Here is a 72,089-nt window from a genome sequence, read left to right on the forward strand (position 1 = left end):
CCTTGCTGAATTTGTTAATTTTTGTGATTACTTTTGACTCTATAGTGTTCTCTAAGTAGATCATATTACCTACCAAAAGTGATAGTTTTATTTTTTCTTTGTTTATGCTTATTTCTTTACATCCTTTTCTTATTGCTATAGCATTTGTAATATAATATTGATTAGTAATGGTGATGATAGCTCTGATTTACCCTGTTTCTGGAGGGAAGGTTTCTAGCATATCCCTATTACAGATACTCCAGGCTCTTTTGGTTTTAGATAGGCATCTGGTTTTACATACGTATTACATATCATTTAAGGAAATCTCCATTTATTCCTATGCTTTGTAGTATTTGTAACAAGAATGAGTGTTGCACTTTTATGAAAAGCTTTTTCTGCAGTTGCCTGGAATTGTGACCAATAGGAGTCAAAATGTGCTTTTGCTTCCTTCTGCTACTTCTCCTATAAAACAAAAGTACAAAAGCAGTGTGAAGGATTGACTCCAAGAAAGAAAAATGTTTACCTTGCTGGAGGAATGGAAGAGGTGAAGAAAAGTGCTTTTAACTAGTGAGTGTTCCTTCCCAAACTTACAGATTGCTGGTCACCATTTCACCCCATTCGCCTTGTAATTTCATCCACTTTGAGCTTTTCAGCATTCTATTCTCTTCCACTATATCTCAGTTCTCTATTTATGTAGTCCCAGATACTTGGATTCCCTCCAGCATAGGGAACCCTATTTATTTATTTCTTGACTGTCTTCTTGGAAATTCACTTACTATCAAGAGTGGAACTAGCGGACACTGAAGGCTGTGTGCTTGTCCCAAAGGGAGATATCTTGATCCAGCAAGATTCTATGCTGACAGCTCTAGAAGGAGTTGCTAGCCCACTTTTGAGGCAAGGTTAAGTTAATTTTCTACCGAATTGATCCTTCTGTTTATAGATACGAATAAATTCTCATGGATTTTTTAATCTCTTCACTCCTCACCATAAATTCATTTCAGTTTTAACTCAAGAAGCAGTTATTTATCATCTACCATGTACAATGAAAATCATTGTGAGGAATAATAACATGAAAGCATGATCTCTCTCACTTCAAGGAGTTGATCAGTTTGGGAGATGGGAATGAAACAATTTCCAGTTAGTTCAATCCTTGGTAGAAAAATGACGGTACAAAACGCCATGAGAATTTCATTATTTGGAACCATCAATCATAGGAGATGGGGGGCACTGCAGTTTTCGATATATAAGCTCTTTTTCTAAGATTTTACAAGGAACTTTTGATTAAAAAAAGATTATAAACTGACTTGTTGAAACTTTATAAATTTGAGATGGAAAGGTCTAATACTTGTCTGTGCCTTTCATTAAGATGTTTTAAAGAAATAGAAGACATTGAGAAATTATTCCAAGGCATAGAGTATTTTGGAAAAATATGAGTAGTCCCAATAGTGTTCTAGGATGCCATGCAGAATTTTCTATTTTTAAAATGTGCTCTTATTTCTCTGTGAAGGAGAAGTCAGGATTGAAGGTTTCTATGTAAATAATTTTAAAAGGTATGATTTTTCACTTCCATCACCTGTCATGTTGCTTCACTTTCTCCTCTTTCCCCTCACTTCTACCCTCTTCTTCTGATGTATTCCTCCATGTAGCTTCTTATACCTGCGCTTTGCCTTTATCACTGGTTTTCATGTTGCTACAGCACGAATCACTTCCCAAAGCACACATCAAGTCCTTCCTGACCCTAAGTTGCACCTTCTTCTCTTTCTCCTTGAATAAAGAGGTTGGCACTTGCATTATAAAGGTAATTAACATAAAGACAATTGTCAAAGGCTCCTCATCTGTAAAATGAACTGGAGAAGGAAATGGCAAATCACTCCAGTATCTTTGCCAAGAAAACTCCAAATGGGGTCACGAAGAGTTGGACATGACTGAAACAATTCAACCACAACAACAAAATCAATTACTAAAGACATTTCAACGATGCCTATCTCCCAGTGTTGCCCAGTGATTCATGCCAAGTGGACAGTATGTGATCTCCTATGACATCTGGAGAAGTTCCTAGCATACTGTTGCTATCTTGTCTATGTGAAATCAGTGGAAGGAGTTATATGGGCAACTAGGTGGTGCAGTGGATATAGCACAGGCCTGGAGTCAGGAAGACTCATCTTCCTGAGTTCAAATCTTGCCTCAGACACTTACTGTGACCCTGGGGAAGTCACTTAACCCTGTTTACCTCAGTTTCCTGATTTGTAAAATGAGTTGGGGAAGGAAATGGCAAATCACTCCAGTATTTCTGCTGAGAAAATTCCAAACAGGGTCACAGAGTCGGACACTATAATTAACAACCATATGAGTACCACTATTTCATATTCATTCTCATGTTGCTAACCAAACAAGGATGGGGTGCTGTAAAAAAAAATAGGCCTTTGTTTTTTGTTTCTGATTTAGGGAGGTGCGTGGTGGGGTGGGGGGTTGTGTGCATGTGCATGTGCACATTTGCTTTGAAAGACATTTTAGTTCTTAATCCTGAATTAATGATTACTGTCATTTAGTTTGTTATTTTTAATTTATTTAGAATTGTTGTTAATTCATAACATTGTTAGTGGATTATTTAGTTCATTCATGTTAAATTTTGCCCAGATAACCTAGAGTTTATTAAAGGGGTACTAATAGATATAGTTTATACATGTTTGATGCAATAAAAAAATTTCTAGATACAATATTATTTAATCATAGAACTCTTAATTCTTCAGAGGCAACTGAGTCCATCACGCAGTTCATAGGCGATGCAGCCTGTGACTATTTGAAGACAGATTTCATACCAACAAGTGTTGTCTGAATGTTTGGCCCACTTTACAACTGGACTGGCTCCCTAGTGTAATTAACCTGCCTGATTGTATAAGTCAGTCATAGCTATAGTGGGAGGGAAGGGAGGAAAGAATTTTTTTAAAAAAAGGAGTTAAATCAGCTATAGTATATGCTAGCCTCAATGAGTGGCTATCTATCCTTATTTAAAAATACTTTGAGAATTTCCACAGTCTTATTAACCATGACCATCTGAAAGTTTTTCTTATATCTTTTCCTCAATTTTAAATGATTTTCTCTAGTTCTGTCTTGAATTCCTGCAGAGAATAGCTAACCAACTTTGTGCAGGAAAAAAAAAAACAGTGTTTTACAGGAGAAAGAGTGGAGTCAGAGGACATGTATTGAAATCCTGCCTCTGCCATGACCTGTGTGACTTTGAGCAAATCACTTTAATGTCTTCGGGACTCAGTTTCCACATCTGTGAAATGAGTTGGGTGAAACTATATGGAATTTTTGGCGCCTTTCAGCTCTGGATTTACGGTCCTATGAGTACTTCATATTTGAAGGCAAGCATTTGGATGGAAATAGTATAGATGTATGTAGGGTATAGTCATGACCACATGGAATCAACCATTTACCATATTCCCCCCATCTTGTTCCAGTTGACCACTACAAACAAGCACATATTCTTGTTCTCATATATCTAGCTATGCTATGGCTTATGCTAATTTTCTTTCATCGAGATGTCTTTCTCTTTTTCTTACTTCTTTGAGCTTTGATATTAGACTTAAGTGTACTCCCCTGGAAATGCTTGGTTTTGGTACTTGAGTTTAAGATCCTACAACACAAAAGATCCAAGAGAGTAACATAAGCTTAGATTTGTAACCTAAAATTTAACATGGTCATTGCTCAAAGGGATAGCATGTATCAATAATAACATATTTAAATAATTTTATGGTTATAATGTTTCCACTTTCCTAATTTATATGATCCTTCTCTTTTCTCTTTTTTTAAATTGCTTAATGTTTAGTTTTCAACATTCACTTCTATAAGATTTTGAGTTCTAAATTTTCTCCCTCTCCCTCCCCTCCCCTCTTCCCAAGACAGCATGTAGTCTGATATAGGCTCTACATGTACAGCCATATTAAGCATATTTTCACATTAAGTCATGTTGTAAAGAAGAATTAGAACTAATGGGAGGAACCATGGGAAAGAAGAAACAAAAAACAAGAGTGAGAGCAAATAGTCTGCTTCAATCTGCATTCAGACTCCATAGTTCTTTTTCTGGATGTGCATGGAATTTTCCGTCATAAGTCTTTTGGAATTGTCTTAGATCATTGCATTGCTGAGAAGAGCTAAGTCTATCGAAGTTAGTCATCGAACAGTGTTGCTGTTATTATGTACAATCTTCTCCTGGTTCTGCTCACTTCATTCAGCATCAGTTCATGCAAGTCTTCCCAGGTTTTTCTGAAGTCTGCCTGCTCATCATTTCTTATGAAACAATAGTATTCCATCACAGTCATATACCACAACTTGTTCAGCCATTTGCCAATTGATGAACGTCCCCTCAATTTCCAATTCTTGGCCACCACAAAAAGAGCTGCTATAAATATTTTTATATACGTGGATCCTTCTAGTAACCTCTTATGTAGGCAATACACATATTCCATTTTACATAAGAACAAGCTCAAAAAGGAAGTGAGTTTTGTTCCAGAACCCACAACTATTAATTCATGGGGCTACAACTCAAAACTCTGTGTGTATGTGTGTGTGTGTGTATTTCATTCTAAATCCTGTCTTCTTTCTACTTTATCATATAAGAGAGAGATTTAAATGCCTTCAGGTTTCTGAGACTTCACTGCAATGAGCCCTACCTCCACTGATTCAAGTCTCAAACTTTCCTTGATTTGGTATGTTGTCCTAAAAAATTGCTGGGGCCCCTGGAATTGTTTATCCTATAGCCAACCTAATAAATTTCTCTGATTCCTTCTCATTTGATGGTAATTTCCCCTGGAGCTGGACCTTAAAGCTTTCTAAGCCTCCTCCCACACATTCACATTTCACTGGCCTCAGTCGTTGCCCCAACTGAGTTCTGGGGGAGGGGGACAAAAGTTACCTCAGCTAGATGCCAGTCCCTTCCCTTTCAGGTTTGGTGCAGATCCACAGTCTTGCTGGCTAAGTTCCCTCTATTCCTCAGTTCTCTTGCTAAGTACTATTGCACCACATTGTGCTGCCAGGTTGCTGTCCTAGTCAGAGCAAGCTGCTTCCTGGAACATCTTTAGGCTTTCCATGGGACATGGAGAATCAGGTAAGAGTGTTTGAAGAATTGAATTCGGGATTCACTTGTGTAGCTCTGCCACAGTATGATATGCTTTGAGGGAAGGGGTGTTCAGTGAATATGTTGGGATTTAGGGATTAGCCTTCTCTCTTATTAGTTCATTTTGACATCACCAAGTTAGGGTTCCTAATGTCTTAGACCATGGAAATAGCTGAAAGTGCTCTATTTCTTGGTCACGTTTCCTATTTTGAGGGGATCGAGAGGTGGTATAGATTGGAGAAAATGTCTAGTTCTCCATTTTGTTCATCATGTGATATAAAACTCCTGTTATAATTCTTCAAATTTAGTTGTGTTCTCAGGCAACAAGCAGCTCAATAGGACTTATTTGATCTCATAATCCAGTGGTATGATCACATCATGATGATGCACCAGAAGAGCACTTTAAGAACGGACTCTGCTATGCCCATCACAAAGGGAAAAGACCATATGAAGATATCTCTGCCATATGAAGATTGGCTGAAGCAGCCAAGCTGTTTAGCTTGGAAAAGAGAAGGATGTTTGGTATGGGGGGAAAGAAATGAGAGCTTTCTTCAAGCATTTGAAGGGTTGTCATGTTAGAGAGGGATTAATCTTTTCTGTTGGAGATCGGAGAGCTGAACTATGAGCAATAGGAGACAAATTTTGGCTTGATGTCAGGAAACATTCTTAATAATGAATTGTCCCAAAGTGAAAAGGCCTAGGGCAAGAAGTAGCAAGTGGGCTTCCATGAAGCACTTGGTAGATGTCCATTCATTGAGAATGCCTTCTTGTAGAGAGAGTTTTTTCTTTTTTTGTTACATATTGGAGTAGGTAGTTGCTGAGGTCCCTTCCAATTTTTAAAACTGTGACTCAATGCTCACCTTGAGCAAGTCCACTGAAAACTCCTACAGTGAATTTGTAACTTATTTCATACTTGGAAGAATTCTGTTACGCTTGGTCATTCCTCATCTTGTGCCTATCATTGATAAGTGAGGCAGCCATCTGGCCACTGTAATACTGATATCCAGGGTCAGATGGGAAATTGTTGGTAAAGTCCCTCTGTTGCCATGTACACACTTATCTTCAAGGAATTGCTAGGAATATGAAGCAGAACCCAATGATTTAAGGCAAAAGGGAATTGAGACAAGTCCCAACATACTTACATAAGTTGGAGAATACAACTTCAAGGCTTTTTAGGCTTTCAAGGCACTCTGTAACATTACCATGAGCTACACACCTATATCAAGGGAAATATAGAGCCCTTAACTGATGCTGCACTTTTCTAAATGTAATATATGTGAATATAATGAATCTAAGCCTTTGTAGGACTAAAGAGAAAAAAGATTTTCCTAAGTTGCATTATCCAAAATATAACTTTAAGCAAACACAGATTTGATTCTTGAGATATTGTTAAAATGCAACTAACCTTTTAACTTCAGCTTAACCAACTCTCCTTAAGTCATTTTTTTTACATTTTCTAAAAGTCTTCTGATTAATTTAGAAATTTTAGACTTCATTTGCAAAGCCAGTATTGAGCTTTATTTATTGCATGCAGTACCAGTTGGAAATGTTCCCTCATGGGCTCATTAAATTCATCTGCAAATGCTCTCAGAATCTTTTTGTTGAAATATGTACAACATTTCAAAGGCAATCTTAGGGAAATAGTAAAATTGTATAGCAGTGCTGAAGTCCAGTTTTTATTTAATTCACTGAAGGTCAAGAATGCTTAATTTGACTTTCTAAATGTAACAGGCTAGTGCAAGCCAGCTTGATCATTACTGAATAATGGCCTACGATAGGATTTGGTTTGTCCTTACTGGAAATATTCCTCAGAAGACATTCCTAACAGGGGAAGAAGATGAGAAAGAGATTCGGCTAGCCTGTAATGCTGTGTGATCTTGGACAGTGATTTCATGAAAAAGTAGTGTTGCCTAACAAATAGCAGGAGAGTAGGGAGGCAGTGCTTTCCATTTCTTCAAGTTCTCAGGAAAATAGCATGCTGATATGATACTGGAGAACAGGATTAGAATCAAGTGGACCTTGCACCATGAGAAGTGGAAGGAAAGTAACCAAGAGTAACTAGAATAGGAAGAAGGAAAATTGCAATAAAGAATAAAAGAAGGAAACAAGAATTTATTAAGCACCTGTTATGTGCTAGGCATTGTAGTAATAACTTTACAAATATTATTTTATTTGATCCTCCCAACAACCTTGAGAGGTAGGTCCTATTATGATACCTGTTTCACAATTGAGGAACCTGAGGCAGACAGGTTAAGTGACTTGCCCAGGGTCATATAGCTAGTAAATGGCTAAGGCTGGATTTGAACTTGAGTCCTCCTGACTTCACAAAGAAGCAGCTTCTAATAACATATAACAATATAGATAATAACTATATATGGATTTAATACTGTATATAATAACATGTGAAATATATGTATATATGTATATATGAGAGAATATACATAGAATAAAAATATAGATGGTTAGAATCTTGACAATTGGTATCAGATATTATGATTGGATAAAGGTATTTGTAAACATAAAATCCTGTTTTTTCAAGAAGAATATTAAATAGCCAAGCTACTACAGGGATTTAAAATTTACAGTATTCAGGCTGCATGGGGAAAAAAAGGTGTTCTAATATCTTGGGTCAAAGCTTGGCAGTTATGTGACTATGTGGTGCCTGTTACTAAGTGTTCGTAATAAAAAACTACAAAGAGTGAAAGGCCACCAGTCAAAACAAAGGACAGAAATGAGCTGGGAGCTAATTAAATTGCAGAGAAAAATGAAAATTATTCATGGTAAATACATGCCACAAAAATATACAATTAAAAAATGTGGTTCCAGCACATCATTGTCTCATATTTAGTAAAAGGAACCATTTATTTACTGAGGTAAAGTCAGATTCATTCTTTCCCTTCCCCTCCCCCTCCCCCCCATTTGTAATGGAATGAAATATCAAAGCAGCCACATGGTATAAACCACAAGGAATCAATTGTCCTTCCTTCAGTCCATTCCTAGTCAGGATTATCTTTGGGACATCTTTGAAAATCTCTGCTCACTCTTTTTTTCTGTAGGCTTTTCAAGAATGCTACAAGTTCCTTTGGTCACCATGTAGCCCCTTGTCTCATGTTTGAATAAAGAAATGTATTCATTCAAAAGTCATCCATTGAATATCTAGATCTACCTTGGTTGCATGACTTCTGTAGGTGGTACTGGAGAGGCAAGGAAGAGTGAGAATCTAGAAACTGAGTATCTGTGACACCTAGAAACCCTGGTTTGGGGCATGCCTCTTTTTTGACAATATACTCAGTTGAAAACAATTACAAGATAGTATTAGCATTTATTAAGTGATCTGTTCCAAACATTAAGAAATAGGAATACAGTTATAAAAGTAAGGTAGCCTGTGCTTTCTGATTGGAGGAGACAATATGTTTGGGAGAGTTGAGCTGCAAAGCTGAGTGGAAAAACCTGGTCAGCATTAGGGTTTTTGCAGGACAATTGCAGGACCAATGACCAGGCCCAGGAGTCCTGCACAGTTGGGCAGTTGGTGTTGTAATTGGCAACATGGTGTAGTGGTAAGAACACTGAATCTGGAGTGGAATTACCTGGGGTTGAATCTTACCTTGTGTGACCATAGCCAAGTTCTTTTCCCACTCCAGGTCTCAATATTATTATATATGGAATGAGAAGCTTGGACTACATGATCACTAAGGTCCCCTGTCAGCTTGAAATAGTCTTATCTCCAGTTTTTAAAGGGCCGACATTCAGAAGCTTGTCAATCTAGATGGTCCAGAAAGTTGTCTTCTTTGGCTTGGAACAGGGCTTCATGATGTCCCATGGAACAATATTCATCCTACTGACTTGATCCTTTGGCCTCCTCTGTCTAGCAAAAAGGCAGTCCTATGGTAGTGAACTCCAACCTTGATAGAATACACAAGCAGTTCCCTGCTTTCAGTGAGTTCACACAGTCTAATGATTCTGGTGGAAAAGGTTAGAACAATATGACAAACAGTTCATTTTCATATGTCAGTCTACCAATAGTGCCCTAGATTTCACAATAATTCCTGTAAAATAAAGCATTTATGTGGAGGACATCAAACATCAGAGTCATGAAATAAGTTCAAAATATTAACAAATTGAGCTAACTCATATATGCTTTCTTAAAGTCCCAGAGACGTTTTCCTCTTGTTTCTTGTGGCTGCCAGGATTGGATGGGGAAAATTGCTTGGGAAACATTCTGTTTTAAGGGCTTTTAAGTTCTTTTAGCATAGTTGCTATTCTGGAGGTGGAGAGGAGAGAGGAGGTTCAGGGCAGGATAATCTATGCTTCCCTCTTGTTCCAATAAATGCTACCCATCAGCTCTTAGGGCAAGGTTGTTAGGTTGGCTAGTTATAACTCTCTGAGCTAAGGTACATCACTTCTATTAACAGGTGTCTAATTACAATCTTCTTCCAGTCATCTTCTAATGCACTTAAAACAGTATGGAGATAATTGTGGATTTTAGAAAATGATGCCAACACAGCACAGTCTTTGGCAGGAGACCAGGCTGGAAAGGTTTAGAGTATGATGCAGTCACAAGCTCTGCATCTGTTGCCAAAGGACTGTTCTAACTTGAGAGCCGTTTTTGAGCAGGTTGGCCACTGGTTGACTATCTTTTTGGCCAACTCTCCAAAGCATCTACTAAATTGTAATACGTATCAGTAGAGGGAGGAGTGACGTTAACAGCAACACATGTCCTTGAAGTTCAATTCCTATCTCTGATGCTCACTTGCCCGTGTGACCCTGCACAAGCAACAACATCCCTGGGCCTTAGTTTTCTCCTCTGAAAATGGGGGTCAAACTAGACTTCCAAGGTCCCTTCCTTCTCTAAATCTAGGATACTATGATGTCCTTTTTATTTCCCAAGTGTGGAAGAAGTGGTCTTTAGAGATCATGCTGCTTTCATCATCTTTCCTAATAGTAGATGGTTACCTGCCTTGCTACATGGCCTATGAAGGTGACTCCTGGCATGGGTCCAGGTTGTGCTGTTCTGTTTCTCTGTAAGCAGGAGTCTCCTACCACAGGGACCTTTGTGAGTTCTTTCTCCTTAGGTTTACAAAAACTGTTTTACCTTCAAGTCGTTTAGGAAGCAGTCTCATTGGTCCATCTTAAAACAGAATCAATTTCATGTTAGAAAAGTCCTTAGGGGGGCGGAGCCAAGATGGCGGCTGGTAAGCACGGACTAGAGTGAGCTCCCTACCCGAGTCCCTCCAAAAACCTGTAAAAATGGCTCTGAACCAATTCTAGAACGGCAGAACCCACAGAACAGCAGAGGGAGGCAGGGCTCCAGCCCAGGACAGCCTGGATGGTCTCTGGGTGAGGTCTATTCCACACGGAGCTGGGAGCTGGGAGCTGGGAACGGAGTGGAGCAGAGCCCAGCCTGAGCGGCGTGGACGATCCAGACCAGAAGCCGGGCGGAGGGGGCCCTAGCGCCCTGAATATGTGAGCTGCGGCAGTTACCAGACCCCTCGACCCACAAACACCAAAGACTGCGGAGAAGGTTAGTGGGAAAAGCTGCAGGAGTGGAAGGAGTTCGAGGTTCGGCTTCCAGCCCCGGGGGCAGCGGAGGTGGGGCAGCTACAGCTGTTGTTACTTCCGGCTCCAGGCCCACCTGGTGGGAGGAATTAAGTGGCGGATCAGAGCAGGAGTGCAACAGCCTGCTGAAGATCTAAGCCCAGTCTGGACTGGGGGTCCTTGGGGAAGGAGGAGTGCGGCTCTGACAGAGCTGGCACCTCCCCCCCAAACGTAGAACATAGAACTCGTTATTCTACAAGCAGTCATACCCCACTGAAAAACTCAAGGGTCAAGTTAGTTGGTTGGGAATATGGCCAGGCAGCGAAAACGCGCCCAGATTCAGTCTCAGACTTTGGATTCTTTCTTTGGTGACAAAGAAGACCAAAACATACAGCCTAAAGAAGACAACAAAGTCATAGAGCCTACAACCAAAGCCTCCAAGAAAAACATGAACTGGCCCCAGGCCATAGAAGAACTCAAAAAGGATTTGGAAAAGCAAGTTAGAGAAGTAGAGGAAAAATTGGGAAGAGAAATGAGAAGGATGCGAGAAAACCATGAAAAACAAGTCAATGACTTGCTAAAGGAGACCCAAAAAAATACTGAAAAATACACTGAAGAAAACAACACCTTAAAAAGCAGACTAACTCAAATGGCAAAAGAGCTCCAAAAAGCCAATGAAGAGAAGAATGCCTTGAAAGGCAGAATTAGCCAAATGGAAAAGGAGGTCCAAAAGACCACTGAAGAAAATACTACCTTAAAAATTAGATTGGAGCAAGTGGAAGCTAGTGACTTTATGAGAAATCAGGATATTATAAAACAGAACCAGAGGAATGAAAAAATGGAAGACAATGTGAAATATCTCCTTGGAAAAACCACTGACCTGGAAAATAGATCCAGGAGAGAGAATTTAAAAATTATTGGACTACCTGAAAGCCATGATCAAAAAAGAGCCTAGATACCATCTTTCAGGAAATTATCAAGGAGAACTGCCCTGATATTCTAGAGCCACAGGGCAAAATAGAAATTGAAAGAATCCATCGATCGCCTCCTCAAATAGATCCCAAAAAGAAATCTCCTAGGAATATTGTTGCCAAATTCCAGAGCTCCCAGATCAAGGAGAAAATACTGCAAGCAGCCAGAAAGAAACAATTTGAGTATTGTGGAAACCCAATCAGAATAATCCAAGATCTGGCAGCTTCTACATTAAGAGATCGAAGGGCTTGGAATGCGATATTCCGGAGGTCAATGGAGCTAGGATTAAAACCTAGAATCACCTACCCAGCAAAACTGAGTATCATGTTCCAAGGCAAAATATGGAGTTTCAATAAAATAGAGGACTTTCAAGCTTTCTCAGTGAAAAGACCAGAACTGAATAGAAAATTTGACTTTCAAACACAAGAATCAAGAGAAGCATGAAAAGGTAATCAAGAAACGGAAATTGCAAGGGACTTACTAAAGTTGAACTGTTTTGTTTACATTCCTACATGGAAAGATGATGAGTATGATTCATGAGACCTCAGTATTAGGGTATTTGAAGGGAATATGCATATATATGTATATATGTATGTATATATATATATATATGTTTATGTATATATATAAGTGAATGTGTATGTAGGTATATATCTATGTGTATGTGTATGTATGTGTATATATATGTGTGTTTATATATATATATATATAATGTGTTTATATATATATATAATGTGTTTGTATATATATATATATATATATATATATATATATGTAAAAGAGAGAGAGCAGACACAGGGTGAGTTGAAGATGAAGGGAAGATATCTAAAAGAAATAAAAAGAAATTAAGGGATGAGAGAGTAACATACTGAGAGAGGGAGATAGGGAGAGATAGAATGGGGTGGATTATCTCGCATAAAGGTGGCAAGAGGAAGCAGTTCTATGGGAGGAGGGGAGAGGGCAGGTGAGGGGGGAATGAGTGAACCTTGCTCTCATCAGATTTGGCCTGAGGGGGAATACCATACGTACTCAGTTGGGTATCTTACCCCACAGGAAAGAAGAGGGAGGAAGATAAAAAAAAAATAAAAGGTGGGGGGATGATGGAGGGGAGGGCAGATGGGGGTGGAGGTAATCAAAACAAACACTTTGGAAAGGGGACAGGGTCAAGGGAGAAAATTCAATAAAGCGGGATGGGTTGGGAAGGAGCAAAATGTAGTTAGCCTTTCACAACATGAGTATTGTGGAAGGGTTATACATAATAATACATGTGTGGCCTAGGTTGAATTGCTCAACTTCTTAGGGAGGGTGGGTGGGAAGGGAAGAGGGAAGAGAATTTGGAACTCAAAGTTTTAAAATCAGATGTTCAAAAACAAAAAAAGTTTTTGTATGCAACTAAAAAATAAGATACACAGGCAATGGGGCGTAGAAATTTATCTTGCCCTACATGAAAGGAAGGGAAAAGGGGATGAGAGGGGAGGGGGGTGATAGAGGGGAGGGCTGACTGGGGAACAGGGCAACCAGAATATAAGCCATCTTGGAGTGGGGGGGAGGGTAGAAATGGGGAGAAAATTTGTAATTCAAAATGTTGTGATAATCAATGCTGAAAACCAAATATGTTAAATAAATAAATTGCATTTAAAAAAAAATTAAAAAAAAAATAAAATAAAAAAAAAACAAGAAAAGTCCTTAGGCTATTGAAGACTCTCCTCCAAGAAGCATTCTTTGATGGTAGCCACACTGGTATTTGTTTTACTTTCTCTTGCCTTATCACATATGCATATATATTATATATAGTAATCATTCATTTGCTTTTTAAAAATTACATTTTTATAGAAAGATTTTGTTTTCTTACATCATCAAAATTTCTCTCAATATCCTTCCCCCTCCCCTCTCACAGAGAGCCATCCTATATAACAAATAATATATTTTTAAGACTAGACAAAACAACAGCAGCAAAACAGATCAATACATTGAAACAGTCTGAAAATCCATGCAATTTACCATACCTATGGAACTCCTACCCTGGCAAAGAAGTGGGGTATGGGCCGTAGTGTGTGCTAGTAAATATTTAATGACTGGCTCTCCAGGAAAAAGTATGTATAAATGTTTATTATAAATTATACTTATATAAAGGATAAATGATAGAATATCTAATAACACTCTTAATTATAAATTCCATATACACAATTGATCCTCACAGAATACTTTTGTTGATTTTTGCTGAACTCCTTTATCTATAGCTAACCTATGGTTGCAGTTTGACCTTGATTTGACAAATGGAGTTACATCCTAATCCAATAACTCCTCTCCCAATAAATTTATTGTTATTAAATCTGGTATGTTATCTACTATTAAATTGTCATATGAATTCTGTTCATTAAACTGAAACCTCTTTCAGCATTAGCACTGCTGGTTGTAGTAGTACTCACTATCTCTTTAGCTATTTGCATATTTGCAGGGATTGGAACATTGATTATCTAGAAAATATCAAAAATTGTTCTAATCAATTTCATGTTTTAAAATTTCACCTACCTAATAAAAGGTTTTTTTCACCAGCTATCCATGGTGAAGTTAGTTCCTCAAAAGGCCAACTAGATAGTTCTAATAAATCAAAATAATTAAAAAAATGTTTTCATAATTTTCTGTCCAATAAAAGATAAAATTCATGTATAAAATTATATTTTCTTATAACATATTCCTAAGAAGAACATTAAATTTGATATTTCTATTAAATGGAATGTCTTTAAGCTTATCTGACAATCAACTTTTCAACTTGAGATTTGCACTTTCTAGTACCAATCTTTAAATTTCTCTTGCTTTTATGGTATATTTGATTAAATTTTCTGCTTTCTAAATGTTAGTTGATCTTGATTACAACACAGTTGATAATAATAAAAATTCTTCCAGAATGTCAATTATTAAAGCAAGATCTTTCAAAAAATTAATGTTAGGTATTCTCTTTGCCAAACCAGAATAGGAAGGACAAGAAAAATGCGTATATACTGCAGAATAGGTATGTCATATATACCAGTAGCAGATGGTAAACTAAATGCTGCCAGTGTCAGTCTCAGTACTTGACCAATTTTAATAATTTCAGCTGCAAGTTATTTAGCTACAGTTTCTAGCTCAGTATGATTTTTATTAGATTAGATTTTTATCTAGAAATATTTTAAAATTATTTAAATTTTGAAATAAATTATTTCACATATTTGCAATTGATGATTTAAATAGTGCTGAATGGTGATTTTAGGAAAATTTCCTCACCAATTTATAGCTCCTCCAGACTTTCTTACAGAATTTTATTCACACCATCAGAAAAAAATGCAATTAAATTTGCTATCGAATATTCATTATTAAAGCCAAAATCATTTAAAGTAGACAATAATATATTGAAAATTCTGTATACTATGGCTGATACAAATTCTTTTAAAGCAACAAATAACATTATTACTGGTTCAAGAGCTGGTTGAATAGTGTGAAAATTTAATAATAGGCTTTCACAAGCTGGTATAAGCTGGCTCCTACACACCACTGGATGGCGGTGTCTTCTCTGAAACCATGCTTGGCCTTTGTAATTTTGTATCATTTAACTTTTGATTGTGGTTGTCCTTGATATTTACATTGTTGCATTAATTCTGCATATTGTTTTCTTCTTTCTGGATCAGATTAAGTACATCTTTCCAGGCTTTTCCATATTAATAATATATGTTTTGTCTTATAGCACAGTAATGGAAAGAAAACAAGCATTTGTTAAGTGTTTGCTATATTCCAGGTATTGTGCTAAGCCTTTTAGATGCCAATAAAACAAAACAATAGTTCTTGGCCTCACGGATCATACTTTTTTTTTTTACTGTGTGTTTTTGGTTCATTACTTTTTTTAAAAAAAATAGTGACTTTATTGATATTTTCTCTTTGGTTATCCCAAGAGCCTCTCCCTCTCCTCCTCCCTGTGCATCACTCCAATGATAAATAGTATTTTAAGAGGAATAAAAGTCAGCACAACTGATTGATGCATTGAAAAAATCCAACAACATGTGCAACATTGTTAACATGTGCGGACCTCCCACCTCTAATTAAGGGGTATCTTGAATGTGTTTTCTCATATCTTTAAATGTGTTTTCTTCTATCTCTTCTTTCAGATTCTGCTTAATATTGATAATTTTGCTATATTTACTTTTGATATTTTAGTGTATAGTTCTCTCAGTTTTCATTGTTGTTAATACACACACGCACACACATATATATTTACTTCTGCTTACTTCACTCTACATCCATTCATATATCTTTCCATACTTCTCATTTACATCATTGCTTATAGCACAGTAATATTACATTACATTAATGTTCCAGTCCCCAATTGATGGGCATCTACTTTGTTTCCAATTCTTAGCTATCAGTAAAAATATTGCTAGAAATATTTTGGAGTACATGGGAACTTTATTCTTATCAATGACTTCCTTGGGGTATAAGCTTAGTAGTAGAGTCTCTGGTTCAATGGGTATAGATATTTTAGTCATTTTGTCTGTATGATTCCAATTTTTTTAAGGAGTTGTACCATTTCACAGCACCAACAATAATGTATTAATGTGCTTCTCCTTCCACAACCCCTCTGACATTGACTATTGTCATTTTTTGTCATTTTTCCCAATTTACTGATTGTGAAGTGAAAACTCAGGGAGGTTTGATTTACATTTGCATTTCTCTTATTAATGATTTGGAGCATTTTTTCATGTGGTTGTGAACACTTTGCAGTATTTATAAGAACCGTTCATATATTTTGATCATTCATCTTTTGGGTAATGGCTATTAGTCTTATGTGCATGGTGTGGCATGTATATAGTTTATATATCTTCTATACCAAACCCTTATCTGAGGAATTAGACAGAAAGATTTTTTTCCCCATTTGATCACTTCCATTATCCTTTGTGCAATAATTTTGGCTGGCTGTGCATATGCTTTGCAGTTTTATGTGATCAAAGTTATCTATTTTATCTATGAAATTTCCTCCATCTCCTGTTTGGTTAAAAGCACATCTCCTTTCCATAGCTTTTAGAGGTATATGATCTGTTTCTCTTCTAATTTTTTAATATGATTTTAATATTAAAGTTGTATATCCATTTAAAGTGTTTGTGGAATATGGTGTAAGGTGTTTGTCTAAGCCTAATTTCTGGTCTCTTGCTTTTCAGTTTTCCTAGCCATCTTTATCGAATGAATAGGTAGTTTTTCCAAGGGTATTTATGTTTTCCACTTTATCAAATACTGGGTTATTAAGTTCTATTAAGAGTTTTTTTTCCCTCTTGTGTGGTTTATTCCATTGATGTATCTTTCTATTTTTCAAACAATACTAGATGGTTTTGATGACTCCTGCTTTATAATGTTGTTTGAGGTCTAGACATGCTGTTCTCCCTTCATCTGTTATTCAGTCACTTTTAGTCATGCATGACTCTCTGTGACCCCATTTTGGGATTTTTCTTGGCAAAGATACTGGAGTGGTTTGCCATTTCCTTTTCCACTTTACAGATGAGGAACTGAGGCAAACAGGGTTAAGTGACTTGCCTAGGGTCACAGAGCTAGTAAGTATCTGAGGCCAGATTTGAATACATGAAGATGAGTCTTCTTGATTCCAAGCCCAGTGCTCTATCTACTGTGCTACTACCCAGCTGCCCCATTCCCCCTTAATGCTACTTCTTTTCATCATTTCCTAGATCTTTTGTTTTTCTGTATGAATTATGTCATTATTGTATCAAATTCTATAAATTATTCCCTTGGTTATTTGATTGGTAGGTATAGCATGAAAAGTGTAAATTTGACTTGGGTAATAGTCATTTTTTATTATTTTGGCACATCCTAGCCATGACAATTGAATATTCTTGCAGTTATTTGATTTCTTTTTTTGGAGCACTTTGTAGTTGAATTTATACAATTGTTTTATGTGCTTTGGTTGGTTTATTTTATGCATTTTATAGTTATTTGGAATGATATTTCCCATTCTATTATTGTTCCTCAGGTTTTGTTATTTTTTATAGAAATGCTATTGATTTTTGAAGATTCATTTGTAACCTCCAAATTTGCTAAAGCTCTTAATTGTCTCAATTCGTATATTTGCTGATTTCCTGGGATTTCCAAAGCAAACCATCATATCATCAGCAAATAGGGATAGTCTTACAGCCTTTTTACCTGTCTTTCTGCATTCAGTTTCTTTCTTTTGCCTTATTGCTGTTGCTAGCATTTCCAGAATTATAGCCAATAATAGTGAAGAGAGTGGGCATCCTTATTCCATACTTCCATTTCTTGGGAAAGGTTTGTCCCTGTGTTTAGTATGTCCCAACATAATACTTTAATTTGATTTTAGATAGATTTTTATGATATAAAAATGATATATGTTGTAATGATTTTCGCATAAACAATTATCATATTTTGTCAGAGGCTTTTCTGCATCTATTGAGATAATCATGTGGTTTTAGATGTTTTGGTTTTTAACATTAATTCTGTTGATTGTTTTCCTAGGACCATCCTTACATCCTTGGTATAAATACTGCTTGGTAATAATGATTTCTTGGATAAACCACTGTAGTTTGACAGGATTTTATTTAAAATTTCTTAATTGACATCAATGATATTGATCTCTAGTTCATTTTTTGTGTGTTCTATCCTTCTCTGGTTCAGGTGTTAGGGCTATAATTTTTCTCCTAAAAGGTGGTAATTATTCTTTAAAAGATTTATTGAATTCTCCTGTGATTCCATCAGGATTAGAAATCCACCTACCCTCTCACCACCCCTTCACCCCCCCCAACCCCTCCACCTCCCCCCCCTCCCCCCAGTCTTTCAAAGTCAATTCTATTTCCTTTTCTGAGATTAGATTATTTAAGATCTCTACTTGGTCTTCTGTCCATTTGGGCATTCGATATTTTCCAAGATATTGCTACATGTCTTTTGTATGTTCTCTTTTGTTGGCATATAACTATGTATAATAAGTGTTGATTATTATTTTTGTTTCTTTTCCTTTTGTTGTCATTGGGGTTTTGTTGATTTAGTTCCCTGCCCTCCTTTTAAAAATCATATTGTGTAAAGGTTTATTAATTTTATTAGTCTTTTCAGAGGACTGAATTTGAACTTTATCATTTTTATAGGTTTTTTGTTTCCCTTCCGATTCTTAGTATCTTCCCTTTTGTGCTTATTTTTGCTTTATTTGTTGGTTTTCTAATTTTTAAATGCATATTCAGTTCATTAATCTTGTCTTTTACTACTTTGTTAATGGATGTTTGTAGAGATTTTATTTTTTCTTAGAAGAATGTTTTAGCTGCATCCCAGATATTTTGGGATTGCTGTATCACTATCATTTTCTCTCAGATAATTATTAATTTTTAAAATAAGTGTTTTTTTGACCCACTCATTATGTAGGGTTTTATTGTTGATTCTCCATTTGGATTTGAACCAATGACTATTTTTATCGTGTTATGGTCTATAAAGGATATATTAATTATTTTCACCTTTTTATATTTGTTTGCCATATCTCTCTGCCCTATGGTATGGTCATTTTTTTTTTTTTTGTATAAAAGTTCTGTGTGGTGGAAGGAAATCAGTTTATTCTTTCCCAGTCCTACATATTAGATGTCATAAGTCTTAACTCTCGTTTCTCTAGAAAATTGTTCAATTCTATATTTTCCCTTTTCTTTGTCTTTCTATTAGATTTAAGCCAAACTGAGAGGGATATTGAAGTCTCCTGTCACTGTTTTGATACTGTCTATGTCTTCTTGTACCTCAGTTGATCTTTTCATTATGTTTCATTGTGTTTGGAACATACACATTTATTATTGATATTGATTTGTTGTCTATGGTTCCTTTCAGCATGATATAGTTTCCTTGTTGATCTCTTTCTATTTTCTGAGTATTTGGTTTGTGATATATCTAATAGCATGATTGAAACTCCTACTTTTTAAAATTCATTTAATGAATACCAAATTTTTTTTTCCAACTCCTCTGTTTTAGTTTTGTTTGTCTATTTTTATTGTTTCTTATAAGCAATAGATTGTAGGATTTTGTTTTCTTCATTTATCACTTTTTCATTTTATTAGAATATTTAATCCACTCACATTTGAAATTGTTAGGGTTAGGTTTCTATTTTTTTTCCATTTTTCTCTGATACTGAATTTTTTTTTCAAGACTTTTTTTGCCTCTTCTGCAATAAACACAGTCTTCCATTACTTTAGCAAGGTGGCCCCTCACCTTAATTGCCTCTCTCATTTTTTATCCTTTCCATTTGTGTTTTTGATTATTCTTTTTTCTTTCCTACTTTTAACTGGTTATATGATTCTTCCCCCTCTTTTCCCTCTCAGTCAAGTAGATTTTTCTGTTCTCATCCTTTTAAACTATTCTTGCTGATCAGTTTTTAAAATTTCATTTTTTGCACCCTTTCTCAGAGACTTCTCTTATTCTCTTCACTATCCATCCTCTCTTCTGTCTACTGTAGTCCCTCATTTTCTTGTTCATGTCCACTCTAATTATCTAGTCTTTTAATATTTTCTGTATTCCTCATGCAATCAAAACTTTCAAGGTATCCATTGTGGGGTCTCCTCTTTATATGGTTGTTGCAACAATTCAGCTAGCAGCTGTGGTGGGGGTGAAAGACCAACACAAGCCCAACAACAAGAGCTGCCAGCACAGGTTCTTTTGATCTGCTTTATTAAGGAGAGTAATGTTAAGGGGTTAACAATCTTACTTTAATCCAACATACAAATATCATTCACTTAGTTCAGGAGGAAAAGCCAGCAACCTGAACTTCAGAGCAAATACAAACAAATTACAAACATACACAATATAAACAGACCAGATCACAATTCATAGTTACCAAGAAACCATCAACATCTGGGTTCACAAGCTGGAGGGCTCCTAACTACAGCTGCCCAGAGTCTCCACATTAACACTTCTCCAAGAGTGAGAGCCCCAAGCAAACAACTTTGTTGTCTCTTTTTATATACTCTTTAGATGTCATCAAACATCATCTGAGGGACCAGAACTTAAGCACCCATTTTTGGCTCTGGTCTTAGCAACTCCCTTAGAGCCCTGGGGGCTTCCCTCCTCTCTCAAACTAGGGAATAGTTTGCTAACCAGCCTGGGGCTTTGCACCTAGTAGGACTCAATCAAAGATACTTAATTAATTTAGCATTCTAAAACAGTAAAAAAAAAATCCCACCTTAATTACCAATACAATGGTTTCTGCTGCTGTTTTGTAGAGCTCACTCCATGTGGATCCTCTCTTCCCACATGCCTCACTGCCAGAAAAATGCCAATTCTGGTAGGACCTCAACACTACCACTACCTCATTCTTCCACCTTATTTCCTGATTTTGAAATTTTTGTTAGGGTCATATTCTGCAATTCTGAGGCATTATCGATCAATGGTTCGATCGATCAATAAATAATTAAGTGCCTACTATGTGCCAGGCACTGTGCTAAGCACTGGGGATACAAAAGACAGTGTTTGCCCTAAAGGAACTCACAATCTAATTTCAAGACTGAACATTTCTCCTCTGTGAGAACTTTCCTCCTCTCTTTCTGCTACTTTCTTTGAGTATTAAATGTTGCATTATCCTCAGATTTCTAAGATAGCTCAGGCTGGAGACCCACAAGCTCTCAGTGCTCCCAAAGTTGAGTGATCTGGACCAAAGTCTGATCACTGCCCTCTTTTTCTTTCACTGCCCTAAATAAAATGGAAGCTTTTGTACGGATGGCTGCCCGAAGAAGAATGTGGTTTTGATTGCAGTCTTCAATCTGTAAGGCTAAAAAACTGCATTTCTATCACCATAACACTTCTCTTCCTTGTAGTTCTTTGCAAACCGCAGAGAGCTGTTTTAACTTTTCCTTTTTCTTGTCTTTGCCAGTGTTTTATATATGCCATGCTGTAGATTCAGGCAATCTACCGTCCAGTCACCTCCCAGTCCCGCCAAATGTTATACAAATGCCACAATAACCACAAAAATCATTTTGTATGAAGTTTTTACAGGTTATTGCCTACTTAGTACTTAGAGGGACCAATCCTAATGCACACGAACTGCAAAAGAACAAAAATTGTCATTGGTATTAAATAAATAGCATCGGTAGGAAAAAAGAAAGGAAAAATAAGCTTCCCCTCTCCGAGGGGAACTCTAGTCCCCAGTGAACTCCCACAGCATACAGAACATTCGCAAGAGGAATTGAGGACTTGAAGTTGTTTGAAAGTCAACTTTTTATCTGAAAAATAAGAGGCTTGGTCTAGATTGCCTGTCAGGTCCCTTTCAGCTCTAGATCTGTCATCCTACACCTAGAGGTAGCTAGGTGGGGGAATACCCAGAGGGGCCTGGAGTCAGGAAAAGATAAGAGCTCAAGTAGCCACAGGCATTTACTAGCTGTGTGACCCTGGGCAATCCCTAAGTCTCTGTTTACCTTAGTTTCCTCAACTGTAATATGAGGATAGTAATTATACCTAGCTCTCAGGGTTATTATAAGGAGTGGGAGGGCAATCAACATTTCTATAGAGACTACTGTGTGCCAGGCACTGTGCTGATTGCTTTACAAATACTATCTTGTATGAGCTTCACAACACCCCTGAGAGGTACATGCTGTTAGGATGCCCATTGTAGAGGTGAGGGAACTGAGACAGATAACCTTGCTCAGTGTCACACAACTAGTAAGTGCCTGAAGTGGGATTGGAGCTCAGGTTGTCCTGACTCCAGGCCTGGAACTCTGTCGACTGTGCCACCTAGCCACTTCCAAATGAGACAATCAAATGAGATAATGTTTATAAAGAGCTTAGCATAGTAGCTAGAGCATTAGGTACTTAACAATGCTGATTTTCTTCCTTCTCTCATCTCCAAGTGAAAAAACAAACTGTCCTGCAGGAAAATTACTTCGAGAATTCCTTCAGCATTGAGGGCATCCCATCCATTTTCTCAGTGGATCCCCTGCTGATTCCTAGGCATAACAGATAATGTCCACACAAAACTGGGAGTTCCTCCCACATATAAGGCACCTTTCTCTAGTGGATCATAGGGCAAGTAGAGGTCTTATCTTAGTGAATCAGTAGCCAAAGAAAACAAACCCACCAGGTGGGGCCTCAAAGGGGAATTTGCATCCTGATCCTTTGAGATCTCAGATGAGATCTTCAGTTATATGCAGCTAGTATCACTTTTGAGCTAGGCAGGCTGAGCTGCCACCTACGGAGCCAGCAGAGTCATTGCAGGTGCTTGTAAATCTTGCTCCCCTTCTCTTCTTTGGAAGGAGGGGAGCTTGACTATTAACTGCCATATAGTTTGCCTTTCAAAACCCAGCGTACCAAGAATTCAGCTGGCACTTTAAAAGTGAAAGTAAGCTTACACCTTGTCTGCTTGCTGTTTGGAGCAATGTATTGACTCAGGAGGAATCTGGCCCCAAGTAGTATTCTTTCTTTTTCCCTCCTCAATGTATTGAATTCTTAATTAAATATGTGGCTTGAGTCTCCAGCCACTTTATATAAACAAATCCAGAATAGTTTGTAAAAACTTCAGTATTTTAAATGTTTTATTCTCTCTTCATTCCAAGTCTTGCTTATAGCATTGAAGTAAGGAGAGTGGTCATCCAGATTTTAATTCATTGTTTCCCGTATACTGACAAATGCTAATAAGTACACAACAACACTATAGAAGCACTAGAAGTAATTGCTGAAACAGAAGTAGTAGTTTTGACAGCAGCTACTGTATGCCACCAAAAGATGGGGAAAGAGAGGCTAGCTTCCTTCCCCTGCATCTGCTTTCCATTAGTGTAATGGTAAAGCAAACAGGGTAGGAAAAAGGAAAGTAGATCTCAGCCTTCTAAGAAAATCCAAGGTGGAGGGAGTCTCTGAGGTAGTCTCACCAACAGCTTTGTTCCTACATCTCAGATGATCACTGATCAGCTCTGGTATTCTCTTCCTAGTTCTCGTGGTCTTACTCCTGCCTCTGGGAAGTGCTAATGCCCCAAAGTGATCAGCTCCAGCCTCCACCATTCTCCAGTGTCAGAGATCAAGGGCTCCCATCCACTCTGCATCTCTTATTTTTCCACTCCTTTTACACCTTACTCCCCAAAACATAGTCTTTGATCCAGTGACGCTGGTCCATGACGAGACACTTTATCTCTTGGCTCTGAGTATTTTATCTTGTTGTCCCCTACACCTAATATGCTCTCCTTCCTCCACTATACTACTGACCTTCCTGGCTTCCTTTGAGTTCCAACTAAAAATCCCACTTTCTCAACCACTCCTAATTTTAGTGCCTTCTCTCTGTTAATTATTTCTTATTTATGCTTTGCATGGCTTACTTTGGACATATTCATTTGTATGTTGTCTCCCTCACTAGATCATAAGTGCCTTGAGGTCAAGGCCTGTTTTTTGCCTCCTTTTGTATCCCCGGTACTTAGCTCAGTGCTTGGCATATAATAGGTGCTCAGTACATGTTTATTGATCAATTGATTGCTTATTTTGACTTCCACTTCACCTACCCATAAGCATAGGCCCCTTTCCAAGGTTGGGGTCAAAGGCACTCTGAATAGTTTGACTTCAAACTATAGTCTGGAGTCCCCTAAGAGCTTAGAGAGTTTTGGGGAAAGGAGACTGAGTGCCACAAACAGTCCAAACTCCACCTTACTTTCCTTCAAGCTAAAGTTTCTTCCTATCTAGGAATTCTTAGAACTTTATTGCTGTCTGCAGCAAATGCTGCCTTTATTGTCTTTATTTTTAGGTCTTGTGGAGAGCTTTAGGGTTTGGTTAGTCTATGGGAGACTGGGCTAAGGCACAGTCTCTTCACCCAAGCCCTTTAGGAACAAAATCTCTTCTCAGGTCTTTTACTTTAGGCCAATGATCTCTCAGGAGCTTTCCAGAAATGATTTCCCTGGGGTGTGTTGCCTCTCCCTTGAGAGTCCCTCCACAAAGAGGGGAGCTCTGACCTGCTGGAATTTGAACCTTCCAAATTATTTCTGTGTGGGGTGAGACCACCTGCCAGCAATTAATTAAAAGTCAGAGGTCTCTCGAAGTAAAGTAGAAACAGAAAACTTCTTTATTACAATCTCCTGAGAAAGGGCTGTATCTGAAGCGATAGATAATTGGTAGGGAGAGGAGCATTATCAGAAGTGAAGCGTGATTATATACCTTAGTGAGTTCCATCCTCCTCCCACCACTGACCTTCACCCTCATTGGTGGAGTTCAGGCTCACAGTCTCAGGAGAAATCTAACCCAGGAACAAGGAAGTGCTAGTTTAGCCAATGCAAGCTCATAGAAACATCTTTATCCTTATTTTTGCGAAACTCTTGCTGAGGTGGTAGTGGGGAGGAAGTGGGTCCGGCTTCTCTAAGTTCCAGATTCCTATAAGTCAGGTGATTTAGGTTTCAGGAAATGAGAACTCAGGCCTAGGGTCTGATCTAATTTAGTAGGGTGTCTAATTGGAGAAGCCTTCGTATCACTCAATTTACAGAAAAGCTGAAGCTCATATTTTATGAGAGGTCTTCACTTATTCCACTCATCTCCTATTAGCCTCAAGACAAATGTGTTTTTCACACCTGCCAAAGGTATCATTCTAATCTAACTCCTCCCCACCCCTTACATATTTGAAGCCCTTTTAAATCAAGTCATTGTACTTTAGATCTATTAGCTAGCTCTTTGGGGAACTGTCAGACAACTCATTCAATGCTGCAGCTGTCTAGTTTCAGGAATGCTTTGTCCAGTGATTTATATTCCTTTCCCACCCCATCCCCCCACCCCCATTCAGAGTCTATACAAGTGTCTGATAGAGTTCTTAAATTAACCCCAGCTGAATCTTATGTGACAAGGATACATACCTTCCCTAAGAAAAGTAAAAATCCAACCATTAACAGAACCAAAAAATAAAAGGGATAAAATCCCCAAACCAGAAAGCACATGGGCTTAGGAGAAAATTAAGTTGTCTTCTCAGTGATAAGGATCGTGGACTTATCTACAGAAAAATTAATTGAGGTTTGTGGTGCTCTAGGGCACTACCAACTCAGAACTGCCTGCCCTTCCTGAGCTCCTCATGTCCACTGGCTGCTAAAAGGTCCTACTTAAGACGTATTACTGTGGCCACATACCTCCAGTGCTCTCTGGTAATGTAGGACTGCTTCCTTGTGCACAGTGCTGGATCCTTGCTCTTTTGGAGGTTGTTTTGGTTGCTCAGGTGATTTCTAATCTGCTCTTTGCTGCCCTAGCCTTTTGAATACCAGTCACCGTTCACTGCATCACTATGTGCTGGAGCATTGTTACTAGAAAACGTCTTTGACGATAAGCACTACAGATTCTATATTGCACTGCTGAGAGGTATATGCTGCTCACTCAGCTAGGCAAATGATCCAGGCTAAGATTCTTTGCACTGGCAGAAGAGGATTTGGGGGAGAACACAACTGACTCCATTTTGTGCTCTATTTATCATAATTTTTTTCTTTTTCTGTGTGGCATTGAAAGTACTGAATGTTTCCTTCAGTATTTCCCTTCCCCCAATCACTTTACAGTTACAAAAGAAAACTTAGAGGACTTTGAATAGGAGCTCACTCCAGGAACTCACCCATTTCACTATATTTAATCTAGTAAGGCACCTAGTACAAGTTTGAAAGATGTTAATTAACTGACTGATGGAAAAGATACTGTTTCTTTGGTCAGGTGTAAATGGGTTTGCTAAAGGATTTTGTGACAGTTTAAGCCACCTTTTGCTTAAAAAAATTAGACCTTTTCCTACACACACACACACACACACACACACACACCACCACCACCACCACCACCATCATCATCTGAGGAATTGTGAGACACGTATGTTTGTCACCTACAGATAGCATGTGTCACAGTCTTGATTGAATGAACTACACTGTACCTACCTGTTTGTAAGCTGTGCTGGCTTATTCATGCAGTGGCTAGCAACACCCTGAATATTCTTGTAATAACACTTTAATTGCCTTTATCTGGTGATCATTTTAAGTGTGTTGCCCTAGACAAGTGAGATAGGGTTAGAAAATTCCTTATAACTGTGGTTAGCTCCATAATGGTAAGCCTATATCACCAAAACCTATTTTGAATACTTTGCTCAAAAAATCCTCACTTGAGATATGTGAAGGCTGATGTGATCACTAATCTGGAGCTGTTCTTTAGAACACTCTACATTCTTCTTCACCTTTCTTATGTAATGAGTTGCTAATTCTTGGTAATTCTTCTTCCCTAGTATCTTTCATATCTATCTCTTATTCTCCATCCAAATGATAGCTAGCTTGGTTCTAGTGCTCAACACTTGCTGCCTGCTCTGTTACAATAGCCTTTTGGTTGGTTATCCTGCTTACACTCTCTTATTCTTTCTAATATGTCCACCATCAACCTAGTAAATTGATATTCCTAAAGCACAGATTTGACCATGTCACTCCTCTGATTAAGATTCAATACCTCTCTCTTTTCTGTAGAATAAAATGTAAACACCTCTGGGACTTTTAAAAATTAAAAACAATTAATATATTTTTAATATTCTTTTTTATGAATTCCAAATTCTCTCTATTCCTCCCTACCCTCCCTAAACCATTGAGAAGGCAAGCGATATGATCTCAATTATACATGTGAAATCGTATAAGATAACTCCATATTAACCATGTTATAAAAAAACACAACGAAAAGCAAGAAAGATAAAGAAAGTGAAAAAAAGTATGTTTTAATCTGGACTCAGAGTTCATCAGTTCTCTCTCTGGAGATGAATAGCATTTTTCATCATGAGTTTTCTGGAATTATCTTCGGTCATTGTAAATAGCCAAGTCTTTCACAGTTGATCATCCTTACAATATTGCTGTTACTGTGAACAATGGTTTCCTGGTTCTGCTCACTTCACTTTCCATCAGTGCATATAAGTCTTCCCAGACTTTTTTCAGAAACCACCCCCCTTGTCATTTCTTTTGTTTAAATAATTTAACTTTATTACTGTTGCACCATTTATACAATTACAGATAATTTCAATGCATCTATTGTACATTTTGGTTTTTTTTCTCATTTTTTTTGCATTTTTTTGCATTTTCCAATAAGTGGTGTGTTGGTGTCTATGACACAGAATGGAAGAGAAACTGGAACTGCAATGAATGCAGATTTTTTTTTTCATTTTCACTGACCAATATACAAAACTCCAGGTGCACCCAATCATGAAGATGCATTATCTTGAGAGATCTAGGTAGACTGAGTAGAATGAGAACATTTGTTACTCCCAAAAATATCTGGAGAGGAAGAATGGAGGATTGGCATTGAGAGACAATGAGGACAGCTAAGTGGGTACTGTCTGAAAGTTGGCATTCATCCACGGCATTAAAAAATAGCAAAATAAGAAAGGCTGTAAATTAAAAAACACACAGAAAATACTGCTTTCATAAAGATCTGATTGCCTTGGCACAAGCCCTGTGGGCAGAATCAAAGGCATCACTCCCAACCCCTATTACAGAAGAAAAGAGATTTTGATATATCGGTAGAGTGCATCAGGTACAAAAGATGTATTGTACTTTCAGACACCCATCTTTAAAATCCAGGACTTATTTGTAAAGTTGACTGAAGGTATATTAGATATTTCCCACAAAAATACTATTTGAATTCTCTCCCCCCTCTCCCTCCCTTGATGGGATATCCTTTTTGGGGGGCAATATGTACTTTTATTTCAGATTTGAAACAAGTTAGTATAGCTGGGGCAGGGGGGAAGAGAGAGAGATACACACAGGTTGTTTTATTATCATTATCATCATTTTTTTTCAATAGGCTGTCCATGTTAATCTTTCACTGCTATGGTTTGATCCAAATTCGAGGTTAGAGCCTCAGAAAGTTTATCCTCTTCTTCTGGGCTGCAGGTTCCTGGGACTTAGGTGTAATGCTAGGGACTTCCACTGCTGCTGGGGTCTCCTTGGAAGAAGACACAGCTTTGCTGCTGCTAGGTTTTGAGTCTGAAGCTGGAGCCACTTCACTTTTAGTTTCTTGGGTGACTGGAGCCTCAGTCTTTTTGGCTTCCCCTTCCTCCTTGCTTTTGTCATGTACTTTACTAGTTGCTGTGGCTTCTGAAGACTGGGAGAACTTTGCCTCAGTGCTAGGCACCAAAGTCTTACAAGCATCTCTACTGGCAGCTGGGGCAGAGGCAGGAGCCTGCTCCAGCTCATTATCCTTCTGTGGCTCCACCTTTCCATCAGAGACAGCCTCTGGTTTCTCAGGTTCTGATTCCGGACCCTCTTCTTTGCCATCCTTCCTTATCTTCAGTCTTGTTAGCAGTGACCTGGGAATCTTTATAGGTCTTTTCCTCTTTGTTCTTCTTCCTGTCTGTGGTTTCTGCCACTGTCTTGGTCTTATCATTCTCCTTGGGAGTATTTTCTTCTGCACCAGCTCTTTCAGCCTTCTTGTCTTTATCCTTGGCTTTCTCATCGTTTACATTGTACTCCTTCTACTTGCTGAGCTTGCCTCCCCTCTTTGGAGTTCTGGATTTGTTCTCTTTTCTGCTCCCTCCGTGTATGTGTGGTGCACCCTGGTGCCACCAAGAGAGCCTCAGGGAGCCTAGGGTCCACGTGGCAGGATTTCTCTCTTGGGCTCAAGAGCGGAGAGAGTGGAGTGAGGGGAGCCTATTGGAGCAATGCTGCCACTGCTACCTCTGCATTTCTCCCCCTTGTCATTTCTTATAGTACAATAGTATTCCATCACAATAATATACCAAACTTATTCAGCTATTCCCCAGTTGATGGGCAGTCTTTCAATTTCTAATTCTTTTCCATCACAAAAAGAGCTGCTATGAATATTTCTGTACATATATATCCTTTTCTCTTTGGTATCTTCAGAGTGTTTCTAGATCAAAAGAAATATATAGTTTTGTTATAGTTCCAAATTGTTCTCCAGAATGATCGGACCAGTTCAAAACTCCACCAACAATGTATTAGTGTACCTAATTTTCCTTTTCTTTCATGTTAGCCAGTCTTATAGGTTTGACGTAGTACCTCAGGGTAATTTTAATTTGCATTTCTCTAATCAATAGTGATTTAGAACATTTTCTTTCTTGTCAGTTTTGATGGCTTTGATTTCTTTTTCTGTAAACTGCCTGTCCATATCCTTTGACCATTTATTAATTGGAGAATGTCCCTTGTTCTTCTAAATGTATTTCAATTCCTTATACATTTGAGAAATGAGGCTTTTATCAGAGAAACTTACTGTAAAAATTCTTTCCCAGTTTCCTGCTCTCCTTCCTTCTATCTTTGGCTACATTGTTTTTTTGTACAAAACCTTTTTAGTTTCATGTAAGCAGAATTATGTGTTTTACTTCCTATCATCCTCTTTATGACCTGTTTGGTCATAAACTCTTCCCTTATCTATAGATCCAACCAATTTTCCCTTGCTCCCCTAATTTATTTATCATCTTTTATGTTGAAATCATTTATCCATTTTGACCTTATTTTGGTATACAGTGTTGATGTTGGTCTATGCCTAGTTTCTGCCAAAGTGCTTTCTCAGTTTACGCAGCAACTTTTGTGAAATAGCAAGTTCTTGCCCCCCAAAGCTTGGATCTTTGGGTTTATCAAACAATAGATTACTATGGTCATTTACTACTGTGTATTGTGTACTGATCCCATCACTCTATTTCTTAGCTAGTACCAGATTGTTTTCATGTTTACTTCTTTGTAATACAGGCATATCTCATTTTATTGCACTTTGCTTTATTGTGCTTTGTAGATAACAACATTTAAAAAAAAACAAATTGAAGCTTTGTGACAACTGTGCATTGAGCAAGTCTGTTGGTGCCATTTTTCCAACATCATATGCTCACATCAGGTCTCTGTGTCACATTTTGGTAATTCTTACAGTATTTCAAATTTTTCATTATTATTATATCTGTTATGGTGATCTGTGATCAGTGACATCTGATGCTACAATTGTAATTGTTTTGGGGCACCATGAACCATGCCCTTGTAAGATAGCAAACTTAATTGATAAATGGTGTGTGTGTGTGTTCTGACTGCACCACTGACTGGCTATTCCCCCATCTTTCTCCCTTTCCTAGCACCTCCCTATACCCTGAGACATAACAGTGTTAAAGAATATGGCATAAACTTAGTTAATAAGGTGGTGGCAGCGTTTGATAGGATTGACTCCAATCTTGAAAGAAATTCTACTGTGGGTAAAATATTATCAAATAGCATTGTATGCTACAGAGAAATCTTTTAATGAAAGGAAGAGTCAACCTATGCGGCAAACTGCATTGTTGTCTTATTTTAAGAAATTGTCACAGCTACGCCAACCATCACTCCAATCAGTCAGCATCCATCAACATCAAAGCAAGACCCTCCACCAGCCAAAATATTATGACTTGCTGAACACGATGGTTGGCTTGCTCAGATGATGGTTAGCATATTTTAGCAATAAAGCATTTTTTAAAATTAAGGTACGTACATTGTTTTTTATACACATAAAATTGTTGCACACCCAATAGAGCACAGTATAGTATAAATACAACTTTCATATGTTCCTGGATACCAAAAAATTCATGCAGTTTGCTTTATTGCATTGATCTGGAACTAAACCCACAATATCTCTGAGGTGTGCCTGTATAGTTTGAAATCTGGTCCTGCAAGATTGCCTTCCTTCACATTTTTTGAATTGATTCCCTTGATATTTTCAAACTTTTGTTCTTCCAGATAAATTTTGTTATGTTTTCTAGCTGTATAAAATAATTCATTGGTAATATAATTGATATGGCACTGAATAGATGAATTAACTTAGACAGAATTGTCATTTTTATTATATTGGCTCAGCCTATGATGAACAATTAATATTTCTCCAGTTGTTCAGACCTGTCTTTGTTTGTGTGAGAGGTTTTTTGTAGTTGTGTTTGTACAGTTCCTGTGTGTGTCTTGACAAGTAGACTTCCATGTATTTTATACTATCAAAAGTAATTTTAAATGGAATTTCTCTGTTGAGTTTCATTGATTTATATGTGTATATATGTACATACATATATATACACATACATATATAAAATATGTTTATGTATATATATACATACATACATATACATAACATGCATGTATATGTGTGTATAGATATAGATATATAGATTAATTATATGGGTTTATTTTATATACTGCAATTTCCTAGAGTTGTTCATTGTTTTGACTAGTTTTTTAGTTGATTCTCTGGGATTCGCTTAAGTATACCATCATATTGTCTGCAAAGAGGGATAGATTTGTTTCTTCATTGCCTATTTTAATTTCCTTCAAATTATTTTTCTTGTCTTATTGTTATAGCTAGCATTTGTAGTACAATATTGAATAATAGTGGAGATGATGGTCATCCATGCTTCACACCTTATTGGGAATGCTTTTAGCTTACTCTCATGACAGATAATTCTTGATTTTGATTTTAGATTGATACTAATTAACATTTTAAGAAAGGCTCCATTTATTCTTATGCTTGCTAATGTTCTTAATCGGAAAGGGTGTTATATTTTGTCAAAAGGTTTTTCTGCATTTATTGAGATAATAATATGATTTTTTGGTTGTTTTTGTTATTAATATGGCCACTCATGCTTATACTTTTCCTAATATTGGACCAGTCCAGATTTCCTGGTATAAATCCCATGTGGTCATAGTGTATGATCTTTGCGATAGATTGCTATAAATCACCTTCATGCATTTTATTTAAAATTTCTGCATCAATATTCATTAAGGAAATTATTCTATAGTTTTCTTTCTTTTTGCTCTCCCTGGTTTAGGTATAAAAACCATATTTGTGTCATAAAAGGAGCTCATTGGTGGCTTTTTAAATTTCTTTTTATAAGATAGTATTGTTTATTCCACTTTCTCTTCTGTTAATCTGAGTAATTTAATTTTTTTGTAAATAATTTCATTTCACTTAGATTTTCAGTTTTACTGAGATATTATTGGACAAAGTACTTCCAAATAATTGCTTTATTTTCATTTTCATTTTCATTTTCATTGGTGGTATAGTCACTTTTTTCATTTTTGATACTGGTAATTTGATTTTCTTTTTTTAAAATCAAATTAACCAAGGATTAATCTATTTTTTCCATAAATCTAGGTCCTAGTTTTATCTATTAGTTCCATGATTTTCTTACTATCAATTTTATTAATCTTTCCTTTCATTTTCAGGGTTAACAATTTGTTTAATTTGGGATTTTTAATTTGTTCTTTTTCTAATTTTTTTCATTGCATGCCCAATTCATTGATTTGCTCTTTCTATCTTTCATTGATGTATGCATTTAGAGATATAAATTTTCCCCTGCTTTGGCTGCATCTCACAATTTTGTTATATTGTCTCATTGCTGTCATTCTCTTTAATGAAATTATTTATTGTTTCTATGATTTGTTCTTGGACCTACTTTTTTCTTTAGGATTAGATTAGGTTCCAGTTAATTGTAATTGATGCTTCCTTGGCCCTTTATGGAATGTAATTTTTATTGTATTATTGTCTGGAAAAGTGCCTTTAATGTTTGTGATTTTCTGAATTTGTCCACGAGGTTTCGATAACTTAAGTATGGTCAATTATTGTGAAGGTTCTATATATAACTGAGGAAAAGGCATACCTATTTTTATTCCCATATAATTTTTTCCCACAGGTCTCTCAAATTGAACCTTTCTAAAATTCTATTCATCTCCTTAACTTCTTTCTTATTAATATTATAGTGAGATTGATTTAGTTCTGAGATTAGTAAGTTGAGGTCCCCCATTAGTACAGTTTTACTATTTCCTTGTGTAACTAATTTAACTATTCCTTTAAAAATTTGGATGCAATAACATTTGGTGCTTGTATTTTTAGTATTGATGTTACTTCATTGCCTATGGTGCCTTTTTAGCAAGATGTAGTTTCCTTGATTACCCCTTTTAATTAGGTTTATTTTTGCTTTTACTTTGTCTGAGATCATGATTGCTACTCCTGCCTTTTTTACTTCAACTGAAGCATAATAAATTCTATTCCATTCCCTTATTTCAGTTCTGTCTATGTCTCTCTGTTTTAGGTGTGTTTTTGTCAAAAAACATTGTTGGATTCTGGTTTCTAATCCATTCTGCTATTCACTTTCATTTTTTGGGTGACTTCCTCCCATTCACAGTTATGATTACTAATTGTATATGTTCCTCCATCCTATCTTCTGTTTATCCTTCTCTCTCTTTTTCCCTGTGTCTCATCTAATTCTGACTACTGCCTCCCTTGAGCTGCCTTCAGTTGTATCACCTCCCCTCCTTTTTCTTATCCTCTTCTACTACTTTGTAAGACAAATTTCTATGCATAGTTGACTGTGTGCGTGTGCGCATGTGCATGTGCGTGTGCGTGTGTGTATGTGTGTGTATTCTTCCCTCTTTGAACCAATTCTCATGAGAGTGAGGTTCAAGTGTGGCCCCCCACCACCATTTTCCCCTTTGTTCCAAAAGCTCTTCCTTGTGCACCTCTTTTATGTGAAAATTTCCCCCATTATTCCTCTCCCTTCCCCCTTCTCCCAGCACATCTCTCTTTCTTTCATATCCATTTTTTGAGATCACCCCAACATAATCAACTCACACTCATGCCCTCTGTCTATGTAGAATCTTTGCCATTGCCCTAATTATAAAGTTATTAGAAGTTACATGTATCATCTTCCCATATGGAAAGGTAAACAGTTTAACCTTATTGAATCCTTTCGATTTCTCTTTCATGTTTACCTTTTTATGCTTCTCTTGAATCTTGTATTTGAAATTCAGATTTTCTGTTCAGCTCTGGTATTTTCATTTGGAATACTGGAACATATTTTCATTAAATTTCCCTTTTTTTGCTTGAAGGCTTATACTCAGTTTTGCTGGGTAGATTATTCTTGGTTGTCATTCTAACTCCTTTGCCTTCTGGAATATATTCTACATCCTGCATTTCTTTCATGTGATAGCTGCTAAATCCTATGTGATCTTGACTCTGTCTCAATGATATTTGAATGGTTTCTGGAGGCTTTCAGTATTTTCTCTTTGACATGGAAGCTCTGGAATTTGGTATATTTCCTGGGAGTTTTCATTTTGGGATCTCTTTCAAGAGGTAATCAGTGTATCATTTTAATTTCTATTTTACTCTCTGGATCTAAGATATTGGAGTGATTTTACTTGATAATTCCTCAAAATATGATGTGTAAGCTTTTTCTTTTATCAGTGCTTTCAAGTAGTGAAATAATCTTTAAATTATCTCTACTTGATCTATTTTCCAGGTCAGTCGTTTTTCCAGTGAAATATTTCTATTTGTCTCCCTATTTTTTCATTCTTTTGATTTTGTTTTATTGTTTCTTGATGTCTCATGGTGTTGGGCTCTTTTCCTGGGTGACTGGATGCTTGGGTGGGGCTTTTTCAGAACTAATTCTGTGTGTTTGAATGTTTTTGGTGTTTCTAAGATGATATGATCCAGGGAGAGGTGTGGTCACTGCTCTCCAGGTCTGTACTCTGGTCCTTACCTGGGAAGGGCCTATGATCCCTTGCAGCCACAAATGACATTGCTCCTCAGGATCCCTCTTCTCTTTGGGATCAAAAGCAATACTGTTCCTTAGGGCTCTCCTGCTCCCTTGGGATAGCAAGCAATTGTATTCTTCAGGGCTTCTGTTCCCTGTGACCAAAAGTGATCTTCTCCACTCTGGAACTGTGACCTGGAAGTGAGTATAGGCAATGTGGTTGCCAAATAGCAGCCTGTCTTGCACCCAGTGCTAGCACATGGGTCTCTTGTAATTTCTTTATGACCAATTGTCATGTCCCCTTAGTCTCTGGCATTAGAGCTACCAAAGCTGTTTCTGTTGATACTGCTTTCTCCAATGCCCACAGCTGATGTTGCTGCCTTACGAGCTCCCCACCCCAATGTCACAGACTTTTCCATCTGACCTCCTAAGTTTGCTTGGGCTGGAATGTCTCGCCCCAACCTTTTGTTGACTCTGCTTTTCCAGAATTTGATTTGAGGCGTTATTTTTAAAGTGTTTGAAGGGGAATGTTGGGAGAGTTTAGCTGTTTCCTCTTCTCTGCCATCTTGGCTCTGCCTCCTATAGTATTTTTAAACCTTTCATAATATGCAAGTTTTTTTTTATCCCGATTACTTTTCCCCCACCCCCACACACATACTTGAGTCCAACTGGCCTACTTGCTGTCCTTGGTTTGTTCAACATTTGATCTCTTACAGTGGTGTGAGCTGGTAAATATTTAATAATCAAATCTTGGAAAAAATAATATACACTTGACACACTTCTAAAGTCTAAATTATTAACATTTTCTCCATCACTTTTTAGAGTCTAGACAATCAGTAAAATAAAAAAATCAGACTTTGATTTGAAGCATTCATCAGTTTTACACTGAAAATTTAACAATCTTGAGCCTAAAAGAACTGACTCCAGCACACCCTTGTCTCTAACTTCCCTGCTTTGGACTCAAGGTTCTCTCTGCTTGGAATACTCTCCTTTCTTACCTCTGCCATATCTCAGGTATTAGGTCTTTTACCAGCCCCTTCTTTGTCCCATCCCCATCCCCAAAAGTTTGCCAATGGTCACTTTGATTTACTTACCTATGCACGTCCTTTGTCTCATTTCCAACCTCCATCCCCCTTCCATTAGTAGGATGTAAAATCCTTGAAGACTGGGATTGGTTGCTTTTATCTTTGTCTCTTGGCACCTAACACAGTCACTTATCAAGTACTTGATAAATGCTTATTGTGTTAATAAATGAATGAATCAATAATGTAGTTTAAAAAAAAAACCTAGTAATCACCTTGGGCTGTTGAAAGCCATAGCTTCTAGAAAAAAGAACATAATGATGCTGTTGTGCTCTTCCTGGATCAGAATACATTTGGAATCTTTTACTTAGCTCTGTATATGCCATCTTAGCTGTTGGGTCCAGTAGGACTGGGCCAGTCTTTCTTTCCTTTTTCACTAAGTGGCCTTCTCTGCTCTGGTCCCAGGTATGTGTATCTTTAATTCTTAGGGGATCTCAGCTTCTTTTTTCTCATTTTTATTTTTTTATTTTTTAGATTTTTTATCTTTAGTTTACAACACTCGATTCTACATAATTTAGAGTTCCAGATTTTCTTCTCCCCCATTCCCAACCCACCCCAAGATGGCATGGAATCTGATATATCTTCTACATATAACTTCGCATTGAACTTATTTACCCAATAGTCAAGTTGTAAAGAAGAGTTATGACCAATGGAATGAATCATGAGAAAGAAGAAACAGAACAAAAAAAAACCCCAAAACAAAACCAAAACCAAAAGAGAAAAAAAAAAACAAAGGGAAAAAAGGTGAGCATAAAGCATGCCTCAGTCTGTATTCAGACTCCATAGCTCTTTCTCTGGATATAGACAGCATTCTCCATCATGGGTCCTTTGGAGTTGTCTTTGCACCTTTATTGCTCAGAAGAGCAAAGTCTATCAGGGTTGTCATCACAGAATCCATATATCTGTGGTGTATAATGTTCTCCTGGTTCTGCTCCGCTCGCTCAGCATTATATCACGTAGGTTTTTCCAGGTTATTAGGAAGTCAGTATCTTCCCCATTTCTTATAGCACAATAGTACTCCATTACCTTCACATACCACAACTTGTTCCGCCATTCCCCAATTGATGGGCATCTGCTTGATTTGCAATTCTTTGCTACTACAAAAAGAGCCGCTATAAATATTTTTGTACATATGGGTCCTTTTCCCACTTGTGTGATCTCTTTGGGACACAACCCTGGAAGTGGTATTGCTGGGTCAAAGGGTATGAACATTTTTATAGCCCTTTGGGCATAACTCCATATTGCTCTGCAGAATGGCTGGTTCAGTTTACAACTCCACCAGCATTGTAACAATGTTCCAATTTTCCCACATCTTCTCCAGCATTTATTATTTACCTGTTTGGTCATTTTAGCCAATCTGACAGGAGAGATGTGGTACCTAAGAGTTGTTTTGATTAGCATTTCTCTAATCAGTAGTCATCTCAAGCATTTTTTCATATACCTATAGTTATCTTTATAATTTCCTCCTCTGAAAACTGCATGTTCATATCCTTTGACCATTTCTCAATTGGGGAATGACTTGTATTCATATAAATTTGGCTCAGTTCCCTGTATATTTTAGAAATAAGGCCTTTATCAGAGACACTGGTTATAAAGATTTTCTCCCAATTTTATGCTTCCCTCCTAATCTTTGTTGCATTGGCTTTTTTTATACAAAACATTTCTATTTAACATAATCAAAATTATCCGTTTCAAATTTTGTACTGCTATCTATCTCTTGTTGTTTCATGAATTCTTTCTTTTCCATAAATCTGATAGGTAAACTATTCCTTGCTCTCCCAAATTGCTTATAGTATCAGCCTTTATTCTGAAATCATGGACCCATTTTGACTTTATTTTGGTATGTGGTGCAAGATATTGGTCTATGCCCAATTTCTGCCCTACCATTTTCCAATTTTCTCAGCAGTTTTTGTGAAATAGTGAATTCTTATCCCAGAAGCTGGATTCTGTGGGTTTATCAAAGAGTAGATTGGTATAGTCGTTGACTTCTGCATCTTGTGTACCTATCCTATTCCACTGATCCACGACTCTGTTTCTTAGCCAGTACCAGGTAGTTTTGATGACTGTTGCTTTATAGTACAGTTTAATATCTGGTATGGCTAGGCCACCTTCCCTAGCATTTTTTTTCATTAATACCCTAGATATTCTAGACCTCTTATTCTTCCAGATGAATTTTGTTATTATTCTATCTAGCTCTGCAAAATAATTTTTGGTAGTTTGATTGGTGTGGCACAGAATAGATAGATTAATTTAGGTAAAATTGTCATTTTTATTATATTAGCTCGGCCTAACCATGGGCAACTGATATTTTTCCATTTATTTAGATCTGACTTTATCAGGGGATCTCAGCTTCTAATAATAGGATTATACTCCCCTTTTACACACTTGCAGGCTCATTGCCCCACAGGCTGGGTACCTTGGGGATCATTTGGTTAAAGCAGGGCCATCCAAAACACAGGCTGTGCACCCCAATATGGCCTGCCTATGTCCACCACAAGCACAGAAATCAACACAAATGCATTATTTAAAGCATTTTTGTCAATTTCCACACCCATAGTAAACACCGACAGGCCATATGAAATCACACTGCGAGCCACATGCGGTCTGTGGCCCGCACTTTGGGCAGGTCTGGATTAAAGCATAGGTTTTGGCTTGAGTCTAGTGTCTCCTCATAGGGGCCAGTTGAAAAGAACTTATTGCAAATTTTAAATAACATATGGGGCAAGTATTAAACACAAAATAAATACAAGGCACATTCAACAGAAACAAAGTAAAACAAGTAGCAGTTAAAACTGCTCTCATACTCTCCCAGGAATAAATAAATGAATAAAAACTATGTACTAAGTGATTACTATTTGCTAAGTGCTAGAGATACACATAGAAAAAGTAGATAGGCCCTACTCCCAAGGAACTCACATTCTAATGGCATGTCGGCATCCACAAAAGGTTTCAGCAGCATGGCAAATGGAGAAGTTCCATGGTCCTGAGGGGACAATGGCAAAGCAGATAGAAATACTTCTTTAATGTTGTTTCTGCCAGAAAAAGAATTTCAGTTTTTTATGTTGAACCTCTTGATTGTTACAAGAACTTTCTTTCCAAATCTTCATAACTGGCTACAGCACCGGACAGAAGCAGCTGGCAGGCCTTATTTCCCTTGTGGGATGATGCCAATGAGTTCTGGGGAAAAGCAAAACTGGTAGTCTATGGGCATACTTTATCTGCCAGTCACTGGAAGTCAGTCAGTAATTGGTGTTGGTGATGATGAGAAAGGTGGATCCCCTCTGCACAGTGCTTACTCCTCTCAATGATGGCTCAGGTTGAAAGCAGTACCATGGTTTAGTAGATACTGCTGTTCCCAAGGCTCCAGTCTATCCCTCAGAGTATCTTGCTTTTTCAGCAAATATCCAAGAAAGCTGATCATCAAAACTTACCTAAATATAAGGCATTTGTGTAGCTGCTTTACAGGCAATTTGCATTTTAACTTAGTTCTAAAGTATCCACTTCCCAGTTGATTTCTAGCAAGTAGGACTAGGGTTTGAGCTCATCCTCTTCCTGGTCATCTGTTCCAGAAGCTACTACCCTTACTACCAAAGGACTTAGGACCATTGAACACTTGAACTAGCAAGGTGGCTTCCAAACCTGGACAATTTTGCCTCAGGATTGATGCTTGTTCACCTAAGTTCAAGGCAGAAGCATCTAAGATCTAAGATCATAGAAGCAGCAGTCTCAGGCTTGCCTGGGCAGGGCATATGTTTTAGCTTCTACGTGCTTGGAACTTTGCCATTTCTGCTTTAGGGTGAGTAGAGGAGAGGGCAGCCTTTCTATCTACCCCTCATGGAAGAGATTTTTGCCACACAGAAAACTCAAATAAGAAGAGGGCTAGGGGTGGGGTCACTCCCTTTTGAAAGGTCCACTGACTTATCCACTGTTCTTGCTCAGAGCATAGCTTTGAGAGAAATGATTGTTTCTCTCTTATATTAATAACCAATTACTATTGGAGTGGGGAGAGCAGGGTTTTTTTTTCCTATTTCCTCATTCAAAGACCAGCCTCTCAAGGGCATTTCTGACCCTGATCAAAGACTTCACTACACCCAGATCATCTTAACTAGGTGAAATTCTTGCCCCACCATGGGCTCTTTCTTGATCGACTGGGTGGCAGATAGATCCTTTTGTATAGATTGCCCTGAGGTGAGAGTTGTCTGGCTTGAGATGAGTCTCTCTCTGTCCATGAGTGACATGATCGGAGTTGTATGCCCAGCCCCTCATTAGAATAGGCCCACCTCTCACTATAATATTCATTCTCTCATTACCTGTTAACCAGTTAGAGTTGATTTTGCCTGTCAGGAACATCTGCTCTTCTAGGAGCATATAAGCATTGAGCTGTCTCCCTGAGTTATCTTTAGTTTATGAGAGAAAGCCAAATGACAATCATTTTCTGAATTATCTGCTAGCCATAATTAAGAAAATCAATTATTAATTACCTAGAAATTATGTCTTTCAGACTTTTTATACATCACAGCTTCACCATCCCCAAAGTGACCTTTAGCTCTTAGTCATATGCCTAGTTGGGCGGAAGTAAGAAGCTTTGCCCATGCCCTCTTGACCCTCTGCTTATTTTAGGAAGGAAGATGATAATCTGGAAAGTGTCCAGAGGAGGGCAACCAGGGATGGTACAAGGACTACAGCTCATGACATTATGAGGAAGTGGGATGTTTTGTCTGGAGAAGACTCAGGAACAGGAGAGATATCTTCAAGTATTTGAAAGCCTGTCATGAGGTGGAGTGATTAGACTCGTTCACTTTGTCCCCAGCAGAGAGAACTAGGAGCAATGGGTAGGAATTGCAAAGAGACCATTTTTGGTTCGGGGCCAGGATGAAATTCCTAACAGAGGAATCTGAAAGTAGAATAGGCTTCCTCAAGAGTTAATCAGGTCTCCTTATGGGAGGTGTTCAGTTAGGTACTAGATGACCTTAGAATATGTTAGAGAGCAAATTCTTTTGGAGGTATTGGCTGGACTAGATGGCTGTTGAGCTACCTTCTGACGCTGAGATAGTGTGATCTTGTGGGATATCCATGATGCCCACTGTCTCCTTAGTACTTGACCATCAGCTGACACCTCAGTGGTCGACAGAGTGATTGTTTTATTGGACAAAGATTTTGAAATGCATGGACATAGTCTCCAAGAGAAAGGTTTGATCTGTTTTCAATTATGCAATGATTGTGATTTTTACAAGATTTGTGTGCTCTTCTTTAGCATCTACAATGTTTATGTTTCACTTTTCATTTTATGTTGTTTCTTTAACATTGGTTATCTAAAAAATTTCCTGGGAAAACTTGAGAAACATTCTACTGGTGATGAGCAAAGAGGCATTACACTTTGAAATCTGCAGTCTCTGATCTGAGCCTCCTTTTTTGTTTCAAACTGATAAGAAGAGCAGTCATGACCTATGATTTGCAGTAAATCTCAGAATAAGTGAAAATCACTACTATTTGCCTGCCAAGTTTGAGAAATTTTTTCTCCTCCCCCTTAATCAAGCACATTAATGTCCTCTTACTCTGGGGTGTCCAGTTGAATGTCTTTTGTTCATTCAGGAAGTGAGATTAGGTGCTTATTAATTTTATAATTAAAAAACAGCATGGCATAATGCTAGACTTGGAATGAGACCAATCTGGATCAAATGCTGAACTTGCTAGCTGTAAGACTATAGATATTACTTCACTTCTTGGCATCTCATTTTCCTCATCTATGTTTAGTTGATAGTTAGCTAGAGATTTGAGTTGTTTGGTTTGTCAGGAAAGTTAACTCTCTCTCTTAGATGACCCTGACTCCCCTGTAAGCAGGGGCACTAATCCATGTCCATTCAGGAATTCCAGTGGGCTAGGCCATTCCTTTCCTCGATGCCCTCATTCTGCCCGCTGCAGAAGTATCTTTGAACAGGAGAAAACATTGAGATAAGGAAGGAGGCCAACTTCCTCATCGAGCCTTACCAAACCTCCTCCCTCTAAAACCTTATCTTCCTGTACTCTTTGCCTAGGGCAATCCAGGAACAGTCTGAAATCATTTTTATTTCTGCTTTTGTGGAATTGTATAATATATTTTTGATAAAAATTTGTTTAATTTATTTTGAATCTCTAACTGGTACCTCAGAAATTTAGAAGGGTTTCCTGCTCTCCCACTGCTGGCCCAGAATGATGTACTCCCTTTCAGCCACTTTTAAATGCCCAAAGGACACACTCTTTGAATAAACCAGTGAACTATATCTCAGATAAACTGGTTTCTTTTGGAGAAATTGCAGCAAATACACTTAAAAATAAGGAATGATAATTGGGCTGAGTTAGAGAGCTAGCACAACATAAGAAATGGGGAGGCAGGAATTTCACCATTATTATCCCCAGCAGTCATGAAGCAGATATAGTCTTCCTTCTTATTGTTTTTACATTCTTTTTCTCTTGTGCACAGTCACAGAACCAGCTTCTCTCCTGTTCTTTCTCTAGTACCCTTTCAATGTAGTCCCATCCTACCCTGAACTTATTGCTCATTTTTTGCTGTTGGAGAGGTTACTTTCTCTCCCCTCATCTGGATGAGAGGAGAAAGAAACTGTCATTTTCTTTCTCTTTTTAATTTTTTTTTGATTTTTAATTCCAAATCCTCTTCTTCCCTTACCTCCTCAGCTCACACAAGAGGGAAAGAAATATGATACCCATTATACATATGAAGCCATGGAAAGCATAATTTCACATTAACTATGTTCCTCCAAAAAGTAAGAAAAATAAAGAAATTGAAAAAAATATGTTTCAATCTGCACTCAGAGTTCATTGGTTCTTTCTCTGGAGATAAATAGCATTTTTTTTTTATCAAGGGTCCTTGGGAACTATTATAAATCATTATATTGATCAGAATAACTAAGTCTCTTACAAGTGATTATCATTACAATATTGCTGTTACTGTGTAAAATGTTTGGATTCTTCTCACTTCACTTTGCATCAACTCATAGAAATCTTGCCAGGCTTTTCTGAAGCTATTCCCTTTGTCATGTCTTATAGCAAAATAGTAATTCTATCACAATCACATACCATATGCTGTTCAGCCAGTTGCCAGTTGATGCATAGTGCCTTGATTTCCAATTCTTTACCATCACAAAAAGATCTGCCACAAATGTTTTCATACGTATGTGTCCATTTCCTTTTATCTTTTTTCGGATACAGATCTAATAGTGGTATTGCCGGGTCAAACACTAGGCTGCTGTGGTCATTTACATCTGTATATTGTGTACCTAATCAGTTCCATTGATCAGCCCCTCTTTTTCTTGTCCAGTACCAATCTGTTTTGATGATTATTGCATTGTAGTAGAATTTGAGATCTAGTACTACTAGGCCAAATTTTACATGTTTAATATTCTTGACCATTTGTTCATTCAGATGAATTTTATTGCTATTTTTTCCAGCTCCTTTAAATAATTCTTTTTTTAGTTTGATTAGTATAGCACTGAATGAATAGATTTGTTTCAGGAGTATTTTCATTTTTATTATGCTGGCTCAGCCTATGCATGGGCAGTTATTTCTCCAACTATTTAGATCTGTCTTTATTTGTGTGAAAAGGGTTTTATAATTGTGTTTGTAGAGTTCATGTGTGTGTTTTGACTGGCAGATTCTCAAGTATTTTATGCTATCAGCAGTTAAATGTTTTTTTTTTTTCCTTTCTGTTGGGTTTTAATGACAATATATAGAAATACTGATGATTTTTGTGGGTCTGCTTTATGTATGTCCTTTGATTTGCTAAGGTTGTTAATTGTTTTGGCTAGATTTTTAGTTGATTCAACTTTGATGATAGGATGATACCATCCTATCATCTGCAGAAAGTGATGGTTTTGTTTCTTCCTTGTCTTTTCTCATTCCTCCTGTTGCTTTTTCTTGCCTTATTGCAATAGCTAGAATTTTTAGTACAATATTTCAGAAAGCGATCAGTGGATTCTTTCAATTTATATTTTACCCGTTGATTCTAGAATATCAGTTTTCCTTGATAATTTCTCAAAATATGTTGTCTAAGCTCTTTCTTTGATCATTGCTTTCAAGTAATCCAATAATTCTTAAATTGTCTCTCCTACATCTATATTCCAGTGAGATATTTTACATTTTTTAACTTTTAAAAATTCTTTAATTTTTTTTATTATTTTTTGATTCCTCATGGAGTCATTAGCTTCCACTTGTCCAATTTTAATTTTTAAGGAATTATTTTTTCATTGAGTTTTTGTAACTTCTTTTCCATTCCAGCTTTTAAGGCATTGTTTATTACGGTGAATTTTTGTGCCTCCTCTTCCATTTGGCCAATTCTACTTTTTCAGGAGTTGTTTTCTTTAATGATTTTTTGTATATTTTCCCATTTTTTGTGCTTCCTTTACCTAGGTGTTGACTCTTTTTTTCATGATTGTCTTACACCACTCATTTCTTTTCCCAGTTTTTCTTCTACCTTTTTTTTATTTGATTTTAAAAATCCTTTTAAAGTTCTTCCAGCAATTCTTTTTGGGCCTCATATCAATTCACATTTTTCTTTGAGGCTTATATGTAACCATTTTGACATTGTTGTCCTCTCCTCAGTTTGTGTTTTGATCTTCCCTGTTACCTTGGTATCTTTCTTTGGTCAGGTTATTTTTTTTTGCTCATTTTAAGCCTATTTCTTGACTTTTAATTTTATGTTAAAATTGGCAGAAGGGGTGCTGTTCCAAGCTTCGGTTTTTTCTTGCTGCTGTTTGCAGAAGTAATTCTGGGGACCTGTACATTTTCGGTTCTTCTAAGTTGGTATGATCTAATAAGAGGTGTGTTTACTACTCTCCTGGCCTGTGCTCTGGTCTGTGAGTGACCATAAGCACTCTTTTCCTCTCCAAACCTGTAACTAGGATTTCAACTCTCTTGTGGCCACACACTCTAGTGAACTAGTGTTTCCACCTCACCCTGGGACTGTGACTCAGGTCTGTGATCTGTATCCTCATTTAGACAATGCAACAGAATCCTGCACCCAGTGCCAGTGAAGTGCCCCTGTGATCTCTTCCTGACTGGTTGTCTGACTCCCTTCCTTTCTCTTGGCTGAGAGCTCCAGGAGTAGCTGTTGCTGATTCAATTGCCCCCAAAGCCTGTATTGGCTTTCTGGGGCATGGTCTGCTATTGGTTTGGCTTGGCTTCTTATACTGGACTGTGCTCTACTTTCACCTCAGTGAAAGAGACCTTTCCTATTGACCTTCTAAGTTGTCTTAGGCTGGAAACATTTTTAACCTGTCCTTTTATTGGTTGTTCCACTCCAGAATTAATTTTGAGGCATTATCTTAAAGTTGTTTGGAGGGGAATTTGTGAGAGCTCAGGCAACTTCCTGCCTTACTCTGCCATCTTGGCAGCACCCTCCAAATTGTTGTCCAGGGGCTTTGCTGTTGTTGTTTTTTGTTTTTTGGTGCTTACAATGTGATGTGGTTTGGGGAGAGGTGTGGTCACTGCTCTTTTGGTCTTCACTTTAGTCCTAACTCAAGTAGGGCCCCTATTCCCTCATGATCATGGCTCCTCTCCACCCTGCAACTGTGACTTTTATCCAGATAGAATCTCTTTTCCCTTGTGACTATAAGTGTTCTTTGCCACCCTGGCACTGCAACGAGGTACTGGGTAAAGGGAGTAGAGTTACCAAATGTCACTTGGTCCTGCATGCAGTGCTAGTATAGGGATCTCCTGTATTCACTTTCTGACCAGGTATTTAATGTTTTTTTTCATGTCTGGATGAATAATGCTTCCATTACCATTGCTGCTGCTGCTAATGCCAATGCCACCACCACTGCTTCAGTCTCCAGAGTCCACAGCTGGTGTCGCTTCTGCCTCATCATCACCCCAATTTTAACATTCATTTTTTTTTTTACAAATTTTGAGTTCCAAATTGTCTCCTTCTCTTCTGCCCTCTCCCCATTCCTTGAGAAGGCAATCATGATATACATGTGAAGTCATGCAAAACATGTTTCCATATTAGTGATGTTGCAAAAGAAAACACACACCCACAAACTAGAAAAATAAAGATTGTAAAAAAAAGTATCCTTCAGTCTTTACTCATTAGTTATTTCCCTCTTTGGAGCCCATTTTTCATCATAGGTCCTTTGGAATTGTCTTAGATCATTGTTCAAATCAGCATAGCTAAATATTTCATTGTTGATTGTTGTTAAAATACTGCTTTTATGTATATGATGTTCTCTCATTTCTGCTCCCTTCACTTTGTATCAGTTCGTATCAGTCTTCTCAGGTTTTTCTTAAATGATCATGCTCGTCATTTTTTATACTTCTCTTCAGTCTTTAAAGCACTACATAAATGGCACTTCCTATTATTTTTGTTACAAAATGTGTAGTGATTCATTTGATGACAAAATAGCCCAGCCTGAGTCCTAGAATGCCGAAAGCATTTTTCAGTAAAGATGTGAATGTAAGTTCATATATGCTTAAACACAAAGAAAATTCTATTTCTTATTTGACTGGGGCTAGGCAGAGTAATTTTTTTTGTTTTCTTTAGCTATATTGCCTCTTTTACATCAGGAAATTTTCAAAGTATTGTCATCTTCTCAATATAGAGTTATACTTGCAAATCTTTGACTTTCTTCTTCAGGCTTGCTTGTAAACTTTGGGTATCACCTTGATCTCTCTGCTTACTTCTCAATAATGGAGATAATAATACTTATTTATGTTGCAAAGGTAAAAAAGTAATGGTTGTACGACCTTTTGAAAGCATAAAAACACATTAGAAAGGTTAAGCAGAGTAATGATTTACCAAAATGAAGTAATTGACAAAGGATACTGAATGATTTGCATGTGGACTAGGAGATAATGAACATTTCATACAAATCTTCCAGATAATTATGAAGGTACCATTTCAAATACTGTTTTGCCTTTGTTGGCATATGTTCCTTGTTGCCCAAGTTTGGAAGTGAGTTGTGATAGGACATAATTAGTTTTTGTTTGGTCTCTTTCTTTCATGGCTTGCCATTTGAGTTTTTTTTTCTTCAGCTATTGTTCTATTCTGTTTCACAGCCTTAGTCTTCCTTGACTCTTCTTTTCCCATATCTTTCCATGGATTTGGCAGATCTTATTTCTTACTCCACAACTTCTTTAATATGTGTTGCCTTCCCTCAGCTCAAAACAGCCAATACACAAGCTCAAGCCTTCATCACTACTTTCCCGGACGATTGTAATAGACATTGAATTGGTCCCCCTGATTAGTCTCTCCCAACTCCAGTACATCCTCTGCAAGACTGTCAAAGTGATTTTCTTAATGCACATGTCTGATACTTTCTCTGTCTCACCATTTCTGAACTAATTTTTAAAAATTCATAGTATCATAGCTACAGACCTACAAAGGATTTCAGAGGTCATCTAGTCCAAGGTCCTCTTTTTGTAGATGAGAAAATGGAGGCTTAGGGAGGTTCAATGATTTTCCATGGATCAAATTGGTAGTAAGTGGTAGAGCCAGGACTATAATCAAAGTCCTCTGACTCCAAAGCTTATTCATGAGGCAATCAATTTAAAATCTTCTTTAATTTTAAAATATTGGAAAAGTGAATGGTTTCTTAGAATGCCTTTTAATAGAGGACAGATTTTTCAAGAAGAAAATTGTTTCTAAGACAGCAGACCATAGGGGTCTTCTCATAGAAACATATAATTTTGAAGTTAGAAGGTCCAAGTAGTCCAGAAATAAGAGAATCAGGGATCAACAATGGTCATTCATCCTTGACTAGAAGATCTCCAGTGATGTAGAACTCGATGAAATTTGATGACTTTATTTATTGATAATTCTTTCCTTATGTTGAACCTTTGGCCTTTCTCCAAGTCTAGTTTGATCTGAGCAGAAGTGTAATCCTTTCATGTGGCAGCCTTCCAAATATATATAGAGCATTCTCATTATTTGCTTTGTTTCTGCTACCAAGTCTTGCTTCTCTAGGATAAGCATTTCTAGTTCCTTTAACCAAGCCTCACGTGACGTGATCTCTAGTCCTTTCATTATCCCCGTTACCCTCTTCCAGATACTCTTCAACTTGTCAGTGGCTCTCCTATTATATGATACCCCAGATATCATTGGATGAGAGCAAATTATGGTGAAATTATCATTTCTTATTTCCTGAATGTCATTCTTCTCTTAAGGATCAAATCAAATAATATTGGTAGGTCACTTAGCCTGGTGTTTTGTAGGGGCGGGGAACCTGCGGCCTCAAGGTCACATGGGACCTTCTAGGTCCCTGGATGCAGCCTTTTGACTGAGTCCAAGTTTTACAGAACAAATCCTTTTATTAAGGGGATTTATTCTGTGAAGTTTGGATTCAGTCAAAGGGCTGCACATGGGGACTTAGAGGGGCACATGGGGCATCTAGGCCACAGGTTCCCCACCCCTGGTTTAGCACATAGTAGGTACTATAGAAATACTTATTTCCTTCCCCTTTAAGACAACCTAAGATTGCACTGACTTATTTTGTCAGTCATGTCACACTGTAGTCAGTGCTTACAATCCACTAAAAGTTACCTTTGAAGGCATATAGTTTTAAGAAAAGGGCCATATGGATATTTTTCTCTTTATTCAATATTTATTCCTAGTTCCACATTTGGGATATTTTGAGATGAGTAGGATGTTGGGCTGAATGTCTGTGGTGCTGAAGTACTGTTCTTCATTCATAATGGATTTCTTCTCAGAAAAAAATGTTGCTTGTTACCTTTCCATATTTTGTAAGGCTACAACTCATCTTACAGTCATGTCATATAACCAAAGGGAAGAAGGTTGGATTTGTGCAGTCAAAATATGTTATACTTCAAAGAGGCATTTTAAAATTTATTATTTATTTTAAACTTTCTTTTCTTTTTAAGTTTTTAGTTCAAAATTCTCTCCCTCCCACCTACTCCCCTACCCACTGAGAAGGCAAGCAATATATCAATTATATATGTGAAATCATGTAAAACATTTCCATATTAGCCATATTTGAAATAAAAAGCAAGAAAAATAAAGAAAGTGAGAAAATGATACTTCAATTTGCGTTCATAGTTTATCAGTTCTTTCTCTGGAGGTAGATGGCACTTTTTCATCGTGAATGCTTTGGAATTCTCGGGATCATTGTATTGATTAGAGTAGCCAATTCTTCCACAGTTTACTATCACTGCAACATTGCTGTTACTGTGCACAATGACCTCCTGGTCCTTCTCATTCACTTTGCACCATTTCATACAGGTCTTGCCATGTTTTTTTTTTCTTGAAACCACCCCTTTCATCATTTCTTATTGTACAATTGTACTCCTTCACAATTCTATGCCACAATTTGTTCACCAATTCCCCAATTGATGAACATCCCCTCAATTTCTATTTCTTTGTCAGAACAAAAAGAGCTGTTATAAACATTTTTGTACCTATGGGTCCTTTTGCTTTTTCTTTCATGTATTTGGGATGGAAACCTAGTAGTGGTACTACCGGGTTATAGGGTATACAGTTTTGTAGTCCTTTGGGCCTAGTTCCAAATTGTTCCCAGAATGGTTGGACCAGTTCACTATTCCACCAGCACTTCATTAGTGTATCTATTTTCTCATCATCCCCTTTAGCATTTGTTATTTCTGATAGGCGTGAGGTGGTACCCCAGGGTTGTTTTAATTTTCCTTTCAATAGTGATTTGGAGTATTATTTCATATGATTATAGATAGATTTTATTTTTTTTTCTGAAAGCTGCCTGTTCCTATCCTTTGACCATTTACCAACTGGAGAATGGATCCTATTTTTATAAATTTGATTCAGTTCCATACTCTATATTTGAAAAATGAGGCCTTTATCAGCGAAATTTGCTGTAAAAGTTTTTGAAATTGCTTCATTGTCTGTGGCACATTTTAGCATAATGTAATTTTTCTTCTAATACTCTTTTAATTTGCTCTTGATTTGTCTGAGACCATAATTGCTACCCCTGACTTTTTTGCTTTAGGTGAAACATTTTAGATTCTGCTCCAGGCCCTTTCTTTTACCTCTGTGTGTATCAATCTGTTTCAAGTCTGTGACTTGTAAACAACATATTGTTGGATTCTGGTTTCTAATCCATTGTGCTGTCCACTTCTGTTTTGTGGGTGAGGTCATACCTTTCACATTCACAGTTATGATTACTATGTATTTCCCTCCGTCTTGTTTTCTGTTTGTTTTCTTCTTTCTCTCTTTTTATCCTATCCCTCATCAAAAGTCTATTTTCTTTCTAACCACTGCCTTCAATAATCTGCTTCCCTTTTTATCATCTCTTGCCCTTTTTCTTGTCCCTTTTCCATCCTATTTCCCCATTGGGTAAATTGCATTTCTATACATAACCGTGTGTGTGTGTGTGTGTGTGTGTGTGTGTGTGTATTCTTGCATCTTTGAACCATTTCTGATGAGAGTGAGGTTCACGCATTGCCTGCAACTACCCCCCACCATTTTCCCCTTTATTGTAAAAGCTCTTTGTTGCATATCCCTTTTATGTGAGAAAAATTTCCCTGTTACCCTTCTCCCTTCCCCCTTATTCCCAATGTATATATCTTTCTCAGCCCTTCATCCTTTTTGGAGATTATTCCAACATAATCAACTCATACCTATGCCCTCTGTCTGTGTAAACTCCTTTTAACTGTCCTAATAATGACAAAGTTCTTAGAAGTTACATATATCATCTTCCCATATAAGAATGTAAACAGTTTAACTTTATTGAGTCCCTTATGATTACTCTTTCTTGTTTACCTTTTTGTGCTTCTCTTGAGTCTTGTGTTTGAATGTCAGATTTTCTATTCAGCTCTGGTCTTTTCATTATGAAAACTTGAAAGCTCTCTCTTCATTAACTATCCATTTTTCCCCTAAAGGATTACACTCAGTTTTTCTGGGTATTTAATTCTTGGTTGTAATTCTAGCTCTTTTGCCTTCTGGAATATCATATTCCAAGCCTTTTCTCCTTTAACATGGAATCTGCTAAATTTTGTGTGATCATGACTGTGGATCCACAGTATTTGAATAGTTTATTCCGGGCTGCTTGAACTATTTTCTCTTTTACCCTGGGAGCTTTGGAATTTGGCTCTAATAGTCATGGGAGTTTACATTTTGGGATCTCTTTCAGGAGGTCGTAGTGGATTCTTTCAATTTCTATTTAACCCTCTGTATCTAAGATATTGGGGCAGTTTTCCTTGATGATTTCTTGAAAGATGATATCTAGGCCCCTTTTTGATCATCACTTTCATGTAGTTCAATAATTCTTAAATTATCTCTCCTCATTCTGTTTTCCAAGTCAGTTGTTTTTCCTATGAGATATTTCACATTTTTTTTCTATTTTTCATTCTTTTGATTTTATTTGATTGTTTTTTGATGTCTCTTAGAGTCATTAGCTACTTGCCTAATTCTAATATTAAGGAATTATTTTCTTCAGTGAGAATTTGTACCTCATTTTCCATTTGGCCAATTCTAATTTTTAGAGAGTTCTTCAGTGAATTTTTGTACTTCCTTTTCCATTTGGCCAATTTTCCTTTTTAAGGAGTTCTTTTCTACAGTGGATTTTTGTGCCCTTTTTACTATTTGGCCAATTCTGATTTTAAAGTATTATCTTCTTCAGTATTTTTGTGCCTCTTTTACCAAGCTGTTAATTCTATTTTCATAATTTTCCTGCTTCACTCTCATTCTTTTCCCCAATTTTTCCTCTATCATTATTATCTTTTTTTAACCCTTCTAGTAATTCTTGTTGGGTTTGCGTACAATTAGCATATTTCTTTGAGGCTTTTTTAATAGATGTTTTCATATTGTTGTCTTCTTGTAAGTTTATGTCTTGATTTTTCCTGCCACCATAGTAGCTTTTTATGGTCAAATTCTTTTGTTGTTGTTGTTTGCTCACTTTTCCAGCCTATTTCTTGACTTTGGTAAACTTGGGCTCTTCTCATCTGGGGCTGGGGAGGCAGGTTTTTTTGTACTTCTGTTTTATTTGAGGTAGACCCCTACACTTTGATGACTCTGGAATAGAAAGTGAGCCAGACGACTTTGTGCAGCTCGGCCTTACTTAAAATCCCATTCACATGACTCAAGACATCCCTGTGTGATGTCATTGGTCCTCTTCAAAAATGAAGGACAAACAACAGCTGCTGTTTTCAGAGGTAGTTCTGGAGGTCTGCAAGTTTTTGGTACTTCCAAGGTGATGTGATCCTGGGAGAAGTATGTGTTAAAGGTCCTTGACCAGCAAGTATCCCTATCTCAGTACGCAATGATGAGGCAGGAGTCAGGGAAGATGCAACTCCGATTTATTGGCAGACATTATCCAGTTTTATAGGGTTTTGCACTACATGAGCAGAAGCAGGTGTTCAAGGCGATGAGAGCATGGGAAAAAAGACATGTGCTTCAGTAATGTATTGTTGCACTTAGATTAGATGTAGGTAGCGATATCTGGTGGGAAGAATCTGGATTATTGTAAACTATGTTGCCTACAAGCATATGGGGAAAACTAGGGCTGTAGTAAGGTGGTTTCCATAGGAGTATGGGAACAGAAGGGGAGTGCTGTCCTACAGTATCTACGGAGGCATGGAAGGCTCAGGCATGTAGTCAGCTGATATCAGAGCTGTATGAGCTATGTGAGGCACAGGGCAGGATGCCCTTGTAGAGTATCAAAGATGTTCCAGTAGGTAGAGTATCAAAGCATTGTTATGTTAGGAACTGGTTCAAGAGCATTCGGTAATGATCAGCTGGGTTCCTCCTACTGAGCTTGTGAGTCCTTGGTGAATGGACTCTGCCTGCATGAGAAAGAATGGCTACCAGAGCAGGAGGGGGGCTGCTAGGTACGGAAGTCTTTCCTCCGGGCGCCTACCGTTCCAACTCCTACTAAGCCTGTCTGATATTACCCAGGAAACAGGCCAAGCGCTAGGGTCCGAGCAGCCCCGGGGCAGGCACTAACTCCCTACAAGTATGGTCATTGCTTTCCTGATCTGCACTCTTGTCTTTTCCAGGGAACATCCCTGGTCCCCTGCAGCTACAAGTGCTAGCACTCCTTTTTACATTGGAACTGTGACCAAGGCCCCTCCTCCTTTATGACTGACCACCAGCACTCCTCGCCACTCTGGAACTGCCACCCTGAACTGCCTGTGGGCAATAGAGTTGCCAATCAGTGCCAGCTGTACACACTGTCAGCAAAGGATGGCCTATAATCTCTTCCTGACCAGTTGTCGGATATCCTTACTCTCTCTGAGCTATGAGCTCCTGAAGCTGCCACTGCTGCTGAACCAATATTCAAACCCAGTGCTCTGAATACAAATTCAACATTCTTTCCCCTATACCATCCACATTGTGACAGAGTGACAAGTAGCATCTGGGTCTCCAGACTTCCAGGTCAGTGCTTTTCCAATTCTTTTTCGACTATGATAGTTTTCAAGTGTCATAGTTGAGTTGTCACTTTTATACATAAGGCTTTTATACACTGTACTCCTAAAGTATGGACACATAGGCCATTGATGGCAATGTGGAATCTTGCAAAGCACATCAACCTTTTCATCACAAATGATGGAAATCATATTGAAGATGTTATTTGTTAATATTCCAATTAAATAAAATGTGGTTGAAAATTTCATTCATTTCATTTCTTGAAAATATGCTTTTTTGCCTATGTGTCCAGATTTTAGTAACACCCTGTATGATAAATTTACTACCAAAGTCACTATTATTATTGTTACATTGCAAAAAAGATTGTGAATTCCTATAAAGTTGTGCTCATTTCATTTTTTGGCACTCTTAAGTTCCAGTATAATAGAATTCTTCATGTAACTCACTGTAGTAGCTTAATCTATATGCCTTCTATGATTTGTCATATAGGTGGTGCTGTGGATAGAGTGTTGGATTTTGAGTCAGGGATGCCTGAGTTTCCTTCATCAGCCATGTATTAGCTGTGCAATCCGGTGCAAGTTACTTAACTGCTATCTTTATTAGTTTTCTGTAAAATGGAATGATAATAATAAAAATACCTAATTCCCAGAGTTCTTGTGAGAATTAAATGAGGCAATATACACATAACATTTTGCAAAACAAAGTACCATATGAATGTTATTATCATTGAACTAATTTAATATTAAATTGGGTTATTTCTTTGACAGGATACTGTATAAAAGGGCAAAATCAGTGGCTATATACTTTAAAATTGTTACAAAACAGTATACAAATTTACTTTTTCCCAGAAATAATATTCCAAAGGTCATTAGGTTTGAGTGCTGCCAAGATAGGAAGAAACTAATGAGACTAGGAAAATTCTTTATTAGCTTATTATTTTGATCTTTTCTCATAACACAGTTGCAAGATTTTGATCTCCTCTGCTATGTCTCTATAGTTTGAGAGTTTTTTTGTTCCATGTGTAATTAGTCTGCTAAGTGAATTCATGTAACCAAAATCTAAAAGGATTCTTTAGAGCTCATCTAAGTGTGTTCCTCTCCTTTTCAAAATTAACTGAGATGTCAATGCAGCTTTTTTATTTATTTCATTATTAGATATAATTTTTGGACTTTGTACTAAGTGAAGATTTTTAGTGGTATCGGGACCTTCAAATTTTCCATCTTAGATATGAGAGATCTTGATATAAGACGGGTGAGATTTTTTCCTAGTTTATTGCTATAGTACTGGCACATAATAAAAATATTAATAACTTCATTTCAAATTGTATGTACTCATGATTTTCCTGGTCAGTGCCATTATCTTGAAGGATTTTCACCTGGTGGGGTGTTTTTTTTTTTAAAAAAAAGTTTGTTTCCATGTATCTTACAGTCTTGTGGTGCCAGAACAAAAAGTAGTACCAACTCACTCCAGTGTCTTCTTTGTTAAACTCATCATCACAACAGCTTCGAGTTGAGTGAGCCTATAATCCTATGATGCATCATCTATTTCTTAGATTCATAGGAGCAGTTTCATCACATTGGTCAGGTTTCTAACTCAATGAGTGGTATCTCCAGTAATCAAATGACAGTGGTTTGATGGTTCTTTCTAAGTCTTCATATCTTCATAGCTGCTGCTTCTTCTTCTTCTTCTTCTTCTTCTTCTTCTTCTTCTTCTTCTTCTTCTTCTTCTTCTTCTTCTTCTTCTTCTTCTTCTTCTTCTTCTTCTCCATCATCTTCATCTTCTCCATCATCTTCATCTTCTCCATCATCTTCATCTTTTTCATCATCTTCACCTCCATCATCTTCTTCATCATCTTCATCTTCCTGGCCTTTCCCAAAGTAAGATTCTTGTACTCTGGCTGATTTATTCTTCCCTCTCTCACTGGAACTTCGACTATACCCCTGGTATCCTGGGCTTTGGTAAGGTAGTTTTTACCTTATCTTGGTCCGATTGAGGACTCCGTATCATTTCCTGGCCAAACCCAAACCATACTGACTGTATCCAGACCATCTTCCTCAGGGCAGGATTCTGTCCTTCAGACTACACTCTGATGGGTGAGTTATGGTTTTATCTTGTCCAGAGCCACACTTCTGCATCCATTCTGGTCATTTACAAATCCTGCCTCCTATATTCTAGCCATCTTCATCATCATTTCCCTCTCAGTTAAATCTTTACTCTGCCACTGGGACCCTGGACTTTGATGACTCAGGTTTCACCTTATGGGGTTTAAAATCAGCCCTCCACATCATCATTTCTTGGGCATTTCCAAACCATGCAACTACAGGTGTATTCATATTTTTGTTCGTTCATAATAATCGCCATCATTTTGATAGGGTTCACCGAGGAAGTCGTGAGGACAATTAGCTACCCTACTTATGTTTAACTGGCTATTGCACAAGTGGATAAAATGGTTGCTTTTTATAAATGAATGTTTTACGATGTAAGTTAATCTTCAGTGGAATCACCAAAAACCTTATCAGGATTACTTAAGCAGCATACGTGGCAACAGAGATGATTTGTACCTCTTTCAACTTCCACATGGTTTTGATTTCTTCTGTTATACTTAATTTCTTCCGCTAATTTTCTTTTTTCTTAATTTATTTATTTATTTTTAGTTTACCACACACAGTTCTACATAATTTTGAGTTCCAGATTTTCTCCCCTCCCTCCCCCCTCCGTCCCCAAGACGGCATGGAATCTCATATAACTATCATGTATAACTTTGCATTGAATTAATTTATACACTACTCAAGTTGTGGAGAAGAATTATGACCAATGGAATGAATCATGATAAAGAAGAAACAGAATCAAGAAAAAAAACAACCCAAAAACAAAAACAAAAGAGAAGCAAAAAAGGCGAGCATGTAGTGCGCCTCAATCTGTATTAAAACTTCACAGTTCTTTCTCTGGATGGAGATAGCATTCTCCATCGTGAGTCCCCTGGAGTTGTCCTTGCACCTTAGGTTGCTGAGAAGAGCGAAATATGTCATGGTTGGTCCTCACAGAATCCATATATCTGTGGCTGTGCACAACGTTCTCCTGGCTCTGCTCCGCTCACTCAGCATTATGTCGTGTAGGTTTTTCCAGGTTGTTATGAAGTCTGCATCATCCCCATTTCTTATGGCACAGTAGTATTCCATCGCCTTCATATACCACAGCTTGTTCAGCCATTCCCCAATTGATGGGCATCCCTTTGATTTCCAATTCTTGGCTACCACAAAAAGAGCAGCTATAAATAGCCTTGTACATATGGGTCCTTTTCCCGCTTGTGTGATGTCTTTGGGATACAATCCTAGAAGTGGTATTGCTGGGTCAAAGGGTATGAACATATCTATAGCCCTTTGGGCATAGTTCCAAACCGCTCTCCAAAATGGCTGGATCAGCTCACAACTCCACCAGCAATGTAACAATGTTCCAATTTCCCCACATCCTTTCCAGCATTTATCATTTTCCTGTTTTGTTATTTTAGCCAATCTGACAGGAGACATGTGGTATCTAAGAGTTGTTTTGATTTGCATTTCTCTAATCAGTAGTGATCCAGAGCATTTTTTCATATGCCTATAGATAGCTTTAATTTCTTCCTCTGAAAACTGCCTATTCATATCCTTTGACCATTTCTCAATTGGGGAATGGCTTGTATTCCTATATATTTGGCTCAGTTCCCTGTATATTTTAGAAATGAGGCCTTTATCAGAGATACTAGTTGCAAAGATTTTCTCCCAATTTTCTGCTTCCCTCCTAATTCTTGTTGTATTAGCTTTTTTTGTACAAAAACATTTCAATTTGACATAATCAAAATTATCCATTTTGCATTTTGTAATGCTCTCTATCTCTTGTTCGGTCATGAATTCTTTACTTTTCCATAAATCTGATAAGTAAACTATTCCTTGCTTTCCCATATTACATATAGTATCAGCTTTTACTCCTAAATCATGAACCAATTTTGACTTTATTTTGGTATATGGTGTAAGATATTGGTCTATGCCCAGTTTTTGCCCTACCATTTTCCAATTTTCCCAACAGTTTTTGTGAAATAATGAATTATCAGCACAGAAGCAGGCCTCTTTGGGTTTATCAAAGAGTAGATTGCTAAACTTGTTGATTTCTCCTCCTTGTGTACCTATCGTATTCCACTGATCCACACCCCTGTTTCTTAACCAGTACCAGGCAGTTTTGATGACTGCTGCTCTGTAGTACAGTTTAATATCTGGTATGGCTAAGCCACCTTCTCTAGCATGTCTTTTCATTAATACTCTAGATATTCTAGACCTCTTGTTTTTCCAGATGAATTTTGTTATTATTTTGTCCAGCTCAGTAAAATAATTTTTTGGTAGTTTGATTGGTATGGCACTGAATAGATAGATTAATTTAGGTAAAATTGTCATTTTTATTATATTAGCTCGGTCTAACCATGAGCAACTGATATTTTTCCATTTACTTAGATCTGATTTTATTCGCGTGAAAAGTGTTTCATAGTTATGTTCATATAGGCCATGGGTTTGTTGCCAAGGCAAATAGACTCCCAAATATTTTATAGTGCCTTCAGTAACTTTGAATGGAATCTCTCTTTCTATCTCTTGCTGTTGGGCTTTGTCAGTAATGTATAGGAATGCTGAGGATTTATGTGGGTTTATTTTATATCCTGCAACTTTGCTAAAGTTGTTTATTATTTCAAGTAGTTTTTTACTTGATTCTCTAGGATTCTCTAAATAAATCATCATATCATCTGCAAAAAGTGATAATTTAGTTTCTTCTTTTCCTATTCTAATTCCTTCAATTTCTTTTTCTTCTCTTATTGCTACAGCTAATGTTTCTAGTACCAAATTGAATAATAGGGGTGATAATGGACATCCTTGTTTCACCCCTGATCTTATTGGGAATGCATCTAGTTTATCCCCATTACAAATAATGCTTGTCGATGGTTTTAGGTAGATGCTATTTATAATTTTGAGGAAGGTTCCACTTATTCCTATGCTTTCTAATGTTTTTAATAGGAATGGGTGTTGTACTTTGTCAAAGGCTTTTTCTGTGTCTATTGAGATGATCATATGGTTTCTCCTAGTTTTGTTGTTGATATAGTCATTTATGCTAATAGTTTTCCTAATATTGAACCAGCCTTGCATTCCTGGAATAAATCCTACCTGGTCATAGTGTATTATTCTTGTGATGAGTTGCTGCAATCTTTTTGCCAATATTTTATTTAAGATTTTTGCATCAATATTCATTAGAGAAATTGGTCTATAATTTTCTTTCTCTGTTTTGACTCTACCTGGTTTGGGTATTAGTACGATATTTGTGTCATAAAAAGAATTTGGTAGGACTTCTTCTTCACCTATTTTCCCAAAGAGTCACAAAGTATTGTAATTAGTTGTTCTTTAAATGTTTAATAGAATTCACATGTAAAACCATCTGGCCCTGGAGATTTTTTCCTAGGGAGTTCATTGATGGCATGCTCAATTTCTTTTTCTGATATGGGGTTATTAAGAAATTTCACTTCCTTTTCTGTTAGCCTGGGCAATTTATGTTTTTGTAGATATTCATCCATATCTCTAAGGTTGTCAAATTTATGGGCATACAGTTGGGCAAAATAATTCCTAATTATTGTTTTGATTCCCTCTTCATTAGAGGTGATCTCACCCTTTTCATTTTTGATACTGGTAATTTGATTTTCTTCTTTCTTTTTTTTAAATCAAATTGGCCAAAGGTTTATCAATTTTATTGGTTTTTTCATAAAACCAGCTCTTTGTTTTATTTATTAATTCAACAGTTTTCTTGGTTTCAATTTTATTAATCTCTCCTTTGATTTTCATTATTTCTAATTTGGTATTTAATTGGGGGTTTTCAATTTGCTCTTTTTCTAGCTTTTCCAGCTGTATGCCCAGATCATTAATCTCCTTTTTCCCTATTTTATTCATGTAGGCATTTAGGGATATAAAACTTCCTCTAAGAACTGCTTTTGCTGCATCCCATAAGTTTTGGTATGTTGTTTCATTATTGTCATTCTCTTGAATGAAGTTATTAATTGTTTCTCTGATTTGTTCTTTGGCCCACTCATTCTTTAGAGTTAAATTATTTAGTTTCCAATTAGTTTTTAGCTTATTTTTCCATGGTTCTTTATTGAAAATGATTCTTATTGCATCATGATCTGAAAAGGATGCTTTGACTACTTCTGCTTTTCTGCACTGGATTGTGAGGTTTTTATGCCCTAGTACACGGTCAATTTTTGAGTATGTGCCATGTACCGCTGAGAAGAAAGTATATTCCTTTTTATCCCCATTCAGGTTTCTCCAGAGGTCTATCATATCTGCCTTTTCTAAAATTCTGTTTACCTCCTTAACTTTTTTCTTATTTATTTTGAGGTTAGATTTATCAAGTTCAGAAAGGGGGAAGTTGAGGACTCCCAATATTATAGTTTTGCTGTCTGTTTCTTCCTGTAACTCCCTTAACCTCTCCTCTAAGAATTTGTATGCCTTACCACTTGGTGCATATATCTTAAGCAATGATATTGCTTCATTGTTTATGGTGCCTTTTAGCAGGATATAATATCCTTCCTTATCTCTTTTAATTAAATCTATCTTTACTTTTGCTTTGTCTGAGATTAGGATTGGTACACCTGCTTTTTTTTTACTTTAGCTGAGGCACAATATATTTTACTCCAGCCTTTTACCTTAACCCTATGTGTATCCCCCTGGTTCAGATGCATTTCTTGTAAATGGCATATTGTAGGGATTATGGTTTTTAATCCATTCTGCTATCTGCTTCTGTTGTGAGAATGTTCATCCCCTGCACGTTCAGGGTTATGATTTCTATCTGTGTCTTTTTCTCCATCCTAATTACCCCTGTTTATGCTTTTATTTCTCCCTTTCCCCTTCTCCTCCTCAACAAAGTTTTGCTTTTGACCGTCGCCTTCCTCAGTTAACCCTCCCTCTTTATTCCCCTCCCTTATCTTACTGTTACCCACTTGCTACTTCTCCTCTCCCTTCTGACCACCCCCTCCCTTTTTCCCCCCTTCCCCTCCTACTTCCCGTAGGACAAGTTAGATTTCTAAACTTATCAGGGTATGTTATTCCCTTCTTGAACTAGATCAGATGACAGTAAAGCTCAAATACTGCTCTTATCCCTCCCTTCTTTCCCTCTACTATAATATGTTTTTGTGCCACTTCATTTGGTGTAATTTACCCTTTTCTACTACCTCCTTACCGCTTCTCTCATAGCCCTCCCTTTATATCTCTTACTTATATTTTATATCTTTACATCAGTTAATTTATACAGGCATTCACAATCTATGTATATCCCTTTCAATTGTCATAATAGCTGTACCATTCTCAAGAATGACATATATGTGTGTGTGTGTGTGTGTGTATGTATATATATATTTGAATTGCTTCTTTTCAGCTGCTTGCATTATTTTCTCCTTGAGTTTATAGCTCTGAAATTTGGCTATAATATTTCTTGGTGTTTTCAGTTTGGGATCTCTTTCAGGCGGTGATCGGTGAATTTTTTCAGTGACTATTTTGCCCTCTGGTTCTAGGACCTCTGGGCAGTTTTCTTTGATAATTTCTTCAAAGATACTATCAAGGCTCTTTTTTTCATTGTGGATTTCCGGTAGACCAATAACTCTCAAATTGTCTCTCCTGGATCTATTTTCCAGGTCAGTTGTTTTGCCAATCAGATATTTCACATTTTTTTTCTATTTTTTCATTCTTTACATTTTGTTTTACTACTTCTTGGTGCCTCATAGATTCATTAGCTTCCACTTGCTCAAGTCTAATTTTTAATGAGTTAGTGTTTTCATTTTGCTTTTGAGTCTCCTTTTCCAATTGGTTGATTTTGCCTCTCAGGGTGTCCTTTTCTCTCTCTAGATTCTGAATCTCCGTAGCCATTTCGCCAATCTTATTCTTTAGGGACTTGATTTCATCAGTGGATTTTTTTTCCATTTTTTCCATATTTTCTTTTAGCTCCCTAATTTGGTTTTTAAAATCCTCCTTCAGCTCCTCCAGCAGTGCTTTTTGGGCTGGAGACCAGTTCATATTATCTTTTGAGGTATCTGATGTATCTACAGAATTGTTACCTTCCTCTTCTATATTTGTATTTTGATCCTGCCTGTCTCCATAAAAAGAATCTATTGTCCTCGGTTTTTTTTGTGTTCTTCTTCATGTTGGTTTGCCTTTTGCTGTCTTTACAATGAATTTCTTCCTTTGGGCCTCAGGGCTCTCTGTCCCAGCTTTCTTATTCTGGGGGTTGTGAGTCTAGAATTATAACCTTCAGTTTCCTGAGGTGTGGGGGATGGGTCTGGATCCCTGGCATCTCACTCCCTGTGGGTGCTCTGCAGCACTTGCTTATCAGCAATGGTTTCAGCTGTTTGTTGTTTGAGCTGATGTCTGGCACTTCCCTGGGGGAGCAAGGTTACGTCTGGGCTCCTGGTGTTGACCCCTGCCGACTCTGCCCCTCTGGGACTGATGAACTTCTACTCTTTGACCACTGAAGCCCCACTACTTTCTGCTCAGTTCCAGCATTCTTTCCCGCCCCCCCCCCACCCAGGAATTCTCTGGGTGGGGAGGGGAGGGATTAGAGCCGTTTACCTGGCCATTAAGCCTCCCGGAAGGTCAAGACACCGTGTTTCATATGTTTGGGCTGCAAGCCTCACGAGTTGGTTTTTCACAGCCAGTGGCGTTGCGCTGCCTCTTGTGGCTTCCACAGACTGCCGTCCTGTGTTGGGAGGCCTGGGGATCTCTGCCTGTTTCGGGCACCCAGCTTTCTCCCAGCCCGTCTCCTATGTGGATTTCCCAGCCAGCCGCCTCTGCCTTGGTCTGGAGCAGCTCCGAACCAAGCCCTCTCAGAGCCTACAGATTCGTGCCTCTGGCCTTTCAGACTCTCCCGGCTCGGAAATTTGCCTCACGCAGACTGCTCGCGGTTTCTGACTCTCTCAAATCTGCTCCAATTCACTTTTTTATGGGAATCTGACAGACCTTGTGAGAGAGCTCCGGTAAGACGCTGCCTTCATGCGGCCATCTTCTCTAATTTTCTTTATATTTCAAATCTTTTCATTCTATTTAGTTTGAGGATTAGGAGCATTTGTTGTGGTGATATATATTAATGTCCAATCCATTGTCTGTATTGTGGGATGAAGGGACAGTACAAAACTAAATGTGATACCAGCTGGGGTGGCATTGTTGTCATTTGTGATTATTATTTTTAAAAATTGTATATATTTTTCATCTGGCAAAAATCCACCTTCTCTCCATCCCATCCCAAGCCCTTTCACCAATTGAGAATGAAAGAAAACAAAGCCCCTGTTACAAACATGTGTAGCCAAGAAAAACAAATTTCTGTGTCAGCCATATCCAAAAATATCTGTTTCATTGAACATTCTAGGTCCTTTACTTCTCTATCAGGAGGTGGGTAGCATATTTCATCATTAGTCATTTAGAATCATGTTGGGTGAATATACTGATTAGAATTCCTAATTCAAAGTGTTTGGTTTTATCATATTGCAGTCACTGTATAAATTTTTATCCTGATTCTGTCTACTTCATTCTATAACAGTTCATATAAATCTTCCAAGGTTTCCCTGAAATGCACCCCCTCTTGATTCTTTCTTATAACACAGTGGTATTCTATCATGTTTATGTACCAGAAGTTGTTCAGCCATTCTTCAGTTGATGGGTACCCAACCTTGGATTTCCATTCTTTTCCATTTCAAAAGGAGTTTGAATATTTTTGCATTAGAGTTTGTTTTTCATAAGACTAATAACTTCCTTAATCTACCCTCCTTCCAGTTCCCACTTCTCTTATTTCCCTGCTATTTCTATGAGTGAAATATATTTCCGTACCTAACTCTCTTTCTAGTCATCCTTCTTTTGACCAATTTAAATGAAAATGAGATTCATATGGCAGCCATTCCTTCCACTTTCTCCTTGGCTGATAGGCTGCTACTTGTACAATGTGATTATGCCAGATAATTTTCCCTAACATTCCTTTCCCTTCCTGCCCCCAAAATAAAAGTATATTCCTCTTTTCCTCTCTTTCCATTCTTATCTTAAGACCATCAAGTTATAACTCCTTCTCTGATCTCTGATGATGATAAAATGCACAGATAGATGACACTTATGTCATGCCCATATTTGAATACAAGCAACTTATCTTTGTTTAGTCTCTTCTGATTGTTTATTCATGTTTACCTTTTTGTGTTTTTCTTAACTTCTGTGTTTGAATTTCAACATTTCTACACACTTCTGATCTTTTCATCAGGAATGCTCGAAAGTTTTCTTTCATCACAGGTCCATTTTTCCCCTGTAGCATTATACTCAGTTTTGCTGGGCAAGTTATTCTTAACTGTAGGGTTATATTCCTTGCATTCTTAAATATCATATTTCAAGTTCTCTACTCTCATGGTGGTGGCTACTAAATTTTGTGATATCCTGAATGTGACTCCTCAATACTTGATATTTCTGGCTACTTGCAGCAATTTTTTTTCTTTGATCAGAAAACTCGAGATGCTGGTTATAATATGTCTGAGTGTGTTCTATTTGGGGTTTCTTTCAATAGGTGACCAGTAAATTCTATGTCCATTTTGTTCTCTGGTTCTAACAGACCTGGATAATTTTCTTTTAAAATTTCTTGAAATATGATGTCTAGGATCATTTTTTTTTGTTTTGGTTTGGTCCTATTGTTCATATAGTCCAATGATTCTTAAATTTTTTTCTTCTAAATTTGTTTTCCAGGTCAGTTTTTTGCTATGAGATGCTTTATATTTTCTTGTTTTCAGCCATTTGATTCTCTGTTGATATTTCTTGTTTTCTTATGGAGTCATGGACTTTGATTTGGTACATTCTAATTTTCAGGGCATTTGTTGGTTGGACACAAAGCTGTTAATTCTCTTGCCAGTTCTTTCTTAACTCTCATTTCTTTTCTACTTTTTTTCTCAGGAAACTCTTGTTTCATCTCTTCCAGCAATTCTTGTTGATTTCATACCTAATTTGCATTTTCCTCTGCTTTCCCTATTCTCTTCTGGTTTTGTGTCTTGAGCTCCTCTACTACCATAATAGCCTTTTCATGATGGGATTCTTTTTTTGCTTGCTCATTCTTTGAGCCTACTTCCTGACTTTAGACATGATGTTAGGGCCAGGCTCTGTGTACTCTTAGAAAGAATATCTGAGCTGATCCTGCTACTATTTTTTGGGATTATTGAGTGTTGTGCTGTTTCAGGATTTCAGGGACAGCTCAGGCTGGGAACCTGCAAGTTTTCAGAATTCCCAAAGTGGTATGAATCCAGGGCAAAGTCTGATCACTGACTCTCTGATCTCAGCTCTGCAAATTCCTGATTTTGGTTTGGGACTGAGCAACAATAGGCTGTTACTGAACTCAGCTCTTCTCAGCCAGTTAGAAATCTTTACTGGTTTAGAGTGACAGAACAGGCTCTCATTTGGCCTGAGGTTCATGCCCTGGATATTCCTTTGCAGGTTTCAGAGTGAACTAGAAGTTTGAGCTGAAACCTGACTCTGCTGCTAGGGTCTAAGTCACACAGTTACTCCTTGCTTTTGAACTTGCTCCTCAGTATACTGCCCCAGGCCTTGCACTGCTTCCTACCTCAGAACACCATGACTGGGCACAAGTTCCATTCTTAGTCAACACAAATCTGTGACCCAGAACTTGGTTGTGGGGAGAAAGCTCAGTGGACACCCGTTCCAGTGATGGTACCACAGTATACGTCTGGAGATGCCTTGGTATGGGAAATGGACCTACTCATGCTTGGTGCATAGCCTTATTTTTTATACTGAAGTGGTCTGTGGGTGGCATGCTGCCATCTAGACCTTGTTTTCAATATCTGTTGATGTTTCATTTTGTTTCCCGGTGTCGACTTAGGTTAGCAAATTGACTCAGTGTGACTTTTTCTTGGATTTCTCCGTCAGTGGTTAATTTTCTAGGCTTGTTTGTAGTTCACTGGCTGGGAGGAGCTTGTTGTACTTCTTACTATTCCACCATCTTGGCACTATCTTTTATTATCATTTATTAGTATTATCATTGTTTTTATTATCTCAGTCTTTTTATCTTTTTGGAGGATTCAAATAAAAATTTTCTTCAGCACTGCCATGTTGTTCTTTTTCTTTTGTATTTAATGTACTTTGGATATAGGTGAATTAAATAACTGTTCTTTATACTTGAATAAAAGTATTAGTATATAATCTCATCATCTGTAGGTTCACTGAAAGCACCCTTGGTACAAGTCCATTGACAGAAAAATGGGAATGATATGCAGCCCATCTTGTTCCCATATGATTTTTATTCTTCTTCCTAGATTTCCATTTTGGAAGGCTTTTGTTCTATATAGCTTGAAGATTGAGTCTTTGATATGCTAACATTTATTAAAAACATTTTTCAAAACTGATAATGAGAAAAGCAAATCAAAATATTCATGAGTTTTCACCACATACCCAGAAAATTGGCAAAGATGACAAAAGATGAGAATAGTCAGTGTTGGAAGGGCTATGAGGATATGTACTCTGGTGCCTTGTTGATGATGTTGTGAAACATACAATTTTTAAAAATAATTTGTAATTTTGCAAATAAGGTAACTAAAATATCCATACCCTTTGACCTATAGAGTCCATTGCTAGGCTTATAGTCCAAGGATGTCATTGCTGATAAACCCATGGGTGGGTGAGTGGGGAGGAATGGAGCCAAGGTGGCAGAGCTCTCCCAAATACCCTTCCAAATAACTTTAAAATAATGGCTCAAAATTAATTCTGGAGTGTCAACGCACAAAACGATTAGGTGAAACAGTTTTACAGCTCAAGATAACTTAGAAAGTTAGCAGGAAAGTTCTGTCTCACTGAGGTGATAATTGAGCACAGTCTAAAGTAGGCTGAGCCTCAGCAAGTCAGTAGCAGGCCTCAGGGGCAACTGAATAGGCAACAGTGGCTTCCAGAGTTCTCAGATCTATGGAGAAGGGAAGAATTTATGATCAAACAAGAGACAGAGAGCATTATGAGATATAAATGGATAATTTTGATTATATTAAATTTAAAAAATTTTACACAAACAAAACCAGTGCAACCAAGATTAGAAGGAAAGCAGAAAGCTGGGAAACAATTTTTATAGCAGGTGTCTCTGATAAAAGCCTCATTTCTCAATTCGCAGAGAACTGAGTCAAATTTATAAGAATCCAAATCATTCTTCTCTTGATAAATGGTCAAGGGACATAAACAGTTTTCAGATAAAACAATAGATATCTATAGCCATATGAAAAAATACTCTAGATCACCATTGTGTCGAGAAATGACAATTAAATAAACTCATGCACTGCCTTATACCTATCAGATTGGCTGTTATGACAGAAAAGGAAAATGATAACTCTTAGAGGTGGTGTGGGAAAATTGGGACAGTAATTCACTGTTGGCAAAGATATGAACTGATCCAATTGTGCTGGAGAGCAATTTGGAGATATACATGAAGGGCTATAAAACTGTGCACACCTTTTGATCCAGCAATACCACTACTAGGTCTGATCCAAAAAGATCCAAAAAAAGGAAAGCCATCTATCTGTACGAAAATATTTATAGCAGCACTTTTTGTGGTGGCAAAGAATTGGAAATTAATGGGATACCATTTAATGGGAAATGGCTGAACAAGTTGTGGTATATGATTGTAATGGAATACTATTGTGCTATAAGAAACAATGAACAAGAAAACATGGGAGATTTACATGAACTGGTACAAAGTGAAGTGAGCAGAACTAGGAGAACATTATACACAGTAACAGCAATGTTATAAGGATGGTCAACTGTGAAAGACTTAACTATTCTGATTAAGACAATGATCCAAGACATTTCCAAAGGACTCATGATGAATGACACTATTCAGTTTCAGAGAGAGAACTTATGAACTCTGAATGCAGAGTGAAGCATACTTTTTACCTTTACTTTTATTGTTTTATTTTGTTTGTGTTTTCTTTTGCAACCTGGCTAATATGGAAATATATTTCACATGAAAATAGTTTTTTTATGATTGGATGAATCCATACTGACCATACCCCTTAGCCCAATGAGGGGAGCAGTGCAACTCAAAGAGGCATAGCTGAAAAAGTCACTATTTCTCTTATCACAGAAAGCTTAGAACTCCCCAGGAGCTGCCTACAAAATTTTAGATGGAACTACTAGGGTGAGCATAGAATTACCATATGCATAAGTTTTATTGTGAATATGCTCAGGCTAGGGGCAACAGCACTGTCTAGTGGCTCCACATTTGCAGTATGTCAATATTAATTTATTCCTCCAGTCTTGTATCAGCTTGGTTGTTGGACAAAAATTTCATATTTATAGAATCAATAAATGTTTATACATGGTAAGGAGGAGAAGGAAAAACAGGAGGAGGCCACCTGTACACTGAAATACTTACAGCAGCATTTTTTTTGTAGTAGAAAAGACCTTAAAACAAAGTAGAAGTCCATTGATGGGGGGATGTATAAACAAATTATGTTACATGAATATAATAGAATATGTTGTTATGTAAGAAATGACAAATATATTAAATATAGAGAAGCACAGAAACACATGGACTCATGCAAAATGAAGTAAAGAAAAGCAAGAAAAATTTACACAATGCCCACAGCAATGTAAATTGGAAGAAGAACGATAAAAATGATCAAAATTGAAATTTGCAAAATTAAAAAAAGAAAAGGAATGGCTCCAAAGAAGACACATGAGAAGTTACCACCCTTCCACCTCTTTGGATGTGAACCTCTCCGGGTCCTAAGGGGAGGGGCTAACTGAAGAGCCAATCATAGCAGCCTAAGTTCTGGTCCTTCAGATGATGTTTGATGACGTCTGAAGCCCTATAAGAAGAGAGGACAGAGCCATTTGCTCAGGGCTCTCACTCGTGATGGTGCTGATGCAAAGACTCCAGGCAGCTGTAGCTAAGGAGCCCTCCAGCTCGTAAACCCAGATGCTGAGACTTTGTTGAATTCTGGTAACTGTATTGGGATTTGAATCAGACAAGGTCTGTCTGTTGACGTTTGTGCTTTGTTTGTATTTTGCTCTGAAGTTCGGGGTGCTGGATTTTTCCCCTGAAATAAGTGAATGATATTTGTATGCTGAATTAAAGGAAACTTGTTAACCCCTTAACCTTGCTTTCCTTAGTTAAGCAGATCAAAAGAACCTGTGCTTTTGCAGCATGCTGGCAGCTTTCTGGGTGCTGGCTTTTGGTGGATCTTACACCCCCACAGAAGCTGCTAGCTGGATTGTTGAAACAGGCACCTATGGCCTTCTTACTCTGGAACATCCTTCTACCCTTGGGCCCTCTTCTACCAATTATGAGTTCCCCCGGAACCCCCACTTTGAGATAGGTTCCACGATGGCCCTTCTTCCATCTCATGTCTCTGCTTCTGACTCTTCAGACTTCACTATCATGCCCCTGTGGGAAGGTACTTTCCTGCCTCCATCCCACCTTTTTCTGGTGTCTTTTATATATTAAATACCCCCATTAGCCCATAAGCTTCTTGAGGGTAGAGACTGCCCTTCTTTTTGCTTTTAATTGTGTCCCCTGTGCTTAGCATACTGACTTGCACATAGTACATGCTTGATTAATGCATTTTTACTTGATTTGAATGAGTATTATCTGGGCATTTTGGTTTGTAATGATGGTCTGATTCCAGAACAAATTATTCTGGTGGGATTCTTCAAGATATTTTGAGGTCGCTGTTTGAAGTAAGAGAATTTGACATTTGTCCCTCGATGAGAGATAGCAGCAACCTCCTTGTGTCTAATTCTAACCACTAGATTATGTCTTGCTAGTATGGAAACAAGTTAAAATCCTCTTTTTAGTTCATTTGGAAATATTTAGGAAAAATATTTCTCTAGTCTAAAGTCCTTTTTAGACTTTTTTCATGTTCTCTTTGGCCTAAGTACTTTTTCTTAGGAAAGTTTGTAAAAGATTAAGAGCAAAAACCCTGGGAAATGAATTAAAGTGGGGGTAACCACATTTAGAATTATCTCTGATGTCTAGTTAAGATGATTCCTTTGCCCCATCTCCTGAAAGAATTAAAGTTATGATATATTTAAGGGCAGCACCTTCTTTTTTCCATTTTCTGAAGGCGTTAGGGTATTGATCAAAAGGAAGCAGTCCCTCTGATTACTTCAGGTAACCTATGACCAGCTGCAGAGAACCCATAAGGAAAGTAGTTTTAGGAAAATGATTCTCCAGGGGTTTCTACCGAGAGATTAATGATTGTTTTATTAGATGAAGTAGAATGTTAATCCTAAAATGAGTTTTATCATATTATGGCATCATTCCTATAAATGGTATTTCAAAATGTCTTGTGTTAGATACATATCCAAGGGTTTGAGAGGACAAAACTTTCTGGTTTGAATTTCTCTATAAAGCTTAGAAATATCTGGATTTAGAAGGATAGTAAATCAATTAAAATATTTTTGTCAAACTTGTGCTTAAAAGGCAGAGTACAATATTAATATATTTTTTCTTTGATATTAGAAATTTTGTAGATGCTAAATTTGTGAAGGCCATATAGTATTGTTACATTATTTACTCCATTTTCTTGCCAGTCTATATTGAACTCTAAGTCCGGGCTCCTTAAGGATGAGGTTATTTCTGTAGTTTCTGGTTGGTAATGACATGGGCTAGAATTTCCATGTCTGCAAATAAATCTATGTGACTTAGTTAATTGCTGTTGAGTGCATCTCTGTCCAAGTATTGGTTTCTGAGATCATGCAGATAAAGCCTATGGGGAAGTTCTTTTGATTCCATTCTTGGGTTTCTTTAATTTAATATGCTCCATCTGAAGGTAAGGGCAGCTAGGTAGTACAGTGGGTAGAGTACTGGGATTGAGATCTGGAAGATTCATTTCTGTGAGTTCAAATCTGGCCTCAGACAGTTACTAGCTGTGTGACTCTGGGAAAGTCACTCATCTGTAAAATGAGCTGGAGAAGGAAATGGCAAACACTCTAGTATCTTTGCCAACAAAAATGGGGTCACAAAGAGTTAGATATGACTGAAAAGCAAATAAACTGAACTGAAATGATCTGAAGGTAAGCCACTTTGTTATATTCAACAAATCCATTGGTGTGTTCCTATTATCACTCTTTCTAAAAATTAGATAAATTGATGTATATTTGTTCCATGAGTATTGATGTAGGGTTTTTTTGCTTTTTACATTTTCCATGTGCTCAAAGGATGTCTATTAATATTCTTGCTCCATTTTGATGTAAAAGTGCTGTTTCTTTGGCTGCCTTAGGATCATAGGTCCTTTGTTTGTTAATATTACAGGAACTTTTGTTAGAGAACTTTCCTGTTCTGTTCCAATCCATTTCACAATCCCAAAAGTGTATATTGCTTTAGTATTAATTGCTTTAAAAATGTACTTGCTGTTCACCTTTGATTTCTGAATACTAATACGTCTTTCTCTCTTTTTTTGAATTTAAACATTTTATTTTTCCCAAATATGTATAAAATAATTTTAACCTCCTTTTTTACAATTTTTGGGTTCCAAATTTTCTTCTACTCCCTCTCCTTTCCCCCCATCATTGAGAAGGCAAACAAGTTTATAAAGGTTATACATGTACAGTCATGTAAAACATATTTTCATATTAGTCATGTTGTGAAAGGAAATACAGACAAAAGAGAAAAAAAAGAAAGAAAAAAAGCAGTATCTTTGGATCTTTATTAAGATTCCATCAGTTATTTCTCTGATGGCACGTAGAATTTTTCATCATAGGTCCTTCATAATTGTCTTGGATATTGCCGGGAGTAGCTAAGTTATTCACAGTTGATCATTGTACAACATTCTCCTGGTTTTGCTATGTCTGCTTTGCTTCAGTTCATGTGAGTTTTTCCAGGTTTTTCTGAAAGTATCCTGCTCATCATTTCCTATAGCACAATATTATTCTACCACAATCACAATGTCTTCAGCCATCCCCTAATTATGTGTATCCCCTCAATTTCTAATTCTTTGCCACCACAAAAAGAGCTGCTAGAAGTATTTTTCTACATATAGGTCCTTTTCTTTTTTTATTTTTAAATTTCTTTGGGACAGAGACATGGTAGTGGTATTGCTGGGTCAAAGGAAACACAAAGTTTTATAGTCCTTTGGGCATAGTTCCAAATTGTTCTCTAGAATAGTCACATCAGTTCACAACTTCACCAACAGTGTGTCTTTCTCCTTTTTAAAGATTTCAAAATCACTGTAACATTTTATTCAGGTTTTAATTTGCTTGAAAGTATATATCATTGCATCAAGTTTTCTTTTGTTTTATTTTGTAGAAAATATGTACCATCAGAGTCAATTTAAAATTACTTTCTTGGTGAAAATGAAGGAGGAATATTATGTAACTTCAGAAAATCAGGCAGTTGTGTCAATGCCACCAAATCTTAAAAACCACTATTACTTAGAGGAAATCACACACTAAAATTTGTTTTCCTCTTCAATTTTCGGCAATATTTTTTAAAAAAAAAATTCTTGGTCTTTATTCAAATCCTTACAGTTTCCCATCCTTGTATGTATATCCTATAGCTAAAGATACATTTAAGAATTGATTGATATTATTTGTCCATGATGGTTATGCCATT

At 37.3% G+C, this 72,089-nt stretch overlaps 1 pseudogene; it reads right to left on the reverse strand.

The window, feature by feature from the left end:
* Nucleotides 1–28,376: 28,376 nt before the first annotated feature.
* LOC118832500 lies at nucleotides 28,377–45,990 on the reverse strand (annotated as a pseudogene).
* Nucleotides 45,991–72,089: the final 26,099 nt, after the last annotated feature.

Source organism: Trichosurus vulpecula, chromosome X (assembly GCF_011100635.1).
Source record: "Trichosurus vulpecula isolate mTriVul1 chromosome X, mTriVul1.pri, whole genome shotgun sequence".
Classification (NCBI taxonomy): Eukaryota; Metazoa; Chordata; class Mammalia; order Diprotodontia; family Phalangeridae; genus Trichosurus; species Trichosurus vulpecula.